Genomic DNA, 72,089 nt, shown 5'->3' with positions numbered 1-72,089 from the left:
GTCATCATCAACAATAAATAATCATACTTAAATATATATAAACATCTTTATAAGTACATCCCTATATATATATATATATATATATATATATATATATATAAATTTATATACATATAACATCCAAGTAATAACATCAGGGTCGAGCAAACGTACAACCCAAACACGTAACATCTCATCAACGTATGCAAACACAAAGTAGGCATACGTAACATCCGTAGTCGATAACGACTACTAACATCGCCAAATATTAGCCATACAATAATACATACATACATACTATAACATCCCAAGGCCTACCATATACAAGCAAGCCTATATAAAATAGTTTAAACGTTTCATCAAGCAAAATTGCTTAGGTGTGCATGCTAGCCCAAAACTTAAAAAGAGTTAAAAGGGGGCATCATGAACTCACCTGAAATCAACCAAACACCAGAAACGAGCTAGGGAATCTCTAAGTGCATACTCACAAGTAAGAGCCTGTAATTTGTACACAACGCGTTACTAAACTAGCCCGTAATAACACACTCGCCTAACAGACCGTCCAAACCCAATAGTTTTGACCCGAGGCCTTGCCCATACTCATTTACTTTACCTCAGCCCCTAAAACCTTTCAATTAACCAAACCCACCCTACGATCATGGTCGGGGCTAACCATGATGCACAATTCACCTGTTGGTATGCAAATCGAGTCGAATACGCGCGTAATAAATCCTTAAACCAATTGCCAAGCAAATCAGCCCCAAATGGCCCAAATTCCCATCTTAACCTGCTCATGTATCATAATTATGTCACACGATTCGATATGGTTGGCGGTTCCTTTACACAACACTCAAATTAACGTTTAAACGACAATTCGCGGACAACCGACTCGATTGACTAATCCCCAACCATATCAGCCCCGAGTACAAAAAAAATAATTTTCTCACAGCCCTTAAATCCATCTAGGGCTATGAAAACTGATTCGGTTGGAAATTCGATCGATTAACGCATCAAACTCAACAATTGACGATTCTACACTCGATAAACCCTAATTTCGAACTAAAATCAATTGACAGACCTAAACACCTTCAATGACCCCGAAATTTTAAGATGATGTAAATGTCATACCTGGGAATCTTTCTACAACAGAAGCCCTAATTTTTATCCACGGGAAGTGGGTCAATTGAACCCTAGCCGAAACCTGTCATATGAAACGAATAGGCAAAATTGAGCATCGAAACGACTAGGATTGGACGAAGGGAGGTTTGGGGAATGTAGTACATACCTTGAACCACTTCTAGATGCCTTGGAATTGCTCAAAAGTCGAAGAACAAAGAGGGGGGGGGGCTGCTTAGCTGCGCCGATCGGACCACAAGGAAAAGAGGGTTAGGGTTTTTTTTATGTTATAATATAAAAAGTTTTATTCTAGCCCCTCCAGTATAAAGTATATGGCATCTTGGAAGAAAAGTTAAATGCTTTAACATACCGGGATGACGAGAGGGATTTTGAGAAAGGTCGGTTAAATCCTGAGAATTATACATACTTTACATGCTTTAAATCTTTAAACTGGAAGTTAACGGGTGCTACATTGATCTACAGATTTCTAATACATCATTTTATATCAACAACCATTCAATGTCCAGTCCAGTCCCTGTCTCCAAGGAGAGTGACTTGGACTTTGTTAAGCAGAGAGCTTGCACCATGATAGTAGCCATTTTATATCAACAACCATTCAATGTTTCAAGACTTATCTTCAATGGTTTAGTTTCAAATGCTGAGAAGGAGGTGAATAAGAGATTCCTTATGTACCCAAGATTTCTCCATATTCTCATCAACAGGTCTCTGCAAAATTTGCAACTGACAGGAGAAGTTCTCAGATTACAGGACCACAACATTTGTCAAAAAATGAAGGATGCAAGGAGTAAGTTTACTGATAATGCAGACTGGGATATTTTGCCTTGGTTGCTTGTTCCGGGTGTGGGAGTGATGTACCTCTCACACCTGGACATGATGAAGATGAAGGTGACAATAATGAGAACAATGATGATGATAATGATCAGGGTAATGACGATGATGGTGCTGCTAATGAGCCTATTATTGAACCAATCGCCCATGAAGCTGAAAATGTTGAGGGTGTGGGTCATAATGCTAAAATCAATGAACTGGTTATCGATCCAGTTGAGATGAGTTGATTGCATTTGCAAGTACTGAACCAGAGGCTCATGTGGATATTCCAGAAGATGATAGCAGACCAGCAAACGAGGTTAATGAACTAGTGGTTGGTACAGGTTAAGAAGCAACTGATCAAATGGACGATGATGTTTTTATTGCACAAGTGGTCTCAACTGTGACTGAAACTATTCAGAAGATCACTCCACTAGATTCGCCAGACCCTGCAGAAAACAATGATGATACCGAATCTCTTGAATCTGAGCCTACTCATGATAACATTCCCTTATATCCTGCCACAACTGATCCCCTCAATTCGGACCCTGAACCAATTCATGAGACACAAGTTCCAACACCACCCAAATCTCCTATACAAGAATCACTCATCTCCACCCTTGTCACCAACAGCCAAAACCCAAGACATACATGTTTCTACACCACCAGCGTCACCTCTAAAAGAATCCGTTCCTTCTAACAACATTCATTCCTCCCAAACCATTCCTAAAGAACCTGAACCCTACAAATTACCCTCACCAGAAACCTCCTCACCAGAGCCATTCTCAGAACCAGATGTTAAACCCACTCAGGAGACCCCACCTTCTAGTCCTAATATCTATAGTCTCATTTCTGAAAATGCAGAATTGGAGTTTGAAAATATTATGTTGAAAGAGAAAAATGCGTTTCTGGAGATCAGGAACAAGGCTCTTGAGACTACCCTGCAACAGGCTTTATTGAAAATTCAAACCCCGGAGCACTCTAAGGTTGAGAAGACCTCAGATGCACCAAAACAGGGGGAGAATCTGAAGAGGCAAGTGGTCTGAAACTGATTGAAAACATATATGCCAGTTCAAGTGATGAAACTACAGAAGCTAGAACCTCAGATGCTCTAAAGATGACAAATGAAGAGGTTGAGGGAGATGCTAGAGATAAGGGGGAGTGATAGATGATGTATCCAAATAAGTTGAGAAAGTTAGCAAGAAAAAGGAGAAAGAAGGGAAGAAAGTATTGGCAGAAGCAGAGAGAGGCAAGAAAAGAATTGAGAAGGAGATAAGAGATGAGAAAGAGTATGAGTCTATTAAAAGTCAAGCACAAAGACATAAAATTTCTGCAAGTACATGGCTACAACTACAACTCATTGATCAATCTATCAGTTGAAGAACTGAAAAGGAAAGTACAGATGGTCAAAGATTCCCACAAGGATCAAAAATGCACTACCGATTGTGAAAGTGAAAGAATATTGAAAGTGCAGTTGCAAAAAGAAAAAGAAGAGGCTGAAAAGAAAGAAGCAGAAGTTAGGGAGTGGTTTAGAGATCCACAGAGAGTCCAAACCTTGAAAGATATTGTGATGGAGAAAGGGGTGACCGAAGATGAATTTGATAATATGCCTCATCACCAACTCCTTGAATCTATCATAGAGAGCAAAGATTATTTATGGAAACAGAAAGAAAACTGCAGGAAGCCAAGCTAAAAAGGCAAGAAGAAGAAAGGACGTACATGATAAGCATACTCTGCAAAACAGGTGCAAATGTGGGAAGGTTGATGATGCAGAACTATGAAACCATCAAACAATGGTTTGGAGAGTCAGAGATTGAAGAAGCAAAGAAAAATCCACCTATTAGAACAAGCAGGACTGCAATAAGGTCAGAGATTGTGAGGCATGAACCAGAAAATTTAAATCTGCCCACACATCTTTACTTTGACAAAAGATCAAAGACCTTGAGAGTGGTGATTGAAGATAATGAAGAAAGTTTGATAATCTTCAGAGATGACCTGAGAAAATTCTCATTGGAACAATTGTAGAAAATGGCCGAACTAAAGCTTTATGACAATCAACAAAGAACTCAGCCTGTAGGTCAACGGAGAAATGATCTCTCAAAATTTTTGAAAGAACAATCAGAAAAGGGATTCTCTTTTCTGAAACAAAGAAGGAGAGAAGTCCACAATGAGGCAGAGAGAGAAAGAAGAAGAAAAAGAATTAATGTAGTTCACACTTTAGAACTCTCTCTATGGGAATCCAAGAAAGGGAAGACTTATCAGGCAAGCAGCTCTAGTGGAAAAAGGAAAACTTTGAAAGATTACTTGGCCATGAGAAGGGAGATGATGGAGCAAAATTCGCAAGTACAGCAAAATGGCCAGATAGTACATCTCATCTACAACAGAAACAACGGCTCAATATCACTCAGAAATGCCTCAGGAGGAACAATTGTAGTGGTTGAGTATGATGCGGATCTACACTTCATACACATCCAAGAATTACAAGATATTATCAATGAAGAGTTCCCACTTGATTCTGAAGATGGAGTGGAATTAGATATGTTCAAACAAAAGGCTGCCTATGTAAAACTCAAGAAAGAAAAAGTTGATGAAAGGAGTCTAAGCAGGGGATAGCATCTTGGAGCTAAAGAATGATCAATTTTATTTTTGCTTATCTTTGCTTTGTTTGTTTGTCATTATGTATTTTACCTTGTATTTTGAACTATGTGTAAATTTGATGTGTAATGCCTAAGTGGCAGAATTCCCTTATGTAATGAAATGACACTTTATGCTTAAATTGAGTATCTTTAAAAAGCTGATACATGTGTAACTATATGCAAGTATGTTTTAGTGCATCTGAGATTGTTCCAATCTAGGGGGAGATTGTTGAGTCGGATATTTGCTAAGGAAGATTAGAATCTTCTCAACCTCCTCAAGAAATAGGCTAAGTATGGACTTCGAGCAAGCTTGGACTATCGAGCATGGTTTACTACTTCGAGCATGGTCTTCAAAACCATTTCTGGTGAATTCTTCTAAGTGTTGAAGGCTTCGAGCAAGCTACACTTCAACGAGAAAGAGTGTTCTTCTATCGAGTATGGATTGCCAATCGAGCAAACAAATTGATCATTCAAGTTTTAACAAAGTGATCCGAGCACAGGATGTCCGAGCACATTGGTGACAAGCATGGTTGCAATAAGAAGATGTCATATGTTCCAAGCATAGACTTCAAGCATGGTTCAGTCCCCCACGCAAGATTTACATCCGAGCATGCTAAATATTTTTCAATAAGTCTCTTAGACAAGATTGAAGACATCAAGAAGAATGGGCTTGCTCAATGGACAAGTTCGAGCAAAGCAAGGATTGGTCAAGAAGAATGATGCTTGCTAGAGGAGAATATTTTCTCTGTGAAAATATTCTAAGTAAAGTATGCTCGAAGATACTCATCGAGCATACATTGCATATTAAGTCTGCTCGAGCAAGATAGAAATCATGCTCGAAGACTCTTACACTTGTAGTTTTGTTTGTCTTTCATTATGTAGTGATTAGGGATTCTAGAAGGAATGTCAGGGTCTATAAATAGTATCCTAGGTTTCCATTTTAGGGTACGCTGGCAACGCATGCAATACAAGAGCAAAACATTCCAAAGAATATTCCTTTTGTTTCCTCGTACCGCCGCCGCCGCCGTCACGAAACCCTAGACATTCCTCTCACTATTACATTAAATGTTATAATTAATGCAGTGAATCTTTGTCTTTGATATTGTTCTTTCAGACTATATTTTATTGTTTCGTTGTCATTATATCACACCTTCGTTCCCATCCGTTGAATATCCTAATTCCGCCGGGATATTCGATAGGCCTTTGGGTTATTGGATCTGTGTGCTCTTGTTGACCTACCTAAGGTTGCACCTGATCCCCGGTCCTGACAGACCACTCTTGTTGCCTTGATTTCCTAGCAGGCTCGTTAATCTGAACATTGCCGTCTTTTATCAGAATTTATATTTGCTTAACTTTTGAATTAGCATAACTTTTTATTCGAACATGTTTAAATTACGAAAAATTTATACACTTGCTAATTATTAAGTGTAAATTTTTATAAAATTATTTTTGAAAATATTTACCTATTATAAATTTATAAAAATTCATTTTAAATGTTATTTTTAATCGATAAATCATCTGTTTATTCCAAACAATACCTGAAAAATCCGATTATTTTTTTGAGTGATCAAAATAACTTTATAAAATCCCTGTAAAATTTCCAGAACCAAACTATTTGGCTAATATACCTTTTTGAGCAATAAACGACCATTAAAACTCGATTAAATGAGAATCCAGAAATCATATCTGGGGTTCTCCTATTGACCCAAAGTTTATGTGTGATCTTATAATGGTTTACCTTAGTTCTTCATAAAATTTATGAATTTTACAAACTAGTTTGCTATTTTTCACTAATAAACCTTAATAAACAGTACTAAAATTGCCAAACATTCTCATATTATTGAAAAACTTCTTAAATTTGAACAGGGATTCATATAGTAGCTGATGTCCCTGAATATTTTCATGGGCTAACAATAAACACGTCATGGTATAGACTCAAACAGTCCCCAAACGAGTGTTTCGGTTAGTACCTTTGCGTTTTTCGATTGGTTAAGCCCTATTCTTATGTTTTCTAGTTCTTGGCTGGCTAGATAATATATCTACAAGCCATGTATAACAAAATCAAGCATGGAACATCAATAATAAAGCCTTGTAACATATGGTTTCAGTTCGGGTTCTAAACCGAGTTTTTAATCCGTAAAAACACTATTTAAACTTCCTAATCCGTGATTTCGTCAATAATAAAGCCTTGTACACATGTTTAGCATATAAATATGTTTTTTTATTTTCATTTTGAAGGGTTTTTCATGGTTAAACATCATTGTCCTTAATCAAACATTAATCTTTTGATTAAAAACTTGTTAAAACATAATCAAAATCACCAACAATCAAGTTCTTACCTAGGTTTTTGGCTGGGAAGTTAGAGATATTTCTGGAGCAAAGGTAGCATATATTTTGACAAAAAAAAATGGATTGGGATGACTTAAATTTTAAGAAAACAAAGGGTGAGACAATACGAAAAACCATGAAAGTTGATTATTTTTTCAACAACTTTGAGCTTTTATAATGGCTAACAAGAGGGTTAGATTATTATTGCTCAGTCTATATTGGATTGGACAAGCGGGTTCAAACCAGATTTTTTTTATATGAGTTAAACGAGTTATGTTTTGACTAAAATTTTGATTTGAACAATTTGCTCGTGTTTTGATTCAGAAACAAAAGAAGATCAAGGAAGATTGTTGTTCGCTCGATTACATGACCGGAATCGTAGCCCGAGGAGTGGATATGCGAGTTCATATGACCGAGTGAATGATCGTTGACAGGGTCACGGAGGTAGTCGAGTTTGTGAGAGTCAAAAGAACACATCTATGAATCAAGATAAGTTCGTGGACGTCAAGACCGATATGATGAAGATCACGATGATGAGGACCAAGAGGAATGTGAAAGCTGAGATGGTCAAGATTATAGGTCAAGTCACACAAGTCAAATAAGGCAACCTTATATTGTATCAAGTCACTGTCAGTTCGACTGTTAGGCTGGTTTTGACGTTTTGGGTTGGTTAAGGCTCATCAAATTACAAAGATACGGATCAAATTGTTCGGGTTGATTAAGGTTTATAACATGATAATGTCTACAAATCAAATTTAAACATCACTAATTGTCAAAATCAATTAACAAGTTTCAACATAATCATTCATTCATTCTTTCTAATTATTCATTCTTTCTAATTATGATTTCAACAACTAAATAAAAATATTCGAATTAAAACATCAAATATACATGAAATATATGAGTACGGGGACAAAATATGAGTCGGTCAAAATTGGCTCGATAAAATATGGGCCGGGTAAAAACATCTGACTATCAATAATGTTAAACCTTTAATTATAACTTTGGTTATTAAATATAATAGAAAAGGACTAAACAAATACATATTATACGTATTAATATAAACATAGATTAACCTAAACAAACAGAAAGCTACCATAAATAAACTAGTTATAAAAAACAAACCAAGAGTAATTATTTAAATTTTCTGTGTTGTTAAAGTATGTAACATAAAAGTTTTAAAACACAATTTAAAACTTAGAATTGCTTTGCCAAAGCGTGGTGGGAGGTCTTGGTTGGGTATATACTTGAATCCTTCTCTCAAGCTGGGTAAAAAAATATGAAGAAACAGGTAAAGAGGGAACCGAACCCAAGCAAGCTCCCACAAATACCAATAGGAAAAGGGGTTGTTTACCACTAGACCAAAGTTGCAATTTGCCTATGGATTCACTTACAGTGTATATATGAGTTCACTTTCATATATCTTATAGGCGTTTAATACAAAATTCGAAAGTCAGTGGGTTCCCGTGAACTCGCACCGATGTATGTAGGTCCGCCCATGTCTATTATAAACAACATTAAGTAAAAAAAATATTTAAATCACTGATTGTGTTAAATATCATAGATGGCAGTATATAGTTAAATTACAAGGGTGTATTAAATTCATACTCTTTAAAGGTTTTGACAATATGGCCATACTTAATGTTTTTAGAGGGTAATTTTCTTCACATTATCATTTATTTTCTTTAACAAAAAAACATGTGTAAAATGGTTAATGGTCCTTTAATAATTACCACTTCAAGTCACATATGATGTTATTAGGAGGGAAGAGACCTCTTGCATCGCCCAATCCTACACAACCACCTCATTTCTGTAAGGCCTCGGTCCCGGGAGCCCTACTTTGGCGTTGGATTTACTCATAAACTCAGTTTGTAACAGCGGAAGCATATACAATTATGCGGCGGAAACTTAAAACCTTTTTACATAACAACTTCCTTCTCTAACTAACCTTCAATATGGATAGTCTCATACGCACCTCAAGCCTGCCACGTCATCACAAAACCTGCATGCATACTAAAAGTCAGCTATACGCTGAGTGAGTTCTAACGTTTCTTTCTTTTCATAACATACGATTTGTAAAGAGATCACATATTTCAAACATTTATACATAACATAACTTTTCTCATTCATTATTTACTTTCTCCATGTCTGTCTATCAATCATTTCATAACTATTTTCATATGCGCTTGCTCATAACCGAGCCTCGTATTCTTGCTCATAACCGAGCCATCTTTCCTTGCTCATAACCAAGCCTCCTATTCTTCCTCATAACCGAGCCCCTATCCTTGCTCATAACCGAGCCGTCTATTCTTGCTCATAACTGAGCAATATGAAGTTTGAGGGATTTGCCATCCTAACTTATCGCGCATGCATGAGGCCCGGAGGCTCTATGCATGAACATGTACCCATTCTTCTATACCTTGCATTCATACACATTTACATTCATGTACACATTCTACACAAGTATTAGTAAAGCATGCTCCTTAACTCTTTCTATTCTATCAGCTATCATTCAAATGTATATTAAAGAATATATAAACATGTTCTTACAAGATATACATCATTAATTAAAATCACGTATATCTATTCTTTCACATACGAGTATGCATACAGTCCCAAAAACGTTTAAAGGAAAAAGGGGGCTAGAACTCACCTGGATGTTGTTCCTCTCGGAGTTAATTGCACCACTTCTCCTTAGTTGCCCACGTATATCTGTTTAATAACTTATAGTATTTGTTAAATATTTCTATCCCTATCATTCTTCTAGGTTAGTGAAGTTCCTAACGAATCGCATCGCATTTCCCAAACCAATCGCATCGCATGGGATCAAACCAGTCGCATCGCATGGATGCAAACCAGTCGCATCGCATGGGAGCAAACCAATCGCATCGCATAGGGGTAACCAATCGTATCGCATGGGAGAAAACAAGTCGCGTTGCATGAGAACAAACCAGTTTCATCGCATGGATGCAAACCAGTCGCATCGCATAGCAAGGAATCGCATCGCATGTATCTGAACCAATCGCATCGCATGCCAACGAATCACATCACATATCTCTGAACCAATCGCATCGCATGCATGTTAAACCATTCTTTCAGTTGTTTTGCCTTTTAACCATTCTTTATGCCCTGTTTTACTATTCCAATGAGTTGCGGCCTTAACAACCTTATCTACTCATTTTCACACGGTCTAAACGCCACCCATTAGCCCCGATTCATTCCAAACAACATGTTAAACACCAAGTTTATGTCTTTCTTACTTGTTTTAACCCGATTTACTTTCTCTTCAAATTTCGTGCAAAACTGACTTCGTTTACTTGCCCTTTTCACGAATCGAACACTACTCGTTTTATCTGAACTTAACAAACTTACCCATTTACTCTCAAGTTCATTACTTTATCAATAATCATGACCCGATCTATCATCCTACCAAGTTTCATGCAATTCCATACACGAAAAGTAAGACTTTTTAATAAAAACGTACCTATAAGGTTTTTATTCGAAATCACTTGAATAGCCTAAAACCATATCAAACAAACTCCGATTTCGGTGATTCAAGCAGCCACGGAACCATATTGCCATGATCTACGAACCCATCAGCTCACCGTTGCCGAAAACTTCCGCTACAGTCTTCGGAAAACCCAAACAGTTGCCGGAAATCTTCATTTTCCACTGTTACTGTTTTGCTATTAAAAACCAGGCTTCCCGACCTCTGATCGAAGACCTGTCTAGTGGAAATCTTCATTTCTATTCTATGAACACTTAGTTAAAATTTGAGACCGATCCGACGGTTAGATCTCTAGGAATCATCGGGTCTTTGTGGGTTGTTCTCTCAAAAATGGGAATTTGGTGAAGAAGGAGGTTGGAGGTGATGTGGATTATAAAATGAGATGGTGGCTATATTTATAGGAAGGGGGTTGGGTTTCATGTATAAATTTTCATCTAATGACCTATGCAGTCAATAGCGGTGGGATAGCGATTAGCGGACCTTTGCAAAATAGCGGTCCAGAATAGTGGAATCGCTATTAGCGGCGCTGTTGCCCGATATTTGACCGATTTTTATTCTTATATAGCGGTCAATGCACCGATTTTCAAGGTTGGTATATTTGGGCTAAATTAAGAAAAGACCAAAATAGTTCAAACTTCTTTGATCTTTTATTTGTTTATAACCAGTTTTTTTATCCAAACCCTAGAAAAGTCATGTTCTCGCTCTTTCGTCTACCAACGATTCCTTGGTTGATGGGGATTCGGAGGAAGATTTCATTGCTTATGATTGAATCATGTTTCAGTTATTAATGCTTTTGCGTTTTTTACTTTTAATATTGCTATTAATATATATGTGTGTATATATATATAATATGATGCATGATATTATAATTACCACTTTCTCACCGCTATCCCACTACGATAAACTATATCTCAAATAGCGGTCCTTTGCCGCTAACCGATTTTTTACCGCATTAACTGCATAGCTAATGACACTTAACCCCCTCATATTTTAAATAATTACATTTATCTTCTATAACTAATTTAGAACCCGATTTATTTAAATACCAACGAAACTTGGGATGTTACAATTTCTACCTCAAGTACCCATAAATCACAAAAATACTGACAACACCTACCCGTAAGTACCCTTAAACTTTTTGTTTGTTTTTTTAGTTCTCGAGGTACAATAAATATAAAAAATAAATCAATTTTATGTGGCAAATCCTTGCCATGAAATGAAGCCATACACCCTACCCATAAGAGGTGACGGCTGTGTTACAATGTGGTTCGAAAGCCACGCACCCTATGCATATGGGTGCTCGTCCTCTGTTATATAAAATGCCCATGACACTTTAACGGGCCATAATACCCTGGTGGTGGTGTATGGGCTTTATCGACCCCTAAATTGCCCAAAACTTTATATGCGAAATCAAAAGTATCATATAAATGGGTTAGGCTAAAATATAAAGTGAATAAAAAATGAGAAGTGTGAGAAGTAATCTAGTCCAATGATGTTTAACTTGAATAGTTGTGATTAATTTGAGAATAAAAAAAATGATAGAAATGACGTATATGGAGTAGTCCATATTTGTTGACTTTCTCTCTCCATATGCAAGATACATGCCAATTCCACTATCATTTTAAAACGTTCAAAACTTTTTCATACGAAAAGCTTTTTTTTTTTTTTTTTCAAAATTCTCCACAACAACGCGTTTTTTTATCTTTAACATGTGTACCATATTTTTGTAAAAACTTGAAAAAAATAGTGGGTTTTTATACATCATGTTATTGGTTAGTCATTGTATTTTTTTTATTGGGCTTTCTACATTGTGTTATAAGTTATGGTCATTGTGTTTTACAATCGTTACACATATTAAAGATTGAATTTAAAACAAAAGATGCGTCATTGTGTCTTTTGTTTGTCATATGTCTTTATGCTCATCATTTGGTTTATTGTTCGTTATTGTGTCTTTATTCTCATCATTGTGTATTTACGTTCATTGTATTATGTTAAGGTCATTGTGTGTTATGTTTTTACCATTGTGTTTTATGTTTCGGACCGTTGTGTAATAATATGTATTCACTATCGTGTTTTACGTTTTATGTATTGTGTAATATGCATTAATCATTGTATTTTATGTATTAGATATGGTTGTCATTTTATCATTATATTTACGTATAAAAATTACACAGCGGTGTTATTTCAATATTACAATTTTCAGATTTCATTACTTTTGAAATAAAAAACACAATGAAAGCATAAAGATACAATGATAAATATAGATACACAAAGATGAACAAACATAAGACATAATGCTAAACAGAAATACACAATGACGTATTTTATTTTACAAAACAAAGTTATACTCATATTAAAGATAAAAAATATTTGTTATTATGGTGAACTTTAAAAAAAATGCCGTACGAAAAAATTATAGACGTTTTAAAATGATGGGGGAATTAACATACGCTTAGCATTATAGACGTTTCAAAATAATAAGGGAATTAACATACGCTTAGCATGTGACTAGAGAAAATATATGATTTTTCTTTTATGCTCTTTCTCTATTGGTTCTCACTTGACGCATGACAATCAATTATGGCTTCTTCTTATTTTTATTGCTCTTTATATAATAACTCAACCATCGTATAAGTTACTCGACTATGTAACTTATTAAATAATTAAACTCGTTTGTTTCAATTGCATATATATTTTAAAATATCATTTAATTATTACAACTTCAATTCATCTTTCTTGTATAAGTTTTGGCTTAAACTTTTAACGTATAAAGTGTTGAATATCATGTGTTCAACATTTATCGTTAAACTTGACTTTTTAAATGTCCACTATAACAAAATATTGCCTTTTTCAAACTTTAGTATTCAAAGACAAAAGACATTTGACAAAGTCAACCTCGACATATTTCAAACCATAAGACACGGTTTATACATATCCACTTTCACATGTCCACACGTTTCAGTTTTCAGTCACAACACTATAAATCCACCCCCACAATCCAACAAACTAAACTAAACCAAATAAACAACCATGAAAACAATCCAAATCCTCCTCATTGCCGGAGAACTTTTCACGGAAATCCTCAACTCCGCCGCCCAAAACTGTGGCTGCAGTCCGGACTTGTGTTGTAGACGGTTCGGTTTTTTTGGCAGCGACGAGGCGTATTGTGGAGCCGGCTGCCAAGAAGGACCGTGTTTCGCTGCTCCTCCCACGAATAATGTTGATGTTAGTAGCATCATTACGGATGCATTCTTTAATGGGATCGTGGATCAATCAGACGCCAGTTGTGAAGGGAGAGGGTTTTATTCGCGAGCAGCCTTCCTTGAAGCCCTCGGAAACTATCCCCAGTTCGGTAGGGTTGGTTCGGAAGAAGATTCAAGGAGGGAGATTGCAGCTTTCTTTGCTCATGTTACACATGAAACTGGACGTAAGAACATTCTTCTATATTCATTATTATGTTACACGCTACATAAATCAATCACAGATTTAAGGCAACATTTGAACAATATTATTACTTTTGAAATCATTTTTATATACTTTATAAACTTCTATAGTGTTAGATTCAAATAAAAAGTTTGATTTTCTTAAGAAGGCTATGAAGGAGGGTATTTTTGTCTAACACTTTTATATCAAAACCCATTTACTTTAATCTTAAAACCCAAATTAATTTCAAAACTCACTTTCATAAAACCCACTTACATCTTCACTCATCTCCTACAACCACCACCACTCCACCGCCTACCACCACCACAACCGTCACCCACCGCCACTACCTCGCCGAAAAAGTCCGAAAAAACACAATGGAAAACACCATGAAAAATACAATGAAAAAAACACAATGGAAAAAAACACTAAAAAAAACACAATGATAAAAACACAATTGTATGACACAATGTAAAAAATACAATGAAAAAAACACAATGAAAAATACTATTGCATAACACAATTTTGTAAATCACAATTTGGTAAAACACAATTTGTAAAAAACCCACTAATTTTTTTTTAAATTTTTATATAACAATATGGTATTCATATAAAAGATAAAAAGATACTAGTTATTATGGTGAATTTGTTTTTCAATAAAAACGTCGTAAAAAAAGTTGTGGACGTTTTAAAATGATGGGGGAATTTGGCATGTGCCTTACATGTGGAGTGAGAAAGTCAATGAATGTGTTATTCCTTTTATGCCATTTACCCTGTGTTCACACTTGATTTCCCCCTAAACTAATCTTAACCCTCCATGTTCAAAATCAATAGACAAGATTACTTTTTATCCTTCCTACAAAAACTATACTTACTATTATAACCTAACCCAACTAATATATACCCAATATGGGTATTTTAACCGTCACAATATTTTATTAACAAAAATACTTTCACTTGGAATTCTTGAAATTTTGCCCTTGCAAGGATATAAACAAAAACTATAGCACTAGACCAATAGATTATAAGTAACCCTCACAAGTGAGATAGATGTAGAGATCTTTTTAAACGTTTGTATATAACTAGTTTTTTCTGCACGTCGCGTTGCGCCGGGGCAGCTGGCAAAACCCCAGCGTTGAAACACGGACGTTGGTAAAACCCGAGCGTTACGACGATGAGTCGACACGAATTCGATCAGTATCGGCTGCGTTTGTTATGATATATACACCATTGGTAAAATTTGAGCATTAAAATTCAAAAAATGACTTCGTCAAATTAACATATAAAAACACTAACATATAAGAAAACAAAATATTTAAGAAGATGTTTATTTGGTTGGCAAATCCGGGCGTTAGTAAAACCCAATCGTTGTGGTCCCGAGCATTAAGGTGATAACTTGACACGAATTCAGTCAGTTTTTTTTATTACGTGCGTTATTGCACCGGAACTAAAAAACGAAAAAAATATAAAAATTGAGGTGGACCAAGAACCAATTTTTTTTTTTTGGGGGGGGGGGGGGAGAGGGTGGGTCGGTCGGTAAACTTGTGCATTAGAAAAACCCGAGCGTAGTGGGTCATAGGCTTTAAATAAGGTCGCAAGTCTGCGTGAAGTCAATCGGTTTCTTTCAGGTTTGTTATGGTACCGGAACTAAAAGAAAAAAATTTAACGCTGGTAAATTTTGATTACGTTTATTATGATAACCAAACTAAAAAACAAAATTAATCGACCACTACCGTGCCGCTAAGTGGCCCAGTAGGCCTGGGCCACTTGCGGCACCAAAGTTATTATTTGTATTATAGTAATAATTATTTCACTCAACTAATGAAAGGTCTATAACATATAAAAAATATGTTATTACTAGAGTTACAATGTTTGGTAACCATTAATTTGCACCATTAAAGTCGCTAACAAAAATAATAAATAGATTTTGTTATGTGTTCTATAAATTAACTATTTGTTTTGCGTGTGACAGATTTTTGCTATATTAATGAAATAAATGGTGCCTCAAGGGATTACTGCGACGAAAATAATACTCAATATCCATGTAACCCTAGCAAGGGTTACTTTGGGAGAGGTCCGATCCAATTGTCATGGAATTACAACTACGGTCCAGCCGGAAGGAGCATCGGGTTTGATGGATCAACAATCCAGAAACTGTGGCCACAGTTCCTGTGATCTCTTTTCGGACCGCATTGTGGTTTTGGATGAACGTCCACGCGATCATCGGCCAAGGGTTTGGAGCTACTATTCGAGCTATTAATGGAATGGAATGTGATGGTGGCAATCCAGCTACTGTCAGTGCTCGTGTCCAATACTACACTCAATATTGCAACCAACTTGGAGTTGCAACGGGTGATAACCTTCTGTGTTAGGCTATTTGAAATGAGATTCTATTCGTATATAGACGGTGAAAAAATAAACTATGTACGATTTATTTTTGTATACCACATTGACTATGTTTGTTGTCACTTTATTGATGTTAAATGGAATAAAAATTATATACATTTTGAGGCTACAAGAATAGAAACTTCAAAGTTTAGAAATACCAAAATTATGTGTTTAGAGAGAATGAAGTAGGCAAACAAATATAGACCATCAGCTCAACTAGAGTAATTTTGTTTCCTAAGTAGAAAAATTGTTTCAGTAGAAATTGTTTCAGTAGAGGTTTTTATGTAACCATAGTAATTATTTTTATCAATACCGTAACTATTTTATAAGTAGAATAATTATTATATAAGCATAGTAATTAAGTTGAGATAATTACAATAGTGCACCACCCTTTTTATTTTTTTTATTATTATTTGCATGCTTAGTACCATTTTTTGATTTGTATTTGATCCACTTGTAATTAGATATGATGTTGGGATTACCTAAACTCGTCCAAATTCAATTCATTGTCATCCCTACCTCTTGTCATACAATACTCATGTGACTGCTCTCCTGAATACAATAGGCTATATTACTCTCTATGTTCCTGTCACTTTGTCACACCCCGACTAGCAAATGCGGAAGCGTAAAACGGGAATGTAACAGACACCTTTGGTATTAACCACATTGTTTACAAAGAAACATTACAAACTAATTTACAATATCTTACATTGTTCTAACTTGGTTTACAAATTAAGTGATACAATCAAAACCAGTCTGCTAAACTATTTACTTCTTACTAATATACTTGCTTCTATTCACACAGCATCAATCACATTCCAGAACATGTAGCACATCATCAATCAAATTTCAATTTTGGTACAGCTGAAAAGCATATTAAAACAGGTCAACTACATAGAGTTGGTGAGTTTCATAAGTTTCAACAATTCAGTTTGCGTACAACAATCATAGTTTGTATATACGCATGTATGTATGTAAGAACGTTTATGTACTCATGTATGTATGTATGTATGTGTGTGTGTGTGTATGTATGTATGTATTTGATGTAATTATGCTAAGCTACAGTGAAGCCTGGACTGTTCGTTTGTACTATGTGCCTCCATTTCCCAAGTAATATCTACCATTGTGCCCCCCTTTCCGCCCACAACGTGCCCCAAGTAACCATGTCAACATAGTGTGTTTGTATGATTATGGACATGTGAAAACGGTGTAAAGTCTGTCACGGCATCCATGCCGATTCCGTTTGGGTTTGTCAAACCAATAGTATTGCTCATAAGCCATCAGCTCGAAGTTAATCACTGTGATTATGGGGACTTTTGTGTGTTAGCACTTAGATAATTCATATCATCACATCTTTCAGATATATAGATATAAAAAAAAACATGCTTTCACCATAAAAGCTCGTAAAAAAGTTTAAAAAGAGGGGTCACGAAACTCACTGTTTAGTAGGTGCTCAGTACAGTATCAGCTCGTGGTTCATTTCACTTGTTATCGTTCAGCTCCTATAATCAGTATTATAATATTAATATTAAATATTTTATTGATATCACAGTCTTCATACTAAACCAGGCTGTATATCTACTCTGGTTATAGCTGTCACGCCCATAACATGTCAGTAGTCTAAGATTGTGACGTTGTTCAATGTCTAGTGTTTAAAATCGAACTTGGCTCAGTTCCACTGTTTCACGTCCTGGGCCAAGTTGATCGTTTACGCGTTTAGAAAACAGATATGACCACATAAACTCGGGTAAACTTGTAGGTTGATAAAATGATTAAATTTATAAAGAAAAATCATAGTTTAGATGTCTGGATTCATTATAGGGCTAATTTTTGTTTATTCAGTCTTGTTTGGAGAAAAAGGCGCACAATTTAGCCGAATTATCCGGATTTCTCACAAAAAGTTCGGTTTTATTCAATTAACCCAGAAATATAATATTTGATTATTCTTGATGTTCTGATATTTAAACAGGTTCACTAATAACAAACCTGTTGGTTTTTATCAGAATTTGTTTAACTTTCAAATTAGCACAACTTGTTATCCGTTTGTCTTTAAATTAAAAAAATTTTGGGGTCAATTGAAGAACCTTAGTTATGGTTTCTGGATTCACGTTTATTCGAGTTTTAACGGTTGTCTTAGGCTCAAAAAGGTAATTGGGCAAAAGTGTTAAGTTCAGGAAATTTTACAGAATAATTGTGACATGCTTGTTGATAGCTTATGAAACTTTTCACAGACATCAGGAACCATAAGAATCCTAAACATGCCCTAAACGAGTATTTCGGTAATACCTTTGTGGTTTTTGATCATTTCAACCCTTTTTCTCACTTGTCTGGGTTCTTGGTCTTCTAGTTAGAGTAAATGCAGGTCCTATATCACAAAACCAAGCATGTATCATCCTTAAATCAGCCTTGAAACAAAGGGTTTCGGTTAGGGTTTCAAACCGAGCTTTTGAACCGTAAAAACGCAATTTAAATCTCCTAATCCGTGTTTATGGCAAAAAAAAAAGTGTTTGATTCTGATTTCTAACCAGTTTGGTATAAAAATATGCTTACGGACAATTTTTAGGGTTTTTGCATGGTTAGGATGGATTTTTAGTAATCATAGTTCAATATTTATGTAAAAAAAACTCATGTTAACAAGCTTAAAATGGATTAAAATTATTGTTTACCTTAAGGGTTTTGTGTGTGTATGGAAGAGAGCAGATGTGTTTGTCCAGGCTTTTGTTGAAAAAGTGTGAAAATATCTCTTAATTTGCTTAAGTATGAAGAAAGGCTAAAAGTGGGTGTTTTTCAAAAGTGGCAGCCGGGAGCTTTAGGCCCCCTTTGGGCCCAATTTTGGCCCATTTGCATTGTTTTGCGTGCCCAAACGTGAAATTCCGAGTCAAAGTTTATTTTAGGTTCAGTTTTTGTCAAGAAAACTATATCGGGTACGACAAACAGCGCGAAGACGAGAGTTTTTCGGCCAAATTTTTATAAATTTAGAAAAACATACCATTTAGTTGTAAAACTCAAAAATATTTTCACGAATCGCTTAAAACATCTCAAATAAGTGTTTTGTAGGTCTTTTTCAGCTTAACGGATGATACAATGTTTGTGTTTGGAACTAACTTTCACGGTTAAAGCCAAAGCGGGTAGTTAAACGAGTATCTTTTCGTTTAACTGGTTTGCTATTGTACTAAGGTCATAATATTAATATGTTAGCTTATAATATACGTATATCACTTATAGATGCCCCCAGGATATTCGGGTCAAACAAGACTTGTTTGGTTATTCGTTTGTTCGATACGCAATAAACGGTTAATAGTTTATTCGATAAATAAATACTAAGGTGCACCTGATTTTGTCTCAATTGTCACATTCTCCCCCAATTAGAATAATAGTCCCCGAAATTCGATTACTCAGCTACGCCCTTATTAGGAAAAAGGTGCAGGTATTTCTTTTTAAATTCGTCTTTTCTTTCCCACGTGAATTCGGTTCCTCGTTGTGAATTCCACCGAACTTTGACTAATGAGATTTTGTTATGTCTTAATTGTTTAATTTTCCCCTCTAGTATTTTCATGGGTTCCTCTACAAATTTTAATTTTTCGTTTATGTGATAATCTTCAAGTGGTACTATCTCTACCTCATCAGTAAGACACTTTTTCAGGTTCGATACGTGGAACACATCGTGAATAGAACTTAATTCCAAAATCAGTTTCAGTTGGTAGGCTACGGGATTTTAGAAATGACTCTATACGGTCCAATGTATCATGGAGCTAGCTCACCGGTTTTACCAAATCGAATAACGCCTTTCCACGGTGATACTTTCAGGAATACTTTGTCACCTTTTTCAAAGGACAATGACTTTCTACAAACGTTAGCAAAGCTTTTCTGTCTGTCTCGGGCAATTTTTAGTTTGTTTGTGATTTTATGAATTTTATCTGTGGTTTCTTGAATCAAATCGGATCGGGTAATTTCGGTGTCGCCAATTTCAGTCCGACATAGTGGCGATCTACACTTTTGCCTGTACAACGCTTCATATGGTGCCACTTTTATGCTACTATGATAGTTGTTAATATACGAAAATTCAACCAGCGGAAGATGCTGGTTCTAATTCCCACCAAAGTCTGGTACACAAGCGCAAAGCAAATCTTCTAATGTTTGAATATTTCGTTCGAATTGACCGTCAATATGGGGATGGTAGGCCGTGCTCAGATCGATTCGGGTTCCCAAGGCTTCTTGCACAGCTTACCCAAAACGAGAAGTGAAATGACTATCACGATTGGAAATGATTGAAATAGGTACACCATGTCGAGATACGATTTCGTTAATGTAAATGTGGGTGAGTTTTTCGGTTGTGTAATTATTACGAATTGGAAGGAAGTGTGCGGATTTGGTTAGTCGGTCAACTATCACCCATATTGCATCGTTTCCTCGGGATGTTTTAGGAAGGTGAGTTACAAAGTCCATGGTAATTTGTTCCCACTTCCATTGAGGTATCTCCGATTGGAGAAACATTCCCGAAGGTTTATGACACTCAGCCTTAACTCTAGCACAAGTCAGGCATTTACCGACATACGTGGCTACATCCTTCTTCATACCAGGCCACCAATAAAACTCTTTCAAATCTTTGTACATCTTATCGGTACTTGGATGAATGGAATATTTGGACTTGTGCGCTTCATCCATGATCAAGTCATGTAGATTATGAAGAGTTGGGATCCAGACTCGGTTTTTGAAGTATAATATGTCATCGGTTTTCTTTTCAAAGTTTTGTTCGTTCCCGTGCAAGTCTTCTCTTTCTTGGTGATCTTCTTTTAGGGCTTCGTTTTGGGTATCACGAATTCGTTTGGTAAGGCTAGTTTGAACAATCATTTCAAGTGCTCGTACCATTAGTGGTTTAATTCTGTCTTTTCTGCTCAAGGCATCTGCTACTATATTAGCCTTGCCTAGATGGTATCGAATTTCACAATCATAATCATTCAACAACTCCACCCATCTTTGTTGCCACATGTTCAAGTCTTTTTGGTCAAAAATATGTTGCAGACTCTTGTGATCTATGTAAATTGTGCAATTGGTATCATACAAGTAGTGTCTTCAGATCTTAAGTGCAAAAATAACCGCTCCCAATTTTAAGTCATGGGTAGTATAATTTTTCTTGTCCACTTTTAACTGTCGGGAAGCGTATGCTATAACCTTGTTTCTTTGCATAAGTACGCATCCTAAAACTTTTCGACATGCATCACAATAAATCACAAGATCATCAGTCCCCTCTGGGAGACTTAGTATAGGGGCTTTGCACAATTTCGGTTTTAGTAGTGGAAAAGCCATTTCTTGTTCTTCTCCCCAATTATAAATTCGATCTTTTGGGTTAAGAGGGTTAAAGGTTGGGCTATACTGGAAAAGTTACAATAAAACGTCGGTAATATCCAGCCAATCCCAAAAATTGGTTAATCTCTTTTGGTGATTTTGGTGTGCCAATTTTTAATGGTTTCTATTTTGCTTTGGTCTACGTGAATTCCTTGTCAGATAACAACGTGTCCTAAAAATTGTACTTCTTGTAGCCAAAATTCACACTTGGACAACTTGGCATACAATTTCTCCTACCTCAACAACTCCAAGACTATTCGTAAATGTTGCTCGTGTTCCTCCTTGGTTTTCGAATATATCAAAGATGTCATCAATAAACACTATAACGAATATGTCAACATACGGTTTACAAGCTCGGTTCATGAGATCCATGAAAACTGCGGGTGCATTAGTTAGCCCGAAAGGCATAACTAAGAAGTCATAGTGACCATACCGAGTTCGAAATGCCGTTTTAGAAACATCTTCTTCTTGAATTTTTACTTGGTGATAGCCGGATCTAAGTTCGATTTTAGAGAAGTAGTTCGCTCCTTGGAGTTGGTCAAACAAACGTCTATTCGTTGGAGGGGTTATCGGTTTTTGAGAGAAACTTTGTTTAGTTCCCGGTAATCAATACACATCCTAAAGCTTCCATCCTTCTTCTTTGCAAACAACACCGGTGCTCCCCAAGGAGAATAACTAGGACGTATGAAGCACTTATTTAATAACTCTTGCAAATGGCTAGATAACTCTTGCATTTCAGAGGGTGCCAGTCGATAAGGTGTCGTAGCAGTGGGGGCTGCTCCTGGGATTAGGTCAATACATAATTCAACTTGCCGGGTGGGTGGTGATCCGGGTAGTTCATCGGGAAAGACATCGAGGTATTCACGTACTAAGGGAATATCTTTTATACGTTTTTCATCGGGGTTCTTAATGGTTACATTTTTCAGAAATGTCATACACCATTGGGGTAAACACTTTAACACTTTGAGATGAGACATGGGGGTAATATCACACCAGACTTCTCTCCCTATACCATAATTGCTTCATCATCTGAAAGGGGAATTTTATCTACCTTGTCATCACAAACGATTTCCTCCTTATACTTAGCTAACTAATCCATACAGACAATTACATCGAAGCTTCCTAACTCTACCGGGAGTAGGTCAATAAGGAATGGTTGGTTGTTTAAGATAAGAGAACAGTTTCAGACTATTTGGTTAACATTTATAGATTTACCTTTAGCGAGTTCTATAGCATAAGGATCTATTAGTTCCCTAACCGGCATATTTCCTAGTGATAAAATGTTAGTGGAAACAAAACTTTTATCGGCACCTGTATCAATTAATAATGAAGCGTACTTACCAGAAACTACGATGTAAGGCCCCGAACCCCGGGAACCCCACAGTTGGTAATCATGGAAAACACTTGTAAAAATATTTAAACTTAAAAATGATTCTTTCATTAAAATAAGCAATTCAGAGTATAATTCAGCGGAAAACATAAATAATAAAATAAGTTCCCAAAACCCGGGAATTTTGCCCAAAATCAACATCGTTATCTTTAAATAAAAACTTTCAAAAATAAATTTTTAATAGTAAAACTTCAATTCCCATATGCCCTTCACCGTCCAAGTAGTTTCGTGAACGTCCAAGCGATAAAGCATCCTCTTCCTAACCTGAAACTCACACTAACATGCACACAAAGTCAGCTTGAGCTGAGTAAGTTCAAGTTTTAAGTAACTAAAATCAGTAAATAATAGTTATGATAGTCATACCAAAAGTTTAAAAAAATAAAAGGGTGCATCCATCAAATCATCATTACCGAAAACTAAACATCCTCATACATACATATACAAAATGTATATGTAAACATCCTTTCAATTACATCTCTATATATATCACAGTATATATATATAACATCCACGTATAACATCAGGGTCGAGCAAACGTACAACCCAAACACGTAACATCAGTGTATGCAAACACAAAGTAGGCATACACAACATCAGTAGTCGAAACGACTACAACATCGCCAAATATAGGCCAAGAAATAATGTATATACATACATATATATATATATATTTAACATCCCGTGGCGTACCATATGCTAGCAAGCCTATATAAATTCGTTTAAAACCTTTCATCATGTAAGAAAACACTTAGGTGTGCATGCTAGCCCAAAAGTAAAAAGAGTAAAAAGGGTATCATGAACTCACCTGAAATCAATCGAACACCTGCAACGAGCTAAGAAATCCCTAAGTGCACAATCACAAGCAAGGGCCTGTAAATTATACACAACACGTTACTAAACTAGATCGTAAGAACACTCTTGCCTAATGGGCCGTTCAAGCCCAACACTTGGCCCAAGGCCCAACAACTTGGCCCAAGGCCCAACACTTGGCCCAACACTTGGCCTCAGCCCCTAAAACCTTTCAACTAACCAAATCCACCGATTAAGCCTAAAATGAACTTATCGATTAATAACGAGTAAAACGTGTAGATTTTAGTATGCGAAGATGCATATAATTACATAGGATAACCTTTGAAATAAATTATTAAATATTTACAAGACTTTGATAAATGTATTAGGTTTATAAAAATATTTTTATTATATTTTTCTATTGGACACAAAAATTATAAAAATTCCTCCGACACAGCAAGGTACGTGCAGCTATTTCAGTGCGCAACAAAATGGTTTTATTTTTATAAAATTCATTACCAAACCAAATTAAACGATTCCAATTGGATTTGGTTCCTAACTCAAAATACTAACTTTCAGAAGTGGAACCAACCAATTTGGACCTGTCGAAAAAAGGTTATGACGTCGGGAAGACAGACCAGAATCCGTCATCCCGCATCAGCTTTGACACTCGATTTTATAAATTCATAAAAACCATTCAAATCTCGTCCAAAAATTACGTAGTATACCTTTCTGGAAACTAGACTCAAAGTAGAACATCATGGAATCAAGAATAGATCAAAAAAAATGGATTATCATCGCGTTACAAACCCTACAATAAACGTATATGAATCTGTCAGCAAACTGTTATCATCAAAATTCAACCTTAACGACCAATAAGCGCGTTAATATGATCAATTAAGGTGTAAAAGACATGAGGAATCATAAAACCGACCTTGAATTGAAGTTTTCACGGCTGAAACTTGGCTGGGCAGAAGAAAAACGAGCAGGGGGGGTCTTGAGGTCCGATCGGCTGCTAGAAAGGGTTAGGGGTTAGGGTTTATTTGTTTTATGATATAAATAAAATAGTTACATCCAAGTCCCTCCAAATTTAAGTGTAAGGAAAAATGGAAGGAAAATTTAAGTTCTTTAACGTACCGGAATAACGTAAAGGCTTCCGAGAAACGTCGGATAAATCCCGAGAATTATACATACTCTACAAGCTTTAATTCTTGAAACCGGAATTAACGGGCGTTACGTACGAATTTACCTGTTACTAAGTTCGGGTCTTATCTTGCTTCTCCTGACCCAAATACAAAAGTGCGTCCTCTAGGTGCACTAGAAGTCAATGCTTAGTTTTGTCTTGCAACCATTCCTTGATTCAGCTTGGGAAGTTTCTTCTGAAATGCTTCGTGCTGCCACATTCGAAGCAAGCACGGAGGGTCACTGCGGGTGGGGTCTGTTGGATCGATTATTTGTGGGTCGGTTGAGGTTTACGAGGTTATGGACGACGGGGTTGGGTTGTTCGAGATGGTTGATTTACAATTTCCATACCAGCTATGAAATTTGGGGCATAGTGCCCAATTCTTCCACATTTCTGACACACCGGCAATCTGCATTAACCCATATGATGATAATTACACTTGTCACATTTTGGCCAGGGTCCCTTATACATGTCTTGTTTCACATTGGAACTGGTCATGGCGTAAGATTGTGTCATTGAGCGTGCGCGTTTACTCGGTTGTCTTCCTTGTGGTCTCGTCCCATAATTAGTTCGTTTTGCCCCGGATGATTCTCCAGGCATCCTCAACACACAACTTCTTATCAAATCAAATGTTACAATGCCGTCTTGAGACAACATTCTCAAAAGATTCATGACCAACTGAATTTACCAAAGTCCTTACTTTTGGGGCTAAACCCCAAGTATAACGTTCAATATGCTTAGCTTCTTGAGTTACCAACCATGGCACTAGATGAGCCAGTTCGTTAAAGCGGTTTGTGTACTTCAAGTGGTCCGCTCCTTTCATCCCTAGACTCCAGAGTTCGTGTTCTAGTTTTTGAATTTCATTCTTTGCGCAAAAATGATCCAACATCAGCGTTTTGAGTTCTACCCAAGTCATGCGGTTGACCACATCCTGTCCTCGGATTTGTACCGGGTAGTATTCCATTACATCAGAGCATGGTCAACAAATGTACAGGTGACATATTTGATTATGAATTATGGTGGAAAATTACAAATATTAATGACAGATTCGGTTCTCTAAATCCACTTTATCAACCCATTCGGCCCTTCAGTACCCTTAAAGTCTATCGATTTGCATGACATGAATTGTTTAAACGAGCATTCCCTTCACGGAAGATCAGGGTTGATATGGTCATTGTTCGGGTTCTGTGGAGGATTATTATTATCGATAGTATTTGTATTCAGTGGAGGATTATTATTGCCAATAGTGTTTGTATTCAGTGGGGGATTGTTTACATTGGCAGTAGTATTTGGGTTAAGTGGGGGAGTATTATATGTGACGGTATTAGTATTTGTTGGGGGAATATTATTGTTTGGCGGTGATTTGTATTTATGTTTGCGTTAACGCCGACAGTTACTTGTGCTACAATAGTTGAAATTACTGCATGCATTTGCCGAGCAATCATCTCGGCTACATCCGCCTCAGTCATTGGGTTTACTTTCTTTGAAGCCATTCTATAATGATAGTCAAATACGCGTCAATTAATACTAATTTCATCACATAGCACATGGTAACGGTAATCATAGTGATGATTGTACAAGTAAACCAAACAACATATTGTATTTCACATATTGTATTGTACATCGCTATCAAAAATGGCACATAGACTTCTCCTGATAAAGGCCGGTGCTTGCATGTGCTTGTCAAAATCTGTCACCATGTGACAGGTAGACTTAACCATGTAAGGGTCAGTGCTTGTAATAATATATCAAAATCATACTCCATGTCAGCATAACATACTACTATATGCATGCATGGAGTATCAAAAGACTATTTACATAGACCCATAAGATACTGCATCTATCTGTACAAACGTTGGACAAACCACAAACACAAAAGGAACAATGTTGTGATCATCCAAATACATCCCTGTACTATCATCTTATCCAAACACCAGCAGTGGTAGGCGTTTGACTGCTGTAGGTTCAATACCATCTATTGTAGCATTAGTATACATTCTGTCACGTCCATCCTCCCTTGATTAAAGTTAGTTATGGCTATAGAATGTTCTATCACACGATCGGCCAGGACGGCCATCCAGGAGTTGTTCTCTATGTCTTGGAGTTCGGGATTGGATATAGGTGTACTCAATGAACGGGAGTATCACCTTTCCTAGCGCGTTAAGGTTTTCCCGATGATAGGTCGATCTAGGTGGGGACAAGGTCGGGTCAATCGGGGATACCCTAATTCGAGCAGTCTGATGGGCTCGTTGGGTGAATGAGGTCGTCGAGGATACGTGGATATGCGGTGTGGGTGATCTAGCTGCTCTAGTAGATGAATGGTACTCACTAACGGCCTTGGTCTGATCTCTAGGTGGTGATCTGGGCGGGTAACTGTCACATCTATAGCCGGATAGGTCAGGCTCATCGCTGGGTAACTCCCGAGGAACTATCACATCCTCTGAGCCCTCCTCAATCTTCTCCTCTTCCTCTTCCAGATCCTACTCCGGATCCTCTTCTAGGTCCTCCTTTGGGTCCTCTTCAACTGATAATATCGGCTCTTCCTCATGCATATTCTCGCTAATTTTTGCCATCTCTCTTCATAATGGTTAGTCAAAAGAATAACACACACACACACACACTTAACATTACCTTTTATACACATATATTGCCAATTTTACCTGTCGTTATGTTTCGCGACTTCTTCCCGAATTCCCTCATACAAGCAAGTCTGTTATTATGTTCCGGACCATAATAACTCACTTACTCTTCGAGTTCATCCTGGTAACCATCATTATATAATATTAAATTATTATTAATTTTCCAAAGATAATCAAGCCTACGGTTATACTTAAGGCATCCTAAAGGATAACCTAATTCTTTATAACCAATGGCTCTGATACCATTTTCTGTCAACCCCGACTAGCAAATGCGGAAGCATAAAATGGGAATGTAACAGACACCTCTGGTATCAACTACATTGTTTATAAATAAACATTACAGACTAATTTATAATATATTACATTGTTTAAACTTGGTTTACAAACTAAGTGATACAATCAAAACTAGTCTGCTAAACTATTTACTTCTTACTAATATAGTTTCTTCTAATCACACAGCATCGATCACATTCCCGAACATGTAGCACATCATCAATCAAATTCCAATTTTGGTACACCTGAAAAGCATGTTAAAACGGGTCAACTACAAATTGTTGGTGAGTTACACGAGTTTCAACAATTTAGTTTGCGTACAACAGTCATAGTTTGTATATACGCATGTATGTATGTAAGAACGTTTATGTACTCATGTATGTATGTATGTATGCATGTATGTATGCGAATAAACGTGAATCCATAAACCATAGCTAGGGTTCTCCAATTGTCCCCGAAATTTTTATGAGATCATTTGGTGCATTACCTGAGTTCTCCACAAAAGTTATAATTTTTCAAGAAGTTTAAGTATTTTTCCCAAATAAACGCTAACAAACGGTAATAATATCGCCAAATATTCTCGGAGTATCAAAAAATTACCAAATTTGGAAAGGGACTCATTCTTATGGTTCCTGATGTCTGTGAAAATTTTCAAAAGCTAAAAGAAAGTATGTCACGGTATAATCCAAAACAACCCTAAACGAGTGTTTCGATAATACCTTTGCGGTTTTTGATCGTTTCAACCCTTTTTCTCACTTGTCCGGGTAATGTGCGAAAATATATATAAATAATTAAATGATTTGCAACTAAGCTTAAAAACCAAACAACATAACCTAGTTCACACAATCGGCAAGTGTACCGGCCGCGTGTAGCAAAGCTAAAGGAAGTCCGGATATCTAACTCAAGGACACGTGAGGTGACTCGGATACTACACCCTAACTAAGTAATGCCTAATAACAATATTTAATTAATTATCTTTTTTTTTTATTTTAATTAATTTAAACTAATTTATCTAGCTTACTTAACTTAACAAAACTAACGGGAAAACTTAACGACACTAACGACGCTAACGGAGCTCTCAAATATGATGAAGGGGAACCACCTAGGTAAGGAATCTTAACGACTATCGACGATGCTCGGGTGATAACGAACACATGAAACCGGGTTCTAAGGATGATCTAACTAGACAATAATAAGAAAAAATAGGTCCCCATGGTCAGTTTTACTAAAAACCCCTAAAACGTCTAGAAAGATAGGTAAAGCACGGTTGATTTCCTAAGTACCCTTAATGATTTATTACTTGGTCCATTTCAAAATCACAAACTCCTCTAAAGCTCGTAGTCCTAACAAATCTAGGGAATAAGGGGTAATTCAATATTAAAAATTAAATAATTCGGCTTACAAATTAACCTAATCAACGGCTAGAAAACCGATCGAGGTCTCGCAACGGCTAACTAAATCGACTAGACCAAAGAGATAAACCGACTCCTAATGTCTTGGTCCGACTAAAAGGAGATAAACTACGGAGATGAACAACTCTAACCAATCAAACCCTATGGTGACATCTACCACAAATAACCAAAAACACCAGGTAATTAGTCTAACATGCAATTCTAAACCAAACACGAAACAAATTCATGTAAAGATAAAATCACACAAGGTTTAATTAATATAATATTGAACATACTCAATAGTAACCATAGAATAAAATCATAATAATATGAACTTGACAATAAAAAATAAATTATATGTTCGCTAATCAACCCAAAATAATCGTCAACACATCGTCAATATACCAAACCTAGATAGCTCTAATAATTTAGCTACTCATAATAATAATAAATGTATCAAAATAAATAGTAGCGTCCATAATCTGAATATAAATTAAAACAAAGTCAAACCGAACAAACGATAAAAATTTACAGCCTCTTCCTTTCTAAATTAATTCTTGCTTGGCGTTAGGCTCTCCCCTCCTCAATGAATCAAACAAAAAAATATATATATCTCCAAAGTGACGGCGGCTGCTCCCTCTCTTCCTTGTAATTTCGTGATCCCCCAATCCCTCGTTTTTTTATTTATTCTTGGGCTATTAATTTTCCATCTCATATGAGGCCCAACCTTGATTAGTATCTAACCCGTTGCTTGACATGTTTCATGTGGGCCTTTGCTAATTACCATCTATGCATTTTCTTCTTGGCCCTATTAATCAAATTTCACATATTTGAATTAGCAATCAAGTTGAATAATAATAATAATAATAATAATAATAATAATAATAATAATAAAACATCATCGGAGATCTTCTGTAGTATAACTTTTTCATTTTATCAATCATACCAATTTCTTAATTTAAATATGAAATTCTAATAAATAACATATATGATTAAATTTAAAGAAAAGGGACATCATGACAAAAAAATCTTGTTTGAGTTTTACTTGTCTGTCTCAAGTTTAGTCAAATACTCCATTTTAGCTCATTTTCTTTAGAAACCATTAAATTCTGTTGGGCCGTATTTTGTGGTTTATGCTTTGTAGTATTGGGATTAGTTGGGCTATATTATGTAAACCGAAATCTATTGATTTCGGTAGGCTTTACTTTGTTTTGGGCCTAGGTTGGTAGTCTATATATATGATGTATATAAATCATTGTAGGGTTGTTCGTCTAAGTTGGTCGATCACCCGTGTAAGTTTGTTAAGGCCTTAAGCACCCGACATATCAATATACGTGTGTTTTGAAGCTTGTTCATCATGTTATTTGTCATTGTGTTGGTGTTTTAGAATCGGCTTGTTGATTAGTTTTCGCCTAATCGATGAGTTTATTGATATCACATTGAAAGATACTATTCTCGGGACTTACAATTGGTATCAGAGCCTATAGACCTATTCTAGGATCGGTTTAAGGTGATATCAAGGATTCTACTGACGATTCACGGGTGTGTTTTTGGTTGAAGATTTCTGGATCTTAAAGAACTGTTCTTCGTGTTCTTCAGATTGGTGAGAGTTTTCGGAATAGATTTTGGTAAATCTTGAGTTTAATTCAAATCCCATTATTCTCGGGATTTAGTTATATATTCAAATATTACCATATCTTGAGCTTTTATTAGTTCTCGGTGACTTTGTTGGGTTCTCGGGAAGATTTCAGGGTTCTCAGAAGAGGTCAATGCTCTCGGAAAGATTTCAAGGTTCTCGGGAAGATTTAAGTGTTCTCGGAAAGATTTCAAGGTTCTCGGTTCTCGGGAAGATTTAAGTGTTCTCGGGAAGATTTCAAGGTTCTCGGGAAGATTTCGACGTTCTCAGGTCGATTATTGTGTTTTCGGGCATTGTTGACTGTTCTCGGTCAACTTTCAGGGTTCTCGGGAAACTTTCAGTGTTTTCGTTTGTTGTCATCAAAGTATTCAGTTTTCGATCAAGCTTAAGATGGACACATCAGCTAGTGCATCTTCCAATGCCACTTTACACCAAGAGCTGGATTCAATCATGGGGACTACCACTCGTGTGCCCCGTTCACTGTCTTCAGAGGGGCTTGCTGAGTGGAAGTTTAGGTTTGAAAAATATGTGAAAGCAAAGGATGCGAAGCTTTGGAGGAGCATTGTGAGAGGTCCTCAGGTTATTACTTATCAAAGAGATGGTTCTGTTGAAGTGGAGACAAATCCTGTTGAGTTGTATTCGGATGAAGATTTTGATAAGGTTGAACAGGATGAGAAGGCTCAAGCTACATTGACCATGGCACTTTCACCTGAAATTACCTTGGGGTTTAGGGAGTTACATTGTGACATTTGAGCCAAAACAAGGTACACCTCAGTACGTATTTACCGATTAAGCAAATAAATGCCTTTTGCGTAACAAACGAACGATTAACCGAACGGGTCGGGTTATGACCCAGATATCTCGGGGGGGCATTTATAAGTGATATACGATCTATAAAAGCTTAAATATTAGAAATATGGTCTTAGTTTGATAGAAAACAAGTTAAACGAAAACATGCTCGTTTAACTACCCGCTATAGATTTAAACGCAAAAGATAGTTACAAACCAAACATTGTATCATCCGTTATTTGAAATGTTTTAAGCGATCCGTGAAAATATTTTTGATTTTTACAAATATATAGTATGTTTTTATAATTTTACACAAAACTAGCCTAAAAACACTCGTTTTCGCGTTGTTTAACGCACCCGATAAGTTTTTCTCGCCAAAAACCGAACCCGAACTAAATTTGGACCGGGCTTTTCTTTTTTGGGTTTGAGAAATCAGAATCTTGGGCCAAAATGGGCCCAAAGTGGGCCCATGATGGTCCGATCGCAGCAGCAGCCCCCCCTTTTATTATTTCACATTTAAACTAGATACAAGATATTTTCAACATTATTTCTTGAAAATTATGGACATAAACTTCTTCTCCAACCAAAAACTCAAGAAACCCTAAGGTAAACAACTTAAATAAGCTACTTTTACACTTGTTTAAACTTGTTTAATACCATAAAAACATGTATTGGTTACTAAAAATCATTCCTAACCGTGTAAAAATCCTAAAAATGGTCCATAAACATGTTTTGATCATACACATGGTAAGGAACCTTTTTTGATAGTTTTTTTGGCCATAAACACGGATTAAAGGGTTGAAATGACGTTTTTACGGTTCAAAAGTTCGTTTTTGTGCACTAGCCGAAACCCTAAGTTAAGGGCTGTTATGTTGAAGAAATATTTCTTGGTTTGTGATATATGACTTGTACCTAGCTTGCTTAGAAGCACAAGAACCTGAAAACTTGATTAAAAGGTCGGAAACGAGCCAAACCCGCTAAGGTAATGCCGAAACACTCGCTTACGGGCTATTTAGGTTAAGGTTGTGATGTGCATATTTTTAGGACTTGAAATTTTTCAGGGACATCGGGGACCATGTCAATAAGTCCCTGTTCAAATTTGGTAATTTTTCGACCATTCGAGAATATTTGGCGAATTTATTACCGAATTGGACGTTTATTTGGGAAAAATAGCTAAAATATTTCAAAAATTATGAAAATTTTCTGGGCACTCAGATTTGATTTATTTTGATCACATATGAATTTTGGGATCATTTGGAGAAGTTTAAAGGTGTTTTGTTTATTTACGTTCGTGTGAATTTTTACAGCCGAATTTGGGCCGAAAGGAATATTGCACGAGCTTTTTACATTCTGGAATTGATATAGGTTGTTTTGGGACATGATTTGAGTATTCAGGAATTTTTGTGGAATTTTTGGAAATTGTTTGGGGTAAACGGACGATTTTCAAGCGAAATATAGCTGATAAAACGAATTTTTATAAATTAATAAATCAGTAAATAAATTCCAAAAATATTTTTATAAAAATCTACATATTTTAATTGATAAGTGGTTAAATTTTCATAATTGAATGATTAACGTTTAATTAATTATGCTAATCTGAATATTAAACAAATTCAGTTTTTATAAAAACCGGCAAGTTCGCGACTAGTGAATCTGCGGGAATATCAAAACACCAAGAGTGATCAAAAATCTTATTTTTGGACTAATTATGTAAAAATGAAATTTTCTATGAGAAACCTGGACAATCCGGGTGGATTGTGCTCGTTTCTTCTCAAATCAAACTGAATAAACGGAAACGGACCCCGTGGCTAATCCGGGACCCTAATAGGTGATCCTTCCTTATAACTTAATCATTTTAGTAACCAATACATTTACCCAAGCTTATTTTCCCATAACTGCTTTCTGAACGCGTAAACGAACAACTTGGCCCAGCTGGGAAAACGGGAGTCTGAGCCAAGTTCGGTTTTAAGTATTAGACATTGAACAACATCACAACCTAAGCCTATTGCCACTTTCTGGGCGTTCCAGCTACACCCAGATTAGTTATACAGCCCAGTTTAGTATTGAGATTATAATAATATTAAAATATTAATATTATTATAATATTGATTATAGGAACTACTGATAGCGGACCGAACAAACCACGAGCTGATACAGTACCGAATATCTACTAAACCGTGAGTTTCATGACCCCACTTTTAAACTGTTTTACGAACTTTTGGGGTGAAAAGCATGTTTGCTTATATCTATATACTTATCTGAAACATGTGATGATGTGAATTATCTAAGTGCTAACACACGAAAGTCCCCACGATCACAGTGATTAACTTCGAGCCGGTGGCTTGTGAATAGTACTATTGGTTTGACAAACCCAAACGGAGCCGGCACGATTTGCCGAGACACCAAAACCGTTTGCATATGACCATAATTTTTACGAACCAGCTATGTAGTGTTAGACATAGCTACCGGGGCATGTTGTGGGCGGAAAGGGGCCACAGTGGTTGATTGAGCGTGGGAAATGGAGGCACGCAGCACGAACAGTCCAGGCTTCACTATAGCTTAGCATAATTACATCACATACATCATTTACATACATACATACTTATCTTATGATTACAAGTGCTGACTTGTGAATACTCATTACTGTTTTCTTGAAACTCGTGAAACTCACCAACTCTGGTAGTTGACCCGTTTTAAACTTCTTTTCCGGTGTACCTAAATCGGAATGATTGGGTGATCTGTCACGTGCCTGAAGTGTGTGGTTGATGCTATGTGAATAGAAGCAAGGGTGTTAGTAGTAAGAATGTATAGTTAACGAACTAGTTTTGTTTGTATCGCCTAGACTGTAAAACAATGATAGAACGAATAAATGTAATATATTGTAAATTAGTTTGTAATGTTTCTTTATAAACAATGTGTTGGTATCAGAGGTGTCTGTTACATTCCCGTTTTACGCTTCCGCATTGTGCTAGTCGGGGTGTGACATACATTCTGCAAAAGAGCTTTGCGAGGCCCTCATTGAAGTGTTTGAGGGAAATCAAGACATGAAGAGAAGTAGGCAGGATCTTCTAAGACAACAGTTTAACATGTTCAATTATGTCTTGTGAAAGTCTCTAGAGAAACAACTACAAAGGTTTATCTCATTAGTCACGGAGATGAGATCAGCCAACATAAACCTCACGTCTGCTGAGATCAACACCAAGCTGGTCAACTCACCGCCCAAAACTGGGATTTGAATGTGGCTGTTAATAAGAAGACTAAGGATTTGGCTACTGACACTTTCTGAAGTAATGGCGATTATCAAGGCTTGTGATATGGACGACAAGCAGTGTGCAATCAATCATGAAAACACTTACAATGCTGCTGGTTATAGCATTGCCTCCAACAATGCTCTCCTCACAAGACAACTTTTCATTGTTTAAGTCTTCTCAAGGTCAACAAGTTCAGCCACAACAGTCTCAGCAGACCTTCTTCATGTTCAAATCAGCTTAAAGTCAATCCACTCCACAACCCACGCCGGCTTCTCCTGTGTTCTTCCCGCAATCGGCTCCTGCAATCAAGCCACAAGCTCCCATTGCCACCTCCAGCCAGTCTCCCATTCAGATTCCTACTATTTATAAGGAGACTCAAGAGAACATTGCTTTAATGGCAGGTTTTATGAACTAATACAATGCGTTTCTTGCTGGTGATTTGGTATAACCCGTTGTAGCTGCTGAGCTAGATCAGATACATCCTGATGATGTGGAGGATATGGGTATCTCTTGGCAAATCGCAATGGTTGTGTTTAGAGCCAAAAAGTTTACAAAAAGGACAGGGAGAAAAAACTAGAACGTGCCTGTAAACAAGAAGGTGGGATTTAACAAGAGTTCTTTGAGGTGTTACAACTGTCACGAGTCGGACCATTTTGCTCGTGAATGTACTAATCCGGCCAATGAGGGAAATAGGGAGAAGGCGTTGGTTCCGGTAAGCAGTGGAAGAGGTGAAAATGTGGCTAGTTCAAGTGTGGGTGAGCGGGGGTTGGTGGCTTAAAATTTTTCTTGGGAGGATCAGATGGCAGCCTTGCTGAGGAGCAGTTTAGGGATCTTCAGCATGCTTTCATGGTCTTCACCCCCACAAAATCCTCTGATGTAAGTCCTGCATTATGCTCCCAATCATGTATTGATAAGGTATGACTTTATAAAATTCACAATAGTAATATGAAAATGCTACCCTTAAGAAACTGGAAGAGGCATTAAAAGAGAAAATATTGGCACAACAAAAAGGGATTTCAAAACTTCAACATGATTTCAGCACAAAATGATGTCACCACCTAGATGCTTGAAAGAAAATTGCATAACTAACCGCCGAGTTAGATGCATCAAAGTTGGAGATAGTTAAATTAACTAATAAATTTGCAAATGCAGAATTCAATTTTAAAAAATTTGATGTTTTTAGCGTTGTCGTTGAGTCAATGATAGAAAACCAGTTGAAATGGAAAGAGAATAAGGGTGTGGGTATTATGTACAATATGGTTCCCCCTCCATATAACGATAATTACACTGGGCTTTCTCTTACTAAGGAAGAGGAAGAAAAAGAAAAATGTATGCAGTATGGAAAAGTCAACTGCAACTGGCAAAGGTATGGTTGGTTCAGTCACGGCAACTGAATCAACATCTGGGGTGAACGATTTTAATGTGTTTACTTCATGTGCAGATGAAGTAATAGTTGAGGATCGGACTGATGAGGATGATGACTCACCCATTGACTCCATCGTTTCTTTAAATTTGCCTGTTTTGAATAATAATGCTACTGATGTTTGTGTGGGCTCTGTTTTTAAGAGCAAAGAAAATTGTTTGGTTGATTTTTCAAGAACTTCAAAAAGCAGTGATCTACTTCTTAATAAACCTAATGAAATTAAAAGTCAAAATAAACACATGTCACCTAAGTTTTTTACCACTATTCGTTTTTATATAATAACAATTATTATTATCAATATTTTATATACACAACTCGAGCCACGAGTCGAACCAACAATGGCTAATTGTGTTAATAAAACTCATAAACTACATATCAAGTCATGAGCCGAGTCATCAGCCGATCCATGCCACAAGCTGAACCGACCTTGTCTCGGGTTCAGCTTGTTTAGACTAATATTATTTTATGTACACTCATTAGCCTCGAGATCGGGATCGTTTATTAAATGAGCTAACACACAAACCACCATTGTTTAAACACACAAATCAGTCCTTAGCTCAACTACAATAAGCAAATTCAGCCCCAATTCACACCACAGATCGACAATTTCTGGCAATTTTTATGCAGTTTCAACTAATACCAGCAATAGCCCTAAAATTTTACAAAAACAAGAATATATTACAGTTGTTGAGAGTGGTAGTCGGGTCAAACTCGGTTCTTGAGAGTGGTGGCTGGCGTTGGAGGAGCAGCGACCTCACAAAACAAACTTACTCAAGTGAGATAAAGATGCAGAGCTTGAAAGTGAGAAATGATGAATATTGAGGATATACATACCACGGTGGTGATTGGAGGATCTCAGGTGTCCGTCGACTGTTTTGGAGATCAATATATATATATATATATATATATATATATATAGAGAGAGAGAGAGAGAGAGAGAGAGCTGCAGATTGTGATGGTGAGAAAAAAGAGGGAAAAAGATTTATTTTCCCTGGTTGTGACAAAAACGTATTAGCGGCGACATATTTTGGAAAATAACCCTAGCCGTTGGATCAAAACATCTATCAATGGCCCAGATGTTTTTCTTAAACTAAAAACGCGGATGATGGACCTGTCTCCGATAAATCCTATGTTGCCGCTAATACCGTCGCCCCTAATACTCAAATTTCTTGTAGTGGTAGTCAAGTATTCACAGAATTTTAGTGAACACATACAAACTTTAATATACATAATATAGATTATATAAGGTCAGGTACTCAATATATTAGGCTAGCGATGCAGTAGATTTATGATCAAAACACACTAAAAATTTTCAATACTTTCTAAATTTATAAACTGGTTTTACAAATCCAGTCAAAAACCTTGTTTAAAAAATCAATTAGCTTCAAATTGGTAGTCAATAAGAGACTCGTGAAACCCACCAACCCAAACCGTAGAACCTGTTTCAAAAACCGAATTGACCTATTTGTAGATGGTCCGGTTATGGGTTTGAAAAAATCGTCTAAGAGATTCCGGTCCGGGTTGTACCGTTGCACACCCCTAATAGTTTATTCCATATTCCATATGTTATGTCATGTGTGATTAAAGTTGGATTAAGTAATAATATGGGCGTCGGAGGGTCGTCGTTGGTTCACTCTCCTTCCTTTGATTTGACAATTTTTTATACTACAATTGGTGCATATTAAATAACTAACGATTGAGTGTGGTGTTTAGTTTTCCTCTTAGAAGAAGCTAAAGAAGGAAGAATACCATTCCGTGAATTATTTATGCTCAAGAATTTGATAAGAATACAAGTTATTTGAGTTTAAAAAATTTACGTAATAAGTTTTTAATAGAAAAAAAAACTCGATACAATGGACGAGTTTCCCCCTTTACACTTCTCAGTCCTTACTAAATTTACACCGCTTTAATCTGAACCTTTTAAATTAGTTTGATTAAATGCTTAGGTCGTCGTTTCCCACGATTATCCAACAAAATTCATTTCGTACTTGATTTGTGCGTGTGTGTGCATACACTTTTGCGTGCACAAGTTATCTCTCCTGTATATATTAGTAGCACATCCAGAAATTTCTTTTAATGTTTTGTGTACAATGTTTATAAAATAACTACACGTTATTACCAATAAATTAATGCGTGCAGTTATTGTTATATATATTTTAGGATCTGCTGAAAATTTAGCTATACATGACATGGTTCACAACGTACGACGGTTTCATGATACTTGCACAGTTTATCTTGGATTGCCATCGCCGTTAATAAAAAAAAATTGCATAGTGGCATGTAGTTTTTGTTATAGACTAATTTGAGCTTATCACATGTTCGATGCTGAGTCACTGAAAATGCATCTAATAGTTTTACAACACATGTTCTTAAACGGGCAGGGATTTCTGCTAAAAAGGAGGCCCCTGTTAACTTTCTCACGGATCCTATTGAAGGGAGGTCTACTTTACGACCAGCTGATATTCTTGTGTTCGGGTGGGCAGGGGGGAAACACGCCTGTGTGGATCTTACAGGAGTGTCTCCTCTTGTTGGGCTCAGGGACCGTGGGTTTGTTGTGGGTCAGGCTGCGTTGAAGGCTGAATCAGGCAAAGTTGTTAAACACGAGAAAGCTTATTTAGATAATCAACATGTCTTTCTACCATTTGCCTTTGATACATTTGGTTTTCTGGCTCCAGAGGCTGTGAAATTTTTGAGTAGGGTTCAGCGCGTCGTACACGGAACCTCTTCAGCTTCTAGGTCCCAAAGCTTCGTTTTTATCAGAATTGGCTTTGCTGTTCAAAAGGGGGTTGCGACGCAGCTTGTTGCCCTTTTGCCTGCCACTTTATTGTAATCGTTTTCTAGTAAATTATATAAAACGCGTAATTGATATTCAAAAAAAAAAACAAAAAAAAAAAAAAAAACATCTGACTTTGAAAATTCAACTAAAATCATAACAACCAATCATCAAAATTTGGAATAATTTGAGACAGTCAACTTAGATTCCATGTCAACGGCGAGACACTATAAATTCACATCCACAATTCCAAAATTTAAATCAAACAAAACACCATGAAAACATACAGAATTCTCATCGCTTCTGGACTAATTTTTGCCTGCTTCCTCAACTCGGCTGCCCAGAACTGCGGCTGTGGCGGCTTGTGCTGCAGCCAGTGGGGATATTGTGGCACCGGTGATCCATACTGTGGAGACGGTTGCCGTGAAGGGCCATGTTACTCGTCTGAGCCAAGTGGTATTGATGTTGGTAGTATTGTGACGGATGATTTCTTTAATGGGATCGTGGATCAATCAGATGCCAGCAGTTGCGAAGGGAGAGGGTTTTATACACGTGAGGCTTTTCTTGAAGCCCTTGGAAACTATGGTGACTTCGGTACAACTGGCTCCGAAGAAGATTCATTGAGGGAGATTGCGGCTTTCTTCGCACATGTTACCCATGAAACTGGACGTAAGACCATTCTTCTATTTTTACTGTATTACATTAGTTGTATTATGAATCATAAATCTACGCAATCACACACTCTTTTACTTTTATTGCTAACGGAAATCGCACTTTAATGGATAGAATTGACTATTTTGTTATCTAGTCAGAATTATAATTTGCAAATTGTTTGAAACAGCATAAATGAAAGCTAGAGGTACATAATTCTTTTCAGTTAAACTGAGATAATTGCCCTTATCATGAAAAGAAAGTTCGAAGTGTTGCTAGTCACACTATCAATGTAAATTATCATCACCCAATAAGTGATAGTTTGGATTAACAAAATCCAGTTTTTACCAAACGTTAAGTGAATACGTAGAGAGTTAATGTAAATGAAATACAAGCTGTTAAAATAAAAATAAGGATGTGATGCCTAATTCGTCTGTTAACTTTGGAGCTATTTTTATTACTTCTTTTTATGTATGAGCAGATTTTTGCTACATTAATGAAATAAATGGTGCTTCATATGATTATTGGGACAATACATATACTCAATATCCATGCAACCCTAACAAACGTTACTATGGGAGAGGTCCACTCCAACTGACGTGGAACTACAACTATGGTGCTGCCGGTAACGATATTGGGTTTGATGGGCTCAACAATCCTGGAATTGTAGGTTCGAATTCACTCATTTCTTTTCAGACCGCCTTATGGTTTTGGATGAACAACGTTCACTCGATCATAGGCCAAGGGTTTGGAGCAACTATTCAAGCTATCAATGGAATAGAATGTAATGGTGGTAGTCCGGACAAAGTAAGTGCTCGTGTCCAGTACTACACTCAATATTGTAGCCAATTTGGAGTTACACCGGGCGATAACCTTTATTGTTAGGCTACATCAAACATGTGATTCTGTCGTTAAACGACGCCAAAATTAAATAATCTATATTTGTATATTATACGTGTAAAATGTGGATCACTAAGATCTGTATGTGTACCACTGTACCTCAAAGTGACATGTATTATGTATGGCTATACACCATTGTTTATAGAAATAAAAGAAAATCATGTGTGATTTCTTAATTTAAAAGATTTATAATGATTTGTTTGTAATCAGACCAAGGTGATGTTGAAAAAATGGACAGGTTTGAGTAAGTTACTGTGGCCGACCAAGCAATGACCTGTAAGAGTTAGACCTTGGATAACAAGAATAAAATCCGCTTAAATTAGTTAACCGGCATTGACGAATTATTAACGGGATTATTGTTTATATTAAATATAAATAATAATCAAGTTAATGTTTATTTACTAAATAAATAAACTTGAAATAGGATTTTAAACGCAAGTCGGGCTTAATCAAAGTGTTGGGCTTGAAAGATGGCTAAATAGGATATAAGTATTATGATTTATTATAATAACTAGGTTAAATACCCGTGTATACACACGGGTTGGGTAAAATATATTAACAAAAGATCAAAACAATGTGAAATACTTATACTAATTTGGTATTAGATGAATTAGTATGACTATGCATTACAACGTGGAATACAATAAAATTTTCATAAAATACAAAAAGACAGAAAATTAGATGATAAATTTTGGTTTATTAGATTTTAATAATCCATATTGACTGGTATTGGCCGATAATAATCCGTATTCATTTTATCACCACTAGCGGTCTCAAATTTAAAAAAGTTGCCCCCCAATATTCACCATTAAAAATGACTTAACGGTGTTATAATTTTTTCCGAATTTCAAACTAACGTTTTAAGGCTTTTGATCGGAAGAACGATACGAGTTGACTAATATAAAATTTCGTTCAAACGGTACTCCAAAACGACGAAACAATGCTTCAATTCGGTTTGAACTTACAATTAACAAAAATCAAGTCGTCTGGATCACCGTTTCGAGCTAAGTTTTACATCAATCGACTCGTATCCTCCTTCCGATCTAAAAAGTTAGTTTGAAATTCGGAAAAAAATATAACGCCGTTAAATCATTTTTAACGGGGGACCGTTGGGGGCTAACTTTTTTAAATTTGGGACCGCCAGTGGTAATAAAATGAATAGGGATTATTATCGGCCAATACCAGTCAATAGAGATTATTAAAATCCAATAAACCATAAATTTTCATTAATCTCTAAAAATTTCTTCATATACAATATTTGTAGTTACCCTGTTCATTGTATATTAGAAGATTGACTCTATCTCTAATTATAATCTAGAAAGTGCGATATAAATCTTAAAAAAATACTTTCCTTATGTATAATGCTTAAAATTTATTTAATTAACAATTCTTAGTAATAACACACGATTATTACTAAAAACATAAATCATTTAGTACTAATATTAATTTGATATATTGATTTATATTTTTAAGAAGCATATTGTTTAAAAAAAAGACTGATACAACTCATACAAATATTTAAATAAACAATACATAAAGTTTAAATAAATATTATATTATAAAACAATATAATATAAATTAATATTTGTGTTTAACATTCAAAATGTACATATATAAAACAAACACCAGATACTAAGAGTCTAAAACAATGTCAGTTCACAAAAACTGAAAAAGTATATTAATACATAAAAACATTATCTTAAATATTAAAAACAACTTCATTTTTTCAAAACAACAAAACATCCCAAACAACATAAAACCATTATCGGTTTCATATAACAACGACCGTTAGTTATTTTGGTCATATTTACATGTATTTTTTCTTAAATGTATTTATCTATATTTGATGCATATGAGCATGTAACACTACATGACCGACAATGAAAATTACCGTCGTTAACATTTGTTTTATTTTTATGTGAAATAAACCAATTTTAATAAAAAACATAGGATAGTAAGATTATATAAAAATTAGTTTCTAAGTTTTTTAGCGTGTTATTATTATTATTACTATTATTTTTGAAATATAATAAAAGTTATAGTTATAGCCGGAAAGTGAAATATGTTAAAATCATGAATAGTTTTCAAAATTAAAGTGTTACGTGTAGCCTATAGTTTAAATTAAAAATAAGATTAAGTATTAAATTTAAAACATTCACTTTTTAATCTGAAATAACTAAGACTATTATTTTGTATAAGTCATTAAATTATAAGAAATAATGAAATGTAACGCTACATGACCGACAATGAAAATTACCGTTATTAACATTTTTTTATATTTATGTGATATAAACCAATTTTAATAAAAAGCATAGGATAGTAGATTATATAAAAATTAGTTTCTAAACTTTTGAGCATGTTATTATATTATTATTACTATTATTTTTGAAATATAATAAAAGTTATAATTATAGTCAGAAAGTGAAAGGTTTTAATAATCATGAATAGTTTTCAAAATTAAAGTGTCAAGTAGCTTATAGTTTAAATTAAAAGTAAGATTAAGTATAAAATTTAAAACATTCACTTTTTAATCTGAAATGATTAAGACTATTGTTTTGTATAAGTCATTAAATTGTAAGAAATAATGAAATGTTAAAGTAAAATTTTAAAACAAATATTGTAAAAGAATATCATTAAAAAACATTTTCTTTTGTTAAAATTAAATATCATGAGAAAAAAATGTTAGAATTTTGGTGCTTTGATTAATAAAAGGGTAAGCTATGAAAGGTTTTAAATAATTTATTTTAATAAAATAATTAAGAATTAAAGATGAAAATATAGAGGTAACACTTGGCACAATATTAGGCCAATTAAGGGATATGTGGTTGAACCATCATTTTTGTTTATTATAATAGTAGATTGATGATTATGTTCACATCCATAATCCTCAGCCGCAAGTCTTGCACCACGCCGCGTAACCCGTGTTGTTCTCCGCTGCTGTCTTTCGTTTCGTCACCTTGGTGTCTCAGCCGGTTATATTCATTACTCGAGGTATATATTATCTCGTCGGTAGTTAATAATAAATTATATTTATTCCTTTCTCATGTCGTCGTTTGTAACTGGGTTTTAATAAATACTCTTTATGACTGATCACCACCGGAACCCAACAGTGGTATCAGAGCTTTGGTTACAACGTACGAGTCAGTACTGATCTTTTAACTGGAATTAGAATATAAACTTTAACTGGTTCTAAAATTTATGATCTAATTAATTTTAGGGCAATCTTATTTTAGTCATTTTATTTGTTTTGTTTGACCAAAAGCTTGTCTGATTTGTTGTGTGATTGTTATATAATATGTAAATCTGGGCCAACCGTGTTATGTGGTTGTTTGGGTTGGTTTGGTTTTTGGTGATATTGATGGTTCAATTTTGTAATAGTTAGGGCTTTTCATTTGTTGTATTTATTTTTATAAATATTGTATTTCTTTTATAAATAATATTATAAACTAAGATCCGAAGACAAAAACCAAGGAAGCCAAACAGGAATCACGAAGTCAGTGGGAGTTGCTTAAGATGACAATTGGATGCACTCAAGTCCATCCTTGTGGTTGTTTGTGTATTGTGACCCCGTGACCTGTTTGGTCTTGCTAATAGCCTCTAGCAAGATCGAACAAATTTGGCTTAATAGATTTACATATTTCAATTGTTTTTGTGGTTGCTTGTATTTTATAAATGTTATATCATACCCGGCATCATACCTATATATATATATATATATATATATATTAAAGGAGTTTTAAAATATTAAAAACCATCATATTATAACAAGTTCTAAAAGAAGTTTTACAACTTGGCATATTTTGTTTTAAAACAAACATAACCAATTATATTTTTTCGAATTAAACTAAATTTAATTTTAAAAATCTTACAAGTTAATAGATTTTTCTATTAACTTAAAATTGGTTATAAATATCGCGACAAACTTAGTTTTAATAGGTTATTAAAACCAAGGGTCCCGAGAGATGAAATGGTTCAAAATTTTGTCCCGATTATTTACAGTAAAACTAGATTTTGCTCTATTTGGTAAATATTAAAATTAAATCCCAAATTTTAAATCAACCGTCTATAACATCCTACTATAAGCTACACATGAGGCATGCTGCAAAATTCAAGTGTTTGGAGCCTAGACAATCCCAAACAATCCCAAACACGAAACCAAGCTTGTTAAGTTATTGAGCTTGAGCTCAAGCCTTGCGTGCGAATAACGTTTAGGCTTATCGAGCCTTGTGTTATTTTAAAATTTCAACCCTTCTATGAAAGCCCAAATTAGACTCAAACTTGAAAGAAAAAAAACTCATGAGCCAAGATCTAACTTTAGAAAAAAGATCTTGAAACAAACTCAGGCTCGACTCGACTCATTTAGACCCCTAATATGAATTATTTTAAAAGTCCAGGATGGGTCTTCAGAGTGACGTTAACGAGCATCCATGACGAGATCTACCCTATGATGCTATGAGCGGAAATCATAACAAAGTGAAAAACCCGAAAACTTCTCTTTAATCTCATTGTTTATTCATTGATAGCAGTGATAAGTACAAATGATATGACAGTGTAAAATTCAGGTACAACATGGACCAACCCAACCAGAAGGTCATAAGGACCAATGAACACAATGACCAAACAACCTATATATAGGTTGTTTGCGGACTTATGCGGCGTATAATTTATGCGTCGTGTAACTTATGCTGCGCATAAGTTGCTTCTTGTGTGAATAAAACGTTAACGTACAATTCTAAATCACATGCTATCTTGACCTAACAACACAAGACCTAAGAACTAGACATTGCATGCTTTAACAAACTCTCCCTTGGATAGTGCTTGGTCTTGTGGAATCTAAGCAAATAGACATTTAATGTTTCAACAAACTCCCCCTTGAATATTGCTTAGATTTAGGTCATCCAACAACTCAATCATCAATATAAAAGACCCCTTTGACGTTATGATTTCCCGATACTCTTCAAATGATTTTACACTTAATACAGTCTCTTCAAAATTATTTGGAATTTAAGTCTAATCACTATCGGCTTTAAACTCAAGTCTTGTATCTTTCATGAGTCAACACTAATCTTCAATTCACTGCTATCTCATTCCATTTCCCATATTCATTCAATAATGATAAATCACCAAATACAACTACATTGTACAAATTTTATTAACCATAGAATTTAGTGAGCGGCGCCAAATCTTTCTATGGATTGTTTTTTTCGCCTCTTTCGCCGTCAAAGTTCCTATGGTACCAGTTCATATTTGGTTACCCGAAGCTCATGTAGAGGCACCTACAGCAGGATCCGTCATCTTGGCGGGAATTCTTTTAAAATTGGGAACCTACGGCTTTTTAAGATTTTCAATACCCATGTTTCCTGAAGCGACACTTTACTTCACTCCTTTCATTTATACTTTAAGCGCGATTGCTATAATATATACTTCCTTGACCACTTTAAGCATATCGATCTTAAGAAGATAATTGCTTAATTTTTAAGCTTATAGTATGTGATCCATCAATCCACCTATTTTACAATCCAATCACATGGGAACTCTGACAAGAATTTAAATCCCATATCTTCTCTCCAAGTTCAAAATCTTGAATACTCATTGTATAAGTATTTATAGCATATAATTGACAATAACGTATATGTCCATATATCCATGTGTAAGTGGTATGCAACGCATATGTTTTTATGAACCAAATGATCTTACAAGTAGGTAAATGCTTATATGTTGACATTTCAACATGTAAGTGATGTGGAGAAGACTTATGTGGTGCGAATGTTTAACATTTGGAGTTATACGCCGCATATGTTGCCACAAAAGGTTAGCATTTTAACTTAAAACACAAAATAAAACATCGTGACTTCCTTCTGTAGATGCCAGCCACTCCATCCATACCATGTACCATCCTCAAGCTAGCTCCTTTAACCTATTTACCTGCGTGCATACTAAAAGTCAGCTACGCTGAGTGAGGTCTAGTTAATCAGGCAACATACGTTACATTCACATGTATCCGAAGATACTCACTTCATAATCAACCTGCTTGTCTTTCTTTCATACATACATTCTTTCATACTTTCATACCTTCTTATGTTATCTTACATAATGCATACATATCTATATTTACTTTTCAAGAGCCTTTCGCCCTATAACCTCACAGATATTATAGGGGCCTGGTCACAAACATTATAAATATTATGAGGGTCCGGTACCTACCATCACATATATTATAAAGGTTTGGTCCCTAACATCATAGATGTTGTTAGGGTCTAGTCCCTATCATTACAGATATTATAAGGGTCTGGTCCCTACCATCAATGATATTATAAGGGCCTTAGTGATTAGACGTAGAATTCGTTTATAATTTGTTTATCAGCAGTCCAGCTTGTTTCGGCTCGTTTTTGGTTCGTTTCAACATTTAAAATCATGTTTTGGACCCTTTTGACAAATAAAATTAAAACAACCAATCTTTAAACAATTTTCTAAGTTCGCTACTCGTTGTCAATTTTTCAAATTTTAAACCGAACAGTAGGCAGCAGCAGATCTCAACCGAACTTCGATGTTTACTCGTTTATAATCTTATTTATTTGCAAATGACCAAACTACCCTTAGTGATGACTTCCCAAACTATCAGTTTTAAAACTTCCCAAACTACCCCTGAACGAAACTTATGCTTGTAGAACAACAATATAAGCAAGCGTATAAACTAATTCAATCGAATGTACAGCCTAATATCAAGCGAATGAACGAAATGGACAATTAGGCGTATGAACAAACTGCACATGACTTGCAACACAAGAACCAGCCGGAAACACGAATGAAATCAGGATACAAATAACACGAATTAGGGACACCGAAACACTGAATGCAAACTTTAGTGGGATCTTAAATCTGAACTGTAAGATCTGAATGAAACACTTGATTGGATTACTCGATCACAGATACGAACTCGAAGCCGGAAATTGAGTATGACGAAGGAAAATTTTATAACATTGGAGAAGGTTGTTAGCCGCCGGAAAAACGGTTACAGTGCCGAAAACTTTGTTATACTCGCTGAAAAAAAAATCAATCTCTATAAATGTATGATCTGCAAATCAGAATCTCATGCACAAAATGATAATTCCGTAATTCCGAGCAAGATGAATATATGACATCATCATCTTCAAAAACTCATGCATCGCAACCTTATGAATATGAACAACTTAATCTGTTTCAATAAACCGTTGCCGGAAAAGTCAGTTGTGGTGGCCGGAAAAACTGAAGGTTGCCGGAAAAGTTTTTTAGAGTCACCGGAAAAACGGTTTATAGGCCGGAAGGTCACTGGAAAAACGTAAATTCAATGGAATCATCAAATCGAATACAAATTCAGACCCGAACACAGACGTAGATTAATCCTACGCAGTTCGCAAAGTCAAATATCAATCGATTATACTCCGATTCAATCGAAAATCAATCCGATGAACATGAACACTCAGAATCAAAATTAAACACATTAGAAACATCGACTTCACATGAATTTCAGCGATTAGACGTAGAATTGAGCACCAAAAGCTCTGATACCACTTGGTTTTCCCGATGAGGATCGATGAACTCGATATGATTTACGAAACTGAAAACGCACGGTGTATGTTTCGGTACTAATTGATGAAAGAAAACGACTGAGCACGTAAAAGAGATGTAAATAATAACTCGTTGAAGCTCGTTAGAAATTTCGGCAGAGTATCGTTACAATCGGTGTGTCAAAGAAAACGGTTATAACTAACTTACTAAACAAAAAATCTGAAACTATTTATTTATACAGCCCTCATTCGTTACTAGATCAACACATTCGTTACTCATGATCATCTTCATTCGTTATACATGCATGTAGCCTTCCATTCGTTAATATGTAATGTAGGCCCATGCACATTCGTTATTTAACTTTCTCCCATTCATCATCTTTGGCATCTCATATAAAGACAAAGAGATGTGTTGGTTTAACTCCTAGCACTTGTCACATTTCATAGACAAAGAGATGCGTTGGTTTAACTCCCAGCACTTGTCACATTTCATGTAGTAATAGTTCATACGTCCCACCTCGGCATAGTCAGCACATCTGTTATACGTTCAAAGTACTGTACCCCGTGCTCCAATTTCACTATACATACCTTAAGCTCCAAGTTGTACATCCATGATATAATGTTACCTTTCATTCACACTAATGAACTTCTTCATCTATTATGCAGATTCTGGAGCCTTCGCTTGCTTGTAAGTCTCGCATTCATTGTAACGCAAGGCCTCGATCATCTTATTCATCTTCTGCGTGTTATGTGTAAACATACCATCAGACGATCGTTGTGTCTCGGTCTTCGACACCTTCCTTTTACCCTTGTTTTTCTCCTTCTCCTGATGTATACGCTCTTCAGCTGCATTGAAATGCTCAGTTGTAAAGAATGGAGTTCCCTCGTCAGAATTAGTACGCGTGTACATCTCAGGATATTCCTCAGTTGTCACGTCTTCGACCTCTAAATCATCATAATTAAACGACGTATTCCCAGCTGGAATACTCGTAGCAATCCTTACATTATCCGAATCTACTATTTCCACATCCTCGTCTTTACCCAATTCCTCAAGCTCTTCCTCATTTAAACCCAAAATCAAGGAAATTTATTCTTTTGGAATGATCAACAAATTCAACTTCTTCTATCTCATCCACATTAACCATGCTAATCACAATCCCACTCATATCCACGAACAAAATCATATTATCTTGATTGAATCCACTGGTTTCACGTTCATGGCATCATGATATACAACTATCTGTAACCCACTATCTCTACCAGTTGCAGCTTTACCAGATGATGATGCACAATCGCCTGGTTGCTGATCACTTCCACCAGCTAAAGGATCTTTATTTTCATCGTCCCCCGTTAACTTCTTCAAAGCATCGTCTTTGCACATGAGTTGAAGGATTAATCGATCCCATTTGTCTAATCTCTCCCCCCTGAGCAATAACCAGGGCTCGTAGTTCTCGGTTCTCTCATTGAAAAAACTGGACGTGCCTGAACATGTTCCTCTGTTCAACCTTCATCTGTTCTTGAAATGAGCGGTCCACAGCCATATGATTTTCTTGCTTGTGAATCAGATTCAGAAGCTGGAACATCTGTTGTTATACCAACAGATTGTAGAAGTTACGATGAACAGGCTGCATTGGACCCTAAGTTCTATTAAAAGATATGAATGAATAGTCAGGCCGCTGCAATTGTTGAGCTAGAAGTGATGGACTAACTGGAACCAACACTTGTTGTTGTGGACTGGGAATCTGTGATAGCACGGTTTGAGAAATAGCAGGTAACCTCAGATCAGTAAAAGATGTCATCACCAAAGTAACCATCGGTGAGCTAGTAGTAGTCGGCATCACCGGAGTAGGTGGAGTAAACACTAGAGAAGGTGGAGTAGATAAATCAACAGGAATAGACGGTCTATCATGTATTAAAAACCCGAGCCACAATGGACTTGTTGTTTCTTTGGTTGTTCTACCATAACTGCTTTACCCTTACGCTTACGGGCATCCGAGCCACCAGAACCACCTTCACCACCATCATCAGCTTCACGTTCCGAATCCGAATCGTCATGGATCCAATGATCATTTAATAGAGCCACATAATCTAAACGTGTTGGGTGACCAATCAACCATTTGTAACGTGGTTTGGTCTGTGAAGTCTGCCCCCCTATAAGTTCTGATTCTCCTCATCGTGTCTTCGTTCATGTTCTCAAGAACCATTAAATCAGCTTCGATCTCGGGGTCTTTAATTAGGTTCGGCTCTAGACGATTAATAAAAAGCTGGAGAAACCTCTAGATGATATACAGTCCCAAACATGTAATTAAAAATTACTCAAATGCATAGTAGGAACATATTAGAGATCGATTAAGACTAAAGTAAGTATTAAGGAATAACATTTCAATCTTAAATACTTGGTATTTGGGACTGGTTTTTTAGTTGCTGGAAGTGTTCGGGACTAACTTTTAGGCGACATATTTTAGTGACTAATAGTCAGTTGATAACATTTTGACACCTTATTTGAGACTAAATTTCTTTCTCAAATATCTCTACAATTGAAAAATTATGGCAAATTTCTACGACACTAATCTCCAATCTCTAATTTTGAGGGAATGTATTAGTTGCCGGTATTTAGTCTTGAACGTCTTTTAGTATTAGAAACTATCAGCGACTAATTTTCAGTCTCCAATTATGTTACATAAATTTTACCATTTGATGGGAAGTATTAGGGGCTGAAAATTAGTTTTACCATATCTTATTCGCAATCTTATTTGGTACCAATATTTAGTTTTTGACGTGTTTACGGACAGAAGAACTAGGGACTTATATTTAGTCTCTAATAACCTATAATAACCTATATATGTGAAACTGTTTTAGGAGAATGTATTAAAATCCTAACAATTCACAAGACTAGCTATATAGAGGACTGAGATTAAATACTCTTTTTCAATCCCCCGTATAACGTCAATTCAACCTTTATAAAGAATAATAAGAGACTGAAAATGAGTCTCTAGAGTTAGAATACTCAAAATTAAAAGAGAATAAACTAATACATCACTATTTATGAAACCTACTGTGTGCTAGTAATTGCCGAAATATGGAATATCAGTTAGGTAGCGTTTGTTATGTAAGAATTACAGTAGAAATAAAATGATTTATTATGTGGGAATGAAAAAAGTGGTGTTTGGTTGCTCAATGTAATGGAATCATCCATTACACATGGAATTCCATTCCATCAAAACCATTCCTTCTCACCCTTCTTTTTTTTTCATTCCATTCCTCTTTCACCCTACTTTTTCAACAACACTACCACCTAACAACCACCACCACCACCACCAACTCCGTCGACACCACCGCCGCCGCCGCCATTGCCGCCAGCACCGCCGCCACCATTTTCGTCGCCGGAGCTACCACAGTCGCCATTGTAGGTTTTTTTTTTTTTTTTTTTTTTTTTTTTGTGGGAGGGGGGGGGTTAAAAAGTATTTTGAGATATGAGTGTTTTTATTATTTCTATTTTATACCAAAAAATAAAAATTAATAATTGATTTCATTCCTATAGGTTAACCAAACAAGACATAAGAATGGTAATGATCCATTTCATTCCCTTGTTCATTTCATTCCTTCTCCCATTTCATTCCCCCTTCATTCCATTACCTCCAACCAAACATACCTTTAAGACCTCTCAAGTTTAAGGTAACGTTTGGTATGAAGAAATGATCAGGGAAATGAAATGATTCATTACGTGAGAATGAAAAAAAGTGATGTTTGGTTGCTCAATGGAATGGAATCGTCCATTATAAATGAAATCTCATTTCATCAAAACCATTCCTTCCACCTCTCCCCATCCCTTCTTTTTTTTTTTCAATTAATTTCTTCTTTACCTTACTTTCTCAACAACACCACTACCTAACAACAACCACCGCCGCTACCATCGCCACCACCATCACCTGATCGTCGTTGCCACCACTAGTGCTACCACCGCCACCGCCGCTGCCACCAACTTCTCCGTAACCACCGCAACCCTTATCATGCCGCCTCTTGACCATCACCGCCACCACCACTGTCGCTGTCAGACCGCCACCAATGTCACCGCCACCCTACCATCACTGCCAATGCTCCCCCGCCACCCCCGTCGCCTGACCGCCACCACCACCACCGTCGCCACCACCATTTTCGTCGCCGAAGCTACCACTTTCGCCATTGCAGTTATTTATTTATTTTTTTGATTAAAAAGTATTTTGAGATATAAGTGTTTTTATTATTTCTATTTTATTCCTACAATTTTTTTGGATACCAAACAACAAAAGATAATAATTTTTATTTCATTTCTATAGGATAACCAAACAAGACAAATGAATGGTAATGATCTATTTCATTTTCTTATCCATTTCATTCCTTCTCTCATTTTATTCTTCTTTCATTCAATTATCTCCAATTAACATACCCTAATAGTTTGTTAGAAACTCAAAAGGTATATTCATGAAAAGTTCAGCATAAAACAACACATGTCCAGCTCAAATCCTACAAAATTGCATGAAATATGTTCAAAGTTTTGGAAAAGAAAGCACACACATGTACGTACGTTAGCATCCAAATCAACTTGCAGCGTCATCATTTCAAGAATCTTTGTATGCTAATTAACACAAGCTTCTAAAATAAGTTATTTTGAAATTCAGCCTTTTTACAAATTTGAAAACACATTATCGTTCGATTAGTTAAATCATTAAAATATAATTGCTTACAAATAATAATAATTGTAAATTTCGAGTTTTAAAGTAGTACTAGTATTCATCAAGTTAAAAAAAGTGTAGGTTTCCGGGTCAAATAGGCCCACTTTATTATAGATAGCCTAGGCATTAGATTTGTTGACAGTGAGATTTGTTATTTAAAATTATATAAACTACCATAACACCATCAACGAAAGAAAAAAGTTACAAAAGGGCCCCAAGAAGAGCACCATAGAAAGCTTGACCAACGCTGTTATACAATTCTCAAATCTGATGTTGTATACTGGAATCTTTCTGAAGACAGGAAGTCACCTCTCTTGAATCTTGATGCCCAAATACATATAGTTTAATTTCCCGTCCAGAAATTATTCCTATCGATTATTACTAACTACAAATCACTAATCTCTCTGGTGATTTAAAATCTTTAAAACTAAAGATTTTAACCCCACCCACCCCCAACCCCCACCCCCACAAAACAATCCCCGTCTTTCAAGATTTCAATCTACACTAAGACTTTACCAGCCATCAATCCTATCGTCTTCCTCCAATCATGTGAAACGGGGTTTTTTTTATAACTGCGCGCCAAGTTTTCGATGAAATGTCTTTTTAAGTTTTAGTATCGTTTTGTCATATTTTATGACAACTCATTCCTCTACATTGAACGGATCATGGTCGTGCCCGTTCCGTGCGTTTCATTGTTGTTCGAATGGTGGAGCGGGAAATAAGGGGATTTTTCGTTTGATCTCCCATCTCAAGAGTGTGCACTTTATTAAAGAAGAACGTAAAAGTGTGTTGCGGGAGGCGATCTCTACAGACCATGGCTTGTTTTTGAAAGTGGATGAAACATTGAAGGTGTTGGATCAATGGTTGTGTGGGGATTGCATGAACCTTCAGAGCTTGAAACGTGCTTGTCATCACCCTGATGGCATTGTGAAGTTTAATGATCGTGCAATTGACTCGGATACACACATTATTGGGATTTCGAAACCTTTTATCAAGGGCCCCGAGACAACTGTTCATGAGTCCTTCGTGTTGGATGTCTCCCTCCTTGATCGTGTACTTAAGGCACCTATCGTTACCGTCATGTGTACCCCTCATAGTTGTCGGATGGCCTTTTCGCAAGCTTTGAAAACAACACTCTATAAAGTGGTTGCTCAACCAGATTCTGTTGATGCGTAGGTTAGGCTGTTACTTCTTCCTTGTTGCACTTTACAGGTGTTCAGACCCAAAAATAGGCACAAAAGCATGTCCGGGAATAGGAAAGCCGTGCAACATCATTCAATAATGAGTTCTTTAGCCACATGGGGGAAAGTTGACGGTATTACCATGTTAATTAAAAATCTGTTAAATGATTCTGGTTTGACGTCCTTAGGCCAAGGTGACATGGATATTCAAAAGGAGGGGGATCTTGTCAACAATTATGTTAAACAGGGTCTTCGTAAAGTTGCGGATGGTCACTTTACTGCTGCAGTATAGGTGTTATGCTCATCTGGTGTTGCACCTTACAATTCTGATACCACAAAGAGAGACTAAACACCCGTACAAGAAGCCGCGGCTATGCCGAACATGACTTAGTCCGAGCCTCCTCTTGTGGCGGAGGATGATAGTGTCCTTGGTTGCATTAAATCGTTTCCCAAAGGAACTTCGTGTGGGAGGGACGGTTTGAGAGCGCAACTTATTTTGAATGCTCTTTGTGGAGAATGGTCAGCTATTGCCACTGACCTCATATGTGCTATCACTGTAGTGGTTAATTTATGGTTAGGAGGGAGATGTCCGTCAACTTTGGCAGAGTTTGTCGCGTCTGCTCCTCTTACACCGCTTTTAAAACCCGACAACGGGATTCGACCTATTGCAGTGGGTACTATATGGAGGCGTTTGGTTTCTAAGGTGGCTATGAAAAGGGTTGGCAAAGAAATGACCAAATACCTTAATGATTCCAGTTTGGGGTTGGTGTGTCGGGTGGTGCGGAGGCCATATTACATAGCGCCAACAGGGTATTGAGTGAGCGCCACACTGATGGGTCTCTTGCAATGCTTACAGTTGATTTTTCTAATGCATTTAATATGATGGATAGATCAGCTTTACTTCATGAGGTAAGGATCAGATGCCCTTCTATTTCCTTGTGGGTGAAATTTTTATATTGGTAGCCATCAAGACTATATCTTGGGGATGATAATATTTGGTCCACTATAGGGGTTCAACAAGGAGACCCATTGGGACCACTAATTTTTTCCCTTGTTTTACACCCCCTTGTGCATCAGATTTGAGACAATCGCAAGCTTCTTCTTCATGCCTGGTATCTTGATGATGGGACAGTCATTGGAGATTCAATGGAGGTGGCTAAAGTGCTGGATATCATTAAGGTGACGGGTCCAACTTTGGGTCTTGGACTGAATATTAAGAAAACTGAGCTATTTTGGCCTTCTTGTGATGGTACGAAGTCTCGTGACGGTTTATTCCCTGCTGACATCGGGAGACCATTATTAGGGGTGAAGCTTCTTGGGGGAGCTGTTAGTAAAGACACCGGGTTTATTAAGGGTTTGGCAAAGAAGAGAGCTACTAATGCTGTTGATTTGATGCGTCTTCTCCCAAAACTTGGTGACCCGTAGAGTGAGTTACTTTTGCTTCGATCATGTATGGGTATTGCTAAACTTTTCTTCGGTTTGAGAACATGCCAACCTGTACACATGATGGAGGCAGCGGTGTTTTTCGACAAGGGATTGCATGAGACATCGAGGACATTGTAGTTTGTGGAGGTCTTTTCTTTGAAGACCTCCATTGGCGACTTGCTTCCTTACCCATTAAGAATGGGGGTTTGGGGTTGTATTCGGCAGTAGAGGCTTCCTCTTATGCGTTTGTGGCCTCGAGAGCCCATTCGTGGGTGCTTCAGGATCACATTTTGCGAGACAGTAGTATATGTGGGATGGATTCTGATTATTCTTGTGTTCTGGCTTGTCTTCGTGATATAATTCCATGTGTCGATTTTAGCAGTTTCTCTAACAAAGAGACCACCCCCTCTTAAAGCCCAGCATGCATTGGCGAGCGCTCTTTTTAGTAAAACTGTTCACGACATAGAGCCACACTTTAACATGACAAGCAGACAAAAAACCATTTTTGAGTGTCTACAAGCACCACATGCTCAAGATTTTCTTCTTGCTATCCCTATAGATGGGTTAGGCCAGCATATGTCTCCAGTGGAGTATCGTAGTATCCTTAAGTATCGCCTCATGATTCCTTTATTTCCGGTTGATGAGATATGTCCTGTTTGTCGTAAGGCGTGTTTAGACTCATATGGGGAGCACGTGGTGCACTGTAAAGAGCTCCTGGGGTTCAAGTACCGACACGATCTGGTTAGGGATGTGCTCTTTGATATATTCAGGCGAGCTGGAATTTCTGTTAAGAAAGAAGCACCTGTGAATTTCCTGACTGGCCCATCGGAGGGAAGATCATCTCTTCGACCGGCAGACATTTTGGTGTTTGGATGGATAGGAGGGACACATGTGTGTGGATTTAACAGGGGTTTCTCCTTTGGTGGGCTTAGGGAGTAGTGGTTTCGCAGTCGGTCAAGCCGCATTAAAAGCTGTTTCAGGTAAGGTGGCAAACCATGAAAAGGCGTGTCTTGACAACCAACATGTATTTATTCCTTTTGCTTTTGACACTTTTTTCCTCGCGCCTGAAGCTGTGGAGCTACTTACCCGTGTTCAGCGGGTCATGCATAGTAATGTTATGACTCAAAAATCAGCAAATATAGTTTTTAAAAGATTGGGTTTTGCAATTCAAAAAGGGGTAGTGGCGCAGCTTATTGCTCGCTTGCCTTCTGTTTCGATGTAATCTAAGCTTTTCTTTAAATATTATATTAGTAAACAGTTTTCATTCTTTTGACTTTGAAAAGTCAGTTAAAGTCCGCACATAAGCATCAAATTGCTTTTTCAAACTATGACATAAAGACACAAAATTTGACAAATTCAACTTAGAGACAAAGTCAGACCAGACCATTTGGCTTTTTCTTATCCACTTGCCCATGTTCACACCTTTCACACACTATAAATTCACATCCACAACTCAACAAATAAAATCAAACAAACCACGATGAGAACATTCGGAATCCTCATAGTTGCCGGAGTACTTTTGGCTGGTATCCTCAACTCCGCTGCCCAGAACTGCGGTTGCAGTCCAGACTTGTGTTGTAGCGAGTACGGTTTTTGTGGTAGCGGTGACGATTACTGTGGAACCGGCTGCCAAGGTGGACCGTGTTTTTCGGCTCCTCCAACTAATAACGTTGACGTTGGTAGCATCGTGACGGATTCATTCTTCAATGGGATCGTTGATCAATCAGACGCCAGTTGTGAAGGGCGAGGATTTTATACACGTGCTGCCTTTCTTGAAGCCCTCGGAAACTATCCTCAATTCGGTAGGGTCGGTTCGGAAGAGGATTCGAGGAGGGAGATTGCAGCCTTTTTTGCTCATGTTACTCATGAAACTGGACGTAAGACCATTCTTCTATCTTATAGTAATTAATTATATGCATAAAACCATGCTACACAAGTCATGTTTATGGGTTGAAAGGTAAACCCAGACATGCGCTAGTAAATTTGACCCCACTCAAGTACATAACCTAAAAACATACTTTAGTACGTACTATGAATTTCACGTGCGCATTAAATTCATTTACAAATACTCAAGAAAACATATATTTAATTTATTATTTCATAACTTAACATTAAACATTTCTATTATGTGTGAGCAGACTTTTGCTATGTTGAAGAAATAAATGGTCCTTCAGGGGATTACTGTGATGAAAATAATACTCAATACCCATGTACCCCTGGCCAAGGTTATTATGGCAGAGGTCCAATCCAACTGTCATGGAATTTCAACTATGGTCCAGCCGGGAACAGTATTGGGTTCGATGGGCTCAACAATCCTGAGGTTGTGGCTACAGATCCAGTTATCTCTTTTCGGACCGCCTTATGGTATTGGATGAATAATGTTCGCCCGGTCATTGGTCAAGGGTTTGGAGCTACTATTCGAGCTATCAATGGACCTTTGGAATGTGATGGTGGCAATCCAGCTACCGTGGACTCTCGTGTCCGGTACTACACTCAATATTGCAACCAGCTTGGAGTTGCAACCGGAGATAACCTTCGGTGTTAGATATTAAAAACCGAACTGTGTATGGCGTTATTCAAATTTCAGTCATTAAAGTTTTTATTTTCTATGTTTTTGTATTGGTATGTCATTCATTTTAACAAAAGTAAATGAAATTTTATTAGGAAGCATCAAATGGCCACCATCATTGCAGTAACCGAACTTCTCTGTCTCTCTTGTTTCTGCATCTGAAACGTTGCTATAACATCAAATGCAAATATGTGTAGAGTATTATGTGATTAATTTTATGTAAAATGAACATATATATGAATATAAATGTAAAAGAAAACACCATCACAAAGTTAAAAGCCGGATCGAACTCTTGACGTGATCATTTTAGGTTAACCAAATCAAATAAAACATTGATTGTGTTCATTTTTATTTATTTGCGACTGTTAGTTTGTATTCACGTATTATGTACTGCGTACGATTAAGTTCGTTTCCAGACAAGAAATTTTGTTCGGTTAGTTGTTGGACCGTTTGCTTGTCTGATAAAAATTTAACGGACTATTAGACACAATGTAATTACAGTGATGGATACTGGAATTTTTGTGAGCGGTGGCAAAAACTCAGGTCGGGTCAAAACAACAAGCTCATTTGAATTGCGAAAGCTAAAATTGATTTAACCTGCTCATTCTAATAATAGAAATTATGATTGTTTTCATATGACCATTTGAATTATAGATGCTAAAATTGATTTTAAGAGACTAAAAATGATTTTGCCCTTTCATTTGAATCATTGAAACTAAAACTGGTTTAAATTTTGTCGGAAACTTTCAATTACAATGGATTATTAAAATTATGTGAGGGGTTCTTTATTTTTTAGAGATGGTTAAAAGTGGTTGTGAGAGAAAATGTTCATGGTTCAATTTGAAGAACCACACTGCTCATCTCTATAATTTTTTAATATTTTTGAAATTGGTTGTGATTGAATGACAGAGAAAAGGTAATGATAAAACTATAAAATAGTATTGTTTAATTGAAAATGAGAGAGAAAAAATGATGTTTTTAATATAATTATAGCGATGAAAATTGAAAATGGATTGAGAATGCAACATTTTCAATGGCTTCTTCATCTCTATTTTTAAAATTTAACAAAAATCCACAATTTCTTAAATTTATCCATCATTTTCTAAAACCTCCTCTAACCATTCTCCATTTCTATCTTTATATATTTTTTTATTATTTCTTTCTCTTTTTCTTCCATTTATAATCTTAACTACTAACTATTTTGTCTTATTATCATTTTCATTTTAAATTGATTTATAGTATTTTTTTATAGAAGTTTAACTTTCTAATTATTATTTTCGGGTTAATCGGAATCGCTTATTTAGGTCGGGTTTAACCAACACATGAAATTCAATTCGTTTTCAAGGCTTTTGGTTTGAACATGAAATCTTGTATGCAATATTAAATTTATAAGTCTCATGCGGCATGTACATATTTAATTGAATACATTGTAAATTACCCATATATCGCAATGTTAACGGACTTGTATGCTACAAATACATAACAAAGAAAAATAGCATAAAATATGAAACTCGCAAGATACAAAACATAAGTTTCATATCAAATAAACAAATAACTATTATTATATCAAATAACTAGCTAACAACATAAACGAGTTAATTGCTTGCCAAAAACCAAAACATAGTCATAAAATTTAACGTGGCCTCACTTATTGTTGGGAATAGAGTAGCCATTGATGTTCAATTAGATCTTCTTGAAGTTGATGATGTGCCGAGCTATCTCTAATATGAAGATGGAGCTCGATGAATTCCGTAAACTCAGTTGTGTGATCGCACGACAATTTGGGGAGATCATCAAGTTGATCATACTTGAGTTAAGATTGTCACCATCATCACGCTCATCTTCAATGATCATGTTATGTAAAATAACACACACTTTCATTATAGTTGTTAGTTCACTCACTTTGAACATCCGGGAAGGTCCTCGAATTATTGCAAATCTTTGTTGAAGTACACCGAATGCTCGCTCGACATCTTTTCTTTCCGATTCTTGGGCTTTTGCAAAATATTTATTCTTATTCCCTCTTGGTGATGGAATCGTCTTCACAAAAGTGCGCCACTTAGGATAAATACCATCCGCAAGGTAATATCCCATTGTATAATCGTGACCGTTGATTGTCTAGTTGACTGCAGGAGCACGTCCTTGTGCAAGTTCCGAGAAAATAAATGACCTCTCTAACACATTAATTGTCATTATGTGAACCAGGCATACCAAAAAATGCATGCCATATCCAGAGATCATATTGTCAGGACTGGGAATCGGGTGTAAACCTTAATAAGGTTGACAAGAACACACCGACTCTATAACCCAAAGGCCTATTGAATATCCCGGCGGAATCAAGATATCCAATGGATAGGAGTGAAGGTGTGATATAATAACAAATGAAAAACTAAATGATAATCAGTAAGGAAAGATTCAAAGACAAAGATTTACTGTATTTAATGCATCATTCAATGAAACAGTAAAGGAATGTCTAGGGTTTCGTGAAGGTGGCGGCGGCGGCTTTACGAGGAAACTAAACGAATATTCTTTTAGAATGTTTCTTGTATTCCGTGCGTGCCAACGTTACCCTAAAATGGAAACTTAGGATCCTATTTATAGACCCTGACATTCCTTCCAGAATCCCTATCTATTACATAATGAAAGACAAAAATAAATACAAGTGTAAGAGTCTTCGAGCATGATAAGTATCTTGCTCGAGCAGACTCACTATGCTAGGTATGCTCGATGAGTGTCTTTGAGCATACTTTACTTAGAATATCTTCAGTGAAGATATTCTCCTCCAGCAAGCTTCATTCCTCTTGACTAATCCAACCTTTGCTCGAACTAGTCCATCGAGCAAGTCCATTCTTCTTGATGCCTTCTGATGTGTTGTAAAACACACTTGTTTTCCGCGCCTTTTATCTACGTTATTATACTATATTTTATGTATTTTAGCTTGTTTTATATAGGTTTTACGTAGTTTTAATAATCTTGTAGGTTATGGGTGAAAGAATGAAGAAACCGGACTTTTCGGAGAGCTTACGGGTCTTTTACGCATACAATTTCAAGACAAAGTTCAAAGCCCGGCCCTATTACATGTTATACAAGCCCTAGCCTACATTATATTATATTATACAAAAAATAAAAAACCCTAAGCCTAGCAGCCATCTCCGATCGGAAATCAGCAGGAAGCAAGGAAGGAGAAAAAGTTTTTGGTGCTAGGGTTTAGGACTTATGTGGGCTAAGAAGGAAGAAGAGGCAAGAACCAAGGCTCGGGATCATTCACCATCAGTTGTTGCAGCCGAGAGCAGCCCCGAAACATCTCATATCCTTTCATCTTTTTCATTGTTCATACACTTTGATTTACTTGTTCAATTGATTAGTAGTTTTGCAATTGCTTGAGATATTGACTTGTTTATGATTAGTATTGATCATTGAATGCTTGAATTGATGTTTGAGATGCGTTTATTAATGATTTTATTGAGTATTCATGGCTGTCCAAAAAGTATGTTAGGCTAAACTTGTCGGTTCTACCCAGGAATGATGATTGTTGATAGGTTTTGATGAGTTTATTGGATTGTTTGATTGATAGATGTTAATTGTTATTGTAAAGTTTGATTTAGACTTGAAATAGGTTGTGTTTAGTGGCTGGAAATTATATCAATTTATTGCTTAAACCCCTTGCGTTGGTTGATTAGTTTTGTGTTGATTGATCGGTGCATTGTTTGATTCTAGACTTTGTGTTTAGGGTTTGTTTGTGGTAGGTACAACCGTAGGGTTTTGTTGCACGAATTTGAGGTTAAAGTACAGCGGTTAGGCACCTTCTTAGAGACCGAGAGGTGATAAGAAGTTAGGGTTGTCTCATTACCTTTGCATGCTAGAATAAGGATTGCGCGAGAGCAAGTTCATTTGTTGTCCGGTTTAGGTGTTTTGAGCGACTAGTTGATCTATTTGGTTTAAGTTGAATTGTTCCTCTATCCTTAGTTGTGTAGTATTCATTACCATTAGGGTCGAGTGTTGGTGAGACCGAGAGGTGAGTCAACATTAGAACACGTTAACGATTGTTTCCTGGTTTGGTTGTTTTAGCCGACTTTGAGTAGTTTAGGCTTGTTGAGTGAGACCGAGAGGTAATCTAGTGAGCCCGAGCGACCCTTCGTCTAGTCATCTTTAGGAGCCGGTGTCTTGATATCATTCAATCCATTTATTTGTTAGGCCTACAATTTGATTCAAACATAGGTAGACGTTTTTCTCCATCCAAAGTTAACACAGTTAGTTCCCCGTTAAGTTTTCTATTTTTGGTAACTTTTGTCAGTCAGTCCAGTTAGTCCAGTTAAGTCATTAGAAATCAATAATCAATTAAATATTATTCTTAGGTAGGTCTTGTCTAGGGTTAGTGATCGTTAGCGTCCTTACGTGTCTTCGTGTTTGATACTCGGACTTCGTAGGTTTATACTACTTGCGACCGGTACACTTTCCGGTTGTGTGTGGTTTAGGATTTTCGTTTTATTTTTAAAGCTTAGTTGTGAGGGTCATTGTTATAGGGTTATCCGACGCACACCAAGTTTTTTAAGGTCATTGTTATAGGGTTATCCGACGCACACCAAGGGGTTTTGAGATTGATCCGAGTTAGGACTTATCTTGTGTGCTACTTGTAATTATTTTTGTTTTGTTTATTTGTTTGGATAGTTTGGCTAATTTTATTGATTTCTGTAGTTGTATGCGACATACTCGATCTCGTGGACCACCCGACACTGAATCATTTCCCGAGCCTGAGAGAGAGTTTCGTGAGAAACGTCGCACCGTTCCACCATCATCTACTTCATCATCCGTTGGTAGTTTATCCTCTTCTCCTACGTTTTCCAACTTTGACGACAGGGATAGGATTATGGGCGACAATCCACCACCGAGGAGGATAGTTGCAGACCGGGCCCAATCGGCCAATGCTGGCGCGAGATCCAGCATTGCACCACCCGCCATTGTAGTCAACACGAGCTAGCAGATTCCATCGAACATTCTGAACACGTTTTCTCATTCTGCTTAGTTTCACGGGTTACTTCACGAGAACCCGCATTCTCACCTCACTCGTATCAAGCGTATCTATGACACCTTCCATCTTGCCGGCATATCCGAAGACGCCGTGAAACTCTGCTTTTTTCCGTTCTCACTCGTTGATTAAGCGAGTCTGTGGCTCGAGTCCCTCCCACAGGGCTCTATAGCTACTTGGGCTGCCATGCAGACCCAATTTCTTGAGAAGTACGATCCTCCGGCTAAGGCCGCTCGGTTGCGTAACCAGATTCATTCTCTTCAGATGGAGGACACTGAGAGTTTCTACGAGGCATGGGAGCGATTTAAATATCTTTTAGTGTTGTGCCCGAACCACGGCTTGCAAGATTGGGCGGTTGTTGAGAAATTTTATAATGGAGTGACGTACGCGACGCAGAATATGCTCGACATGGCTGCGGGAGGAAATATGTTGACGACGAAGGACCCAGATGAGTGTATCGCTTTGTTTAACGGGTTAGCTATGAGTGGATACTAGAGACCACTGGCCAGAGGAGGTAAGACCGTCGATTCCATATCACGAGGCATGCATTCGGTGGACACGAGCACCGCACTGACGGCACAGGTCGAGGCGTTGGCGAAGATTGTGAAGGACTTGCAGACGAAGAGCAAGCTGTGCGAGATATGCAGAGGAGAGCATGATACCGTTCAGTGCCCAGTCAGTTCGCAGGAGGAGGCCGTAGACTTTATAGGAAACCCAAACCAAAATCCAAATTCTTTCAATTCTTATAATTCGGGATGGAGAAGCAACCAGAATTCCAACTGGAGGGGCAGTAATCAGTCCGGTTTTTAGCAGCGTCAGAGTCTTTTCCAGGATGCCGGTGAGGGAGCGAGCAGTGGGGAGAAGAAGCCCACTTTGGAGGACATGATGGCGCAGCAGACGCAGATGTTGTCATAGCTTATGACGCGAGAGGTTCCCGACATAAGGAGACCCAGGAGAAGTTTCGCGAGCACGAGCAATTCATGAAGAATCAGGAAGCGTCGATTCAGAGTCTTGAGCGGCAGATATGAGAGAAAGCCAGTCGATTGAACGAGAGGCCGCAGGGTACGCTACCGAGTAACACCGAGCAGAACCCGAAGGGATTCGTGAAAGCTGTGACGACGAGGAGCGGTGCAGGGGCACGAGATGAGCCCGGGATTCAGTAGAGGTCCAGAAGAGAAGTCGTCGAGGAGCCTGCAGTAGTTGTAGAGGAGCAGGTGGATGAGGAGATTCAGATGGAGTCTCCACCGGCCCAGGTGCATCAGAGGAGCAGCCCAAGGAGTTCAGCACAGGCCGAGAGACAGCAGTTACCTAGTGAGCCATCGAGAGTCTACAAACCTAGAGTGCCATACCCTGGGAGACTCCGCAGAGATAGAGATGAGAAGCAGAATTCTAAATTTCTTGATCTTTCGAAGCAGCTTCACCTTAATATTCCATTCCTTGAGGCATTGAATTAGATGCCGAAACATGCGAAGTTCCTTAAGGATATTCTCTCGAATAAGGAGAAGTTAGCTGAGGTCGCTTCCATCCCTTTGAGTACTAGGTGTTCTGCTATCTTACAGAGGAAGTTACCTGAGAAGATGTCCGATCCAAGGAGTTTCACGATTCCTTGCATCTTGAGTGATGATACGGTGATTCATGCGCTGGCTGATCTTGGCGCTAGTATTAATCTCATGCCGTATTCCGTGTATAGCTAGCTCGGTTTAGGAGAATGTAACATCCAACTTTTGTTAAATAATAAATAACACAAAGTATTGTTATTAACTGTGTGTCGTTAAGTTAGTCGGGTGTTAAAGTGTTTGGATAAGAATTGGAATTGTGAGTGGGTTATGGGGCCCATAGCCCCTATATATATAATCCAACCATCCTTCCTTTCACCACTTTTCTTTCCTTTCATCACACACACCCACTCAAGAACACACACTTTCTCTCTCAAGACCCGAATCCAAATCCGGGTTAAAGTAAGGAAGATCTTGGTGTTCAAGTGTCTTCAAGTAACAAGAATCACGTTCAGATCCTCGAGTCGTCTCGGATCCGAACCGAACCCGAAGCAAAATGTAGGTTTCAGTTTAAATGGTTAAGTTTTTAGTCGGTTTCGACATGCAAACTGATAGGATGATAGATCGGGCTGTGAAATGTAAGAAAAATATAAACTTGGTGAGTTATAACCTCACGGGTATGTTATAGGACAAAAATGTGATGTTTGGACCTCATAAAACACGGGTATACAAAGTTGGTACAACCCAAAACCCATAAAAAGGGTAAAATCAGGTCCTAATAAAGAGTCACGGAGTAAAATAGCTTTAAAATGGCAAAAAAAGAAGAGAAATTCTACCATGAGAAGAGAAATTCCATGAGAAGAGAAATTCTTCCATGAGAAGCGAAATTCTTCCATGAGAAGTGAAATTCCATGAGAAGCGAAATTCTTCCATGAGAAGAGAAATTCTTCCGTGAGAAGAGAAATTCCATGAGAAGCGAAATTCTTCCATGAGAAGAGAAATTCTTCCATGAGAAGAGAAATTCCATGAGAAGAGGAATTCTTCCATGAGAAGAGAAATTCTTCCATGCGAAATTCCATGACCCAGTTAGCTGAGGGTTTCATTAGCATAGATATAAGAGATACTAGTAACAGATAACTGACACGTGCAATGTATTGTACACTTAGCCGTGCACAACTAAGGAAGGGCATTACCATCAACGGCGAGAGAAACCGACTCCAGGTGAGTTTCTAGCCCCTTATCTGTTATGTTTTCGGGGCTGTGTGCATACCCAATGTGATAGTTGTTAATACACTTGCCTTAAGTGGAGAGTATATGATACGCGTATGATATGTGTATGATATATGTATGATTAAGTATTGAATGTTATGATAGAATGTTTATACGAAAGAATATGTATGTATATATATGTGTATATATATACATGATTAGAAGATATGTATAGTATGCACGTATGAAAATAAATGTATGAAAGAGTGAAGAGATAGGTATGGTTGTATGGTTAGTTGAGACAGAAGGGACCAGGCCGTAATAATATTTGAGATAGAAGGGACCAGTCCCTAATAATATCTGAGACAGAAGGGACCAGACCCTAATAATATCTAAGACAGAAGGGACCAGACCCTAAAAATATCTGTGATGGTAGAGATGGTGTAGCCTATGTTATACCATAGGGGATTAAGAAAGAAAGTATGATAGCACGAATGAATGTATGTATTTAAAACAAGAATGAAAGAAGTAATAGTAAGTAAAGTCCGAAATACGTATCTCCGGACACGTATGAGTAAGAACATGAATGTATTGTATGTTAATTGATTAGCTAGAACTCACTCAGCGTAGCTGACTTTTAGTATGCACGCAGGTGAATAGGATGCGACGGGTGGCTTGAGGGAAGATACGTCGCAACAGAGTGAAGACTGACATCGAAGAAAAGAAGATTCACGTGTCGTTTACGTTACCTTTTAAGACTTAATGTATTTTTTTAAAAAACAAGCACTTATGTTATGTAAGAACGTTTAATATTATGTATTCCATGAAAAGTTTTTTTTATTAAATCTGATTTTAGAACTGTGTTTATGAGTAAATCCAACGCCAAAGTAGGGCTTCCGGGAATGGGGCCTTACAGGTTGGTATCAGAGCATAAGTTCGAGAGAAATAAGCATCCCACATGCTTAGATTCGAACTAGAATGGGACTTAAGGAAGAAAAGAAAGAAGATGCCAGTCAGAGAATGCCATGTGTCAGTCAAGCAAGCTTAGGAAGCGATCACCTTGTGTAAGTTGATCTTGTGTATAGTAAAGAATGAGCAAGAAAGCTAACTTGATTTATTGATACAGAAATGTATGTTTACATGTGATGATGTGAAATGTATGATTTTCTAATTGTTATAAGTAGAACCTAGCACAAGTGGACTCACGAAGGGAAGTGTAAAGGACATGAAGAGTAACGTGATCAGCTAATCACAACTGGCCACTGTTATTACCTGTTAGCCTTACTATCCTTGTACTAAATAGTTCTTGAAGTGATGACATTTGTGTTTTCCTATAGAATACGAATGGCTGGTAATAAGAAGAATGCTGGGCAAGGAGAGAGTTCGAGATGCCGTGGTAAATCACGCGCTACCCGAGTACCCTCCGAGGAACCGATTATCGAGTCTGATGAGGGAAGAAGCCTAACTGTGAGAAATGAAGGGCATCAGCTCGACCATGCTATCCAAGCTGCCATTACTCAGGCAGTGGCTGCTGCAGTGTAGAATCAGCAACAGGAAAAGTCAACTGAGAGCTGTGCAGGAACCGCTGAGAGGACAGGGAAAGTAGTAAGAAGGGTGAAGAGACTGAGAAAGAGGAATCAAGTGAAGATCGATCTGTGAAGGTCAAGGCTGGTAAGAAAGGCCGAGGTAGGTGCAACTACAGGTTGTTTAAGGGTTGTGACCCGCCAAAGCTGTCTGGTACAGGGGATGCAATCGCTACTCTCCAATGGATAACTGCAATGGACAAGGTTATTCGGATTAGCGAGTGCGGCCCCAACCAAGCCATGGGTTTTGCTACCTAGTCGTTTAAGGGTGAACATATGTTCTGGTGGGAAACTGTTGAGCAGAGGAAGACCGCCGCTGAGATTAAGGCTAGGAAATGGGAAGACTTGAAGGAGATGGTCATGAAGAAGTTCTGTGCAGATGCTGAAATTGAGAGGGCGGATATGAAGTTTCTGAATTTGAGGGCGGGGAATATGACACTCCGTGAGTACACTACTGAGTTTAACCGTATGTCAAGACTCGTGCCTGATATGGTGAACTCAAAGGCTAAGAGGATCAAGTGCTACTTGAGGGGATTACCGCAAAATGTCCGCACCTTTGTCCGGGCTAGTAAACCTGCTATTTTCGATTCTGCGGTCGAACTTGCAGAAATGGTTTATGATGACCTGGCTGTGGATGATGTGGTGGTGGAAGAGAAGAAGGAGAAGAAGTGGGTTGCTCCCGCTAAGCGACCCTGTACCCAGTTGTGGAACCCCAAGGAGAAGAAGCAGAAGGTATGGGAGAAGAAGCTGTGCAAGACTTGTGGGAAGATGCACGGTGGTGAGTGCAAGTGGGGAAAGGGTGCGGATGTTTGTCGCAAGTGTGGAAAATTTCATGGCGGTGAGTGTCGATTGGGATCGAATGCATGCTACAGATGCGAGAAGGTGGGGCATTATGCTCCAGATTGCAATGCCAAGCCTGCTTGTCACAAGTGTGGCAAGACGGATCATTTGGCAAGGGAGTGTACTGAAGGTGAAGCTGGGGGAAGCGGAAGAAAGGATGCTGAACAGGCTAGGCCAAGGACCAGAGCCTACATGTTGACACAAGAACAAGCCAAACAAATTCCAGACAACGTGACAGGTACGTTTCTAGTAAATGGCATTTCCGCTTCCGTATTGTTTGACTTAGGTGCGGCCAGGTGTTTTGTAGCTACCAGTTTTGTAAGACAGCTAAGATGGAATGTTGTTGTGTGCCTGAAACTTTTATGGTAAAAACCGCTAGTGAGACCTCGGTTAAAATTATGAGAATGGTTAAGAGTTGTAAGATAGAGTTGGAAGGACACGAATTCCCTGCTACCCTGTACGTGATGACCTTAAGAGGATTCGATGTAGTATTGGGGATGGATTGGCTGTCTGAATTTGAAGCTCAGATAGTGCGTAAGAGCAGATTGATAAGACTAAAGTCTTCGGATGGTGGTACAGTAACGGTTTTTGGTGATAGAGAAAGTTCAGGGCTTAACGTCATTTCGATGATAAAAGCCGAGGGTTTGTTAAGGCGAGGGTGCAGTGCCTACCTGGCGTATGTTGTCAAAGCTACGGCCGAGATGAAAGATGTGAAAGATGTGAAAGTAGTGTGCGACTATCCTGAAGTGTTCCCTGAGGATCTTCCGGGGTTGCCACCGGAACGTGAGGTAGAATTCCAGATAGAGTTGATACCAGGAGCACAGCCTGTCGCGAAAGCACCTTATCGTCTGGTGCCGTCCGAGATGAAAGAGTTAATGTCCCAACTACAAGAACTCCTTGACAAAGGTTTTATAAGGCCGAGTGTTTCCTCGTGGGGCGCACCGGTGTTGTTTGTTAAGAAGAAAGATGGAAGTATGAGAATGTGCATAGACTATCGTGAGTTGAATAAGCTTACGGTAAATAATAGATATCCGTTGCCACGGATTGACAACTTGTTTGATCAGTTACAAGGTGCAAGCTGGTTCTCGCGTATAGATCTCAGGTCGGGTTATCATCAGTTGAAGATGAAAGAAGTAGACATCCCTAAGACAGCGTTTCGGACACGGTATGGACACTACGAGTTCCTCGTGATGTCGTTTGGCCTAACTAATGCTCCTGCAACGTTTATGGACATGATGAATAGGGTATGTCGTCTGATGTTAGACAAGACGGTTATCGTTTTCATTGACGATATATTGATTTATTCGAAAAGCAAGTCGACCATGTTAAGCATCTGAGGGAAGTATTGAACGTTTTGAAGAAGGAGAAGTTGTGTGCTAAGTTCTCAAAGTGTGCATTTTGGTTGCGAGAGGTACAATTTTTAGGTCACATAATCAATCCGAGGGGATTACTGTGGACCCAGCTAAGATTGAAGCGATAAAGAATTGGAAGACTCCACGAAACCCGACCGAGATACGCAGTTTCCTAGGGTTAGCTGGCTACTATCGGAGATTCATTCCGAGCTTCTCGAAGATAGCCGCACCGTTGACCGGTATGACCCGAAAGATTGTGGTGTTTAGTTGGGGTTAGTTGCAGGAAGAGGCGTTTGAAGAACTGAAGAAGAGACTCACACAGGCTCTAATCCTTGTTCTGCCTGATGGTGAAGAGGATTTGGTAGTCTGTACTGATGCCTCGCATCAAGGGTTAGGTTGTGTGTTGATGCAACGAGGGAAGGTCATAGCCTATGCGTTTAGACAGTTGAAAGTTCACGAAAGCACGTACCCGACGCATGACCTAGAATTAGCAACTGTAGTGCATGCTCTCAAGATTTGGAGGCATTACTTGTATGGTACCAAGTGTACTATATATACAGATCATAAGAGCTTGAAGTACTTCTTCGAGTATAAAGAGTTGAATATGAGGCAGAGAAGGTGGTTAGAACTGATAAAGGATTATGACTGTGATATCAAGTATTACCCGGGAATGGCTAATGTGGTTACTGATGCCTTAAGCCGGAAGAACGCAGAAGTCATCGCGACAGTGAAGTCTTATAAGTTGATCATCAATTCAGATTTCTTCGAAGAGATCAGCAAGGTGCAGATGGAAGTGTTAGCCGATGAAGGGCTAATGAAGAAAGAGAGGATTTTTGGGCAGCAGAACGAGTTGATAGACAATACTCATGGCTTAAAGACCAGATTTGATAGGATGTGGATTCCTCGTCATGGGAATCTTAGAGATCGGGTCCTAGACGAGGCCCATAAGTCGCGGTAATCGATTCATCCAGAATCTACTAAGATGTACCAAGACTTGAAGAAGGACTATTGGTGGCCGGGTATGAAGAACGAGGTGGTAGATTATGCCAGCAAGTGCTTGACTTGCTTGCAGGTCAAGACAGCACACCATAAACCGTATGGAAAAATTCAGCCTCTAGAGATACCAGAATGGAAGTGGGAACACATCACCATGGATTTCATAACTAAGCTACCGTGTACAGCTAGAAATTACGATACCATATGGGTGATTGTGAACCGTTTGACAAAGAGTGCTCATTTTCTGCCTATACGAGAGGCCATCTCGTCTATTGGCAAACGTGTTCGTTAAGGAAGTGGTTTCAAAGCATGGGGTGCTGTTATCGATTGTGTCAGACAGGGATACCCGCTTTACTTCAACATTCTGGAAGAAGTTCCATGAAGCCATGGGAACAAGACTGAACATCATCACGTCGTGTCATCCCCAAACAGATGGACAGTCCGAGCGGACTATCCAAACCCTTGAGGATATGCTACGTGCATGTGTGTTAGACTTTGGAGGAAGCTGGGATGATCATTTGCACTTGGCAGAATTCTCTTACAACAACAGTTATCATTTAGTGGCATGCCTCCTTTCGAGATATTATATGGTAGACGTTGTAGAACTCCTGTTTGTTGGGGAGAAATCGGTCAGAAGGAGATTGGTAGTTTGGAAGTTGTGCGAGAAACCTCCTCAAGATTTGATCAAATCAAGGCAAGAATGAAAGCTGCGCAAGATCGTCAGAAGTCATATGCTGACAAGCGGAGACGGCCGATTGAGTTTAGTTTTGGAGACCACGTGATGCTTAAGGTCTCGCCTTGGAAGGGGATTATACGTTTTAGAAAGAGGGGAAAGTTGAGTCCAAGGTACATCGGACCGTTCAAAATCGTGGCCTGTGTGGGTGAAGTGGCTTACAAGCTAGATCTCCCTGAAGAGCTAGAAGGAATTCACTCTACCTTTCATGTATCCCACTTGAGAAAATGTCTAGTGGATGACACGTCCCACGTACCATTGCTGGACATCGAGGTGGACGAATAGTTGAACTATGTTGAGCAGCCTATCGAGATAGGGACCACAAGGAAAAGCAGCTTCGTCGTAAGGTTATTCCCCTAGTGAAAGTGATATGGAAGCACCGCAAGGATCAGATGCCACTTGGGAAGTTGAAGAAGAGATGCACAAGTTTTACCTGCATTTGTTTAGTTGTAATAGTTAGGTTTCAAGGACGAAACTTCTTTTAAGGAGGGTAGACTTGTAACATCCAACTTTTGTCAAATAATAAATAACAAAAAGTTTTGTTATTAATCGTGTGTCGTTAAGTTAGTCGGGTGTTAAAGTGTTTGAATAAGAATTGGAATTGTGAGTGGATTGTGGGGTCCATAGCCCCTATATATAATCCAACCCATCCTTCCTTTCACCACTTTTCCTTCCTTTCAGCACACACACCCACTTAAGAACACATACTTTCTCTCTCAAGACCCGAATCCAAATCCGGGTTAAAGTAAGGAAGATCTTGGTGTTCAAGTGTCTTCAAGT

The 72,089-nt window shown here is 37.4% G+C and overlaps 2 protein-coding genes and 1 pseudogene across 3 annotated transcripts; all 3 read left to right on the top strand.

Moving 5' to 3' along the window:
* Positions 1 to 13,423: 13,423 nt before the first annotated feature.
* Positions 13,424 to 16,197, top strand: LOC143551283 (endochitinase EP3-like; annotated as a pseudogene). Its single transcript, XR_013138473.1, has 2 exons — positions 13,424 to 13,822; positions 15,791 to 16,197. The product of XR_013138473.1 is annotated as an endochitinase EP3-like (transcript).
* Positions 16,198 to 39,358: 23,161 nt separating this feature from the next.
* On the top strand, positions 39,359 to 40,700 carry LOC143551284 (endochitinase EP3-like). Its single transcript, XM_077041749.1, has 2 exons — positions 39,359 to 39,758; positions 40,222 to 40,700. The coding sequence occupies exons 1-2, from the start codon at positions 39,365 to 39,367 to the stop codon at positions 40,623 to 40,625; spliced, it is 798 nt and encodes a 265-aa protein (XP_076897864.1). The 5' UTR covers positions 39,359 to 39,364; the 3' UTR covers positions 40,626 to 40,700.
* Positions 40,701 to 56,966: 16,266 nt separating this feature from the next.
* LOC143551285 (endochitinase EP3-like) lies at positions 56,967 to 58,113 on the top strand. Its single transcript, XM_077041750.1, has 2 exons — positions 56,967 to 57,382; positions 57,644 to 58,113. The coding sequence occupies exons 1-2, from the start codon at positions 56,986 to 56,988 to the stop codon at positions 58,048 to 58,050; spliced, it is 804 nt and encodes a 267-aa protein (XP_076897865.1). The 5' UTR covers positions 56,967 to 56,985; the 3' UTR covers positions 58,051 to 58,113.
* Positions 58,114 to 72,089: the final 13,976 nt, after the last annotated feature.

The sequence above is a fragment of the Bidens hawaiensis genome, unplaced genomic scaffold (genome assembly GCF_021521415.1).
Source record: "Bidens hawaiensis isolate Kalapana, Puna unplaced genomic scaffold, B.hawaiensis_p1.1 tig00016358_1, whole genome shotgun sequence".
Taxonomy (NCBI): Eukaryota; Viridiplantae; Streptophyta; class Magnoliopsida; order Asterales; family Asteraceae; genus Bidens; species Bidens hawaiensis.
This window is presented reverse-complemented; position numbering and strand designations above follow the sequence as displayed.

What these genes read in the sequence shown, in the direction of transcription:
- LOC143551285 (XM_077041750.1), top strand. Translation starts at nt 56,986, where the DNA reads ATGAGAACATTCGGAATCCTCATAGTTGCCGGAGTACTTTTGGCTGGT. An exon ending in TGTTACTCATGAAACTGGAC is followed by an intron (nt 57,383 to 57,643) that starts GTAAGACCATTC and finishes ATGTGTGAGCAG; the next exon opens with ACTTTTGCTATGTTGAAGAA.
- LOC143551284 (XM_077041749.1), top strand. Translation starts at nt 39,365, where the DNA reads ATGAAAACATACAGAATTCTCATCGCTTCTGGACTAATTTTTGCCTGC. An exon ending in TGTTACCCATGAAACTGGAC is followed by an intron (nt 39,759 to 40,221) that starts GTAAGACCATTC and finishes ATGTATGAGCAG; the next exon opens with ATTTTTGCTACATTAATGAA.